General features: G+C 41.9%; 1 protein-coding gene across 2 annotated transcripts; it reads left to right on the plus strand.

Annotated features, from left to right (window-relative positions):
* Positions 1 to 17,202: 17,202 nt before the first annotated feature.
* LOC148032256 (uncharacterized) lies at positions 17,203 to 57,438 on the plus strand. Of its 2 annotated transcripts, none has more exons than XM_087682905.1 (27): positions 17,203 to 17,612; positions 17,717 to 17,939; positions 18,154 to 18,257; positions 18,352 to 18,462; positions 18,588 to 18,734; positions 18,827 to 19,476; positions 19,574 to 19,695; positions 19,773 to 19,867; positions 33,065 to 33,269; positions 33,350 to 33,413; positions 34,545 to 34,693; positions 34,925 to 34,995; positions 35,087 to 35,260; positions 35,358 to 35,429; positions 35,521 to 35,622; positions 35,703 to 35,792; positions 52,428 to 52,503; positions 52,696 to 52,792; positions 52,924 to 52,993; positions 53,078 to 53,257; positions 53,662 to 53,784; positions 53,899 to 53,982; positions 55,493 to 55,677; positions 55,819 to 55,957; positions 56,036 to 56,095; positions 56,179 to 56,295; positions 56,373 to 57,438. In XM_087682905.1, exons 1-27 carry the CDS (start codon positions 17,523 to 17,525, stop codon positions 56,484 to 56,486), a joined length of 3,714 nt encoding a protein of 1,237 aa, XP_087539031.1. In that variant the 5' UTR covers positions 17,203 to 17,522; the 3' UTR covers positions 56,487 to 57,438. The 2 variants fall into 2 exon arrangements, with proteins under 2 accessions (XP_087539031.1, XP_087539032.1); XM_087682906.1 differs by having other exon boundaries at positions 18,163 to 18,257.
* The last annotated feature ends 14,651 nt before the right edge of the window (positions 57,439 to 72,089 follow it).

Raw genomic sequence — 72,089 nt, forward strand, 5'->3', positions numbered from 1 at the left:
TCCTCATCTGACCATTCATCTCTCTTTGTTAATGTACTGAGGTATTGACCAATTCTCAGTCACTCTCCTACATATTTGTCTTCCAGAAACACTTCTACACAAGATACAAAACATCTAAAATGTCTCCTCTTTGTTGTCCAAGCTTTTGTTAATGCTGTACCAACACCTTGCATTGCTAAATTCACTCTTGCAACATCATTTTCAGCCATAAGAAAGTCGTCTTCTTCCTCCTCATCCATCATCCCATCTTCATTCTCATAACGTGCTCAAGATAACATGTCTGCCACACTAGATTATCTCTTCCTGCAATATGCTGAAATTCAGGGTTCAAAGATTTGATATATGCAATCCACCGGAGCATAGCAATGTCCGGAGTAGCACTACTAGTAAATCGTACCCAATACCGGCAAATAATCAGTCTCAATGACTACACGAGCACCCATAAAATACTCCTTATCACATTTAAGGGCTGTCACAATTAGGGTTGTCACAATTTCCCATAATTCTCTTCTAACCTGTGGATATCTTCTCTCTTGTTCACTCGATACTTTAGCACCAAAGCGAATCGCATATCTTTGCCCTTCCTCATCATCTTGCCCAATTGCCCATCCAATCCCAATGGGGCTTGTATCAACAGTAATAATGATAGGCTTTCCATGTGAATAGTCAGTCTTTCTCAATGTAGGAGAGATTTTAAGAGTTGCTTCAATTTCTTCATTGCTTTTTGATGCTTCCTTGTCCAATGAAAATTTTGACCTTTCCTTAGAAGCTGATAAAGAGCATCAGCTACATGTGCAAAGTGAGGAATCCATATCAAATAGAACACACATGCACCCAAGAATCTACGCACCTTTGATACATTCGTGCATATATCTTGCATTCTATCAATCCCATCTATTTTTGCTAGTGATGGCCTTCGCCCATAAGGCCCACACATATGCCCAACAATCAAAACCTCTTCAACTCCAAAGACAGACTTTTGTCTAAAAAGAGTTAAATGCACCTCTTCTAGACGTGTCAAAATCCTCTCATAATCCACAATATGGTTTGCAACAAACTGTCTGCATCCATGTGCATCCATCTCTTCATTCTTTTCATCCACTGCACACCCTTTGATTGGAACATCATCCAAGAAGGGCATAGTCAATTGTGGTATAAAATCCATGAGTACTATATTCATAGCATTTGTCATGTGTGCCACTGAGTTTGTTGCTCTCTGTGGGAGAGTACACATCTGTACTAACCCCAAGGGAGTCTTCATGGTTGTGATATCCCTGCTTTCAATTGCAAGCTAAAACTGATCATAACCCGAGTAAAGATCACCCAAAGAATAGATCGCTCTGCCTACAAAAGCCTCTGCAAATTCATCAACCACAGGACTTGACAATGCTATAACATCATACCTGTCCAAAGAACATACTGACAACACTCTGTTTTTAGCCTCATTTTCTGCATGTATAGTTGCTGAAATTTCAGCCATAGTGTCAGTAATATTCAGTCCATAAAAGATGCTTGAAATGCCATCATTTTCAGCTAACAACCCCAATGCTCTAAGTTCCTTAGTAGCCCGTTTCATAGATATGTGTTTAGCCTTGCACATAGCTTCCATAGGCTTAAACCAACATGAACTGTTTGCTGTAAACTGAGAATTACCAATAGTAAATACATGCTTCATTTCATCAAGAGGCGATTACACCCTCTGAACAGCACTACCGTAGCCTCGCATTATAGTAGTGCTTAATGAAAATCCAGGTCTTTGAATTCCCTTGCATTTGGAACCAAAGGAGACTCTCGAAGTGTATCCCAATTTCTAGGATGATTAACACAAACAGTAAGAAATTGGACTACTTTCCTCCCATCCTTGCTTCTAACTCTTGCATAAGCAGAACCATCATAAAGCACCTTTGTTTCCATATGCACTCCTATAATATAGGGCTGTCCCAAAATCACTGCATATGAAGAATTATCTTGCACAAAGAAGTGTTGCTCTTCTTATACATCACCAATTGTCACTTTTACATTAGGACATGAAGCATAAAGCTCTCTCGAAGAATTATTTGTAGCCCTCATACAACAACCATGATCAGTGTCTACAGGCCATGAACCATTTTTATACAGTCCACGCTCAATGACATTTATCTCAGACCCATGGTCAAGTAAAGCAACGCAAGGAGTTTCACGCTCCCCTATTTTCACTACCGTTTTAGTGGTAGCTCTAGCCCAATGATTTCTTGTGTAGTGACTTTGAGGAATAAATCCTAGAGTCTCTTCTTCATATTGTTGCATTTGCCTTACTCCACCATGCATATTGCTACAAGACAATGCATTTTCAGCCACTTTCTTCTCTTTTCCACATGATGTCACTGATTAGTAGCATCCTGCATAGACAATCCTGTACTTACTTCATGCTCATATTCAGCCCGAATACCCAACAAACCAGTTTCCTCTTCAAATTGCAACAATGCACTAGTGGTAACACCAATAAACTAACGCTTCCTTTTAATTATGTCAATGATCTCATCATGAAATTCTCGCTTGGCAATGCCAAGCACCTCTTCCAAGATGAATTCCACTCGACTGTTTAAGATTCGCTCTTCAAGAACCTACTTAAGATCTATGGTTGTCTCAATGTCAGACTGCAACTTATATCCTGGTTGCTTGCCCTTCTTTTTGCTCTCTTGTTTGTTATCCTGTTTTTGCTCCTGAGTGAACTCTTCCATAACATGCTCAAGAGGTGGCTGATTTGCAGCTTTAGGCTAATCCACACTTCTTCTTGTCATTCTTTTAGATGTCCCTGCAATATCTTCATCTCTTTTTTGTTTTTCTTCCACAAGTATATCCGTGTTTTGTACCTTTGCTTAATATGCATACACTGAATATGCATCTACCGGTGCTTCCCAACCAGTTATGCCACGAATGTCTTGCCCTGCATGAGACATTTCACTATCAGTGACCTTTCTCTTTTCAGCAGCATGTAAAGAATGTGTCCATATTTTAGTCTTTTGACCAACCATCACTTGGCCATGCATTCTATCTAACTATAGACCAAAAGTAGAAGCATGTACCGCTATATAAGCATTTCGGACAGCCAAGTCTTCCAACAACTTCTGCATACCTCCCTTTTCGAAATTCAAAGCAAGAGGCAATCCCATTTCTTGTGCATGGATCTTGCCATCTTTCCAAAAGATGAGCTGTCGTGCCAAGGCCTCCTGATTGGTAGCACAATCCTTCCTCTCACGTTGCAAACTGTCACACCACATACATCTTTTTCCAAGCTTAGGGGCTGCTGCCCTCCCCTTTCCTCTTGTCCTTTTCATCCAATTTTGCAACCTTCAATTGAAGATCCTGCATGCCTTTTTACCAATTCATCTCTAAGACATCTTCCCTAACATAGGAAACAATAGTAGGTATAGCCATAGGGTTAGCCACAGAAGTAGGTGGTTTACTGGATACATCAACTATCTTGCCCGTAATAGTGAGCAAGCTAGAGACATGCAATCTTTCTCTTCTTCTATGCTTCTTCACAAGTGTAGTAACGGCTTCCTTGACATGTCTCCACTTTGTTTTCAAACCTATCTCTATAGTCGGATCCTCTAGCAAATCATCAAGCTTCTTTTAAAGCTCACGATCAGCTGTCTGTAGAAACAATTCAATTTTCTAACTTGCAAGAGCTTGCTATTCTGCAAGATCTAGCTGCTCAAATCGACTTTTGAATTCTCTTAACAATTCAGTAGCCACAAGACCCTTATTGGATTGTAAAACCCACTCTTGAAAAGTCTTGCGCATAATCAAACTGGTGTCCTCAATGTAAAATTCTTCCCTAAGTGTCTTCTTGAAGGCTACCCAGTCAGCATCCTGCAAGTATAATTCAGTAATCTGTGCTTTCAGTTCATGAACAGTAACACGTACAAAATACCGGCTCCATGCAGATTGAGCCACCCCAAAGAATTCCATCTTCTAAGCATAGGTATGTACATATGCAGATACATTCCTGCCATTGAATAACTTCACCTCACACTTAACTGGTCGCAAAGCATTTCACACTTTCTGTTTGAGCTGAAGCTTGCATCACCTATTGTTGTTGTTGTACCTGTATAAGCATATTCATATTTTGCACCAAATGTTGCAAAACATCACTGGAGAATGTATTTGAAGATTCTCCCATGTTGTCTTTCCTTCTTCTGACAACCTTTCACGTCGGGTTCACCAATGTCGAAGGGGTCTTTATTGAAAGGTCGAATCCACTAAGGATCAGAAGTAGAAGGAAGTAGAGATAGCAGATGGAAGAGAAGATAGAGAATACCCAAGTGGTAAACACTACAAAGACAAAGCACAATGAATTGAATCAATATGTATTGAAAGAACCTGGAATCTTCGCACTACTTAAAAGCAATCTCCAGGCATTAGATCTCCTGGAGCTTCTTTGTAGAACAAAACATGCATTAAGATTATAGCTCCTTCTCTACTGCTCGAAACCCAAATCTGACTGCTCCGTTGGCTCCGAAAGGAGGGTAAACCCCACAAGGCATCTGATCACGGATCTCCCAGATCACTCCTTCTTCTTCTTCTTTCAGTTCAATCTGCAGTTTTTAGCCTGTTTACAGTGATCGCAATGCGTGCGAAGCTAGATGCCAAAGAGAATTATATTATTGTTGATTGAGAGGTCTTTAATTTGTTACAATGAAAAATAACCTCGTATATAGGCTAATACAAGTGGGTTTAATTACATCATTGATAACCTCATAATCACACGGAGTCCAACTCATACTCACATGGTTATTAATAAGTAAATCCCTCATGGGCTAAGCGTATCTCTCATTTTTTCCACCAAATAGGGGAGGATTCCTATGAGCCTAGTTGAAGAATCGTATTTCAACACAATCCCTAACTCAAAAACAAGCTAGAAAAGTTAGAGATGAATAGCATGACACTTGCTCCCAAATCAAACTAAAATAGAATGCTTGAATTATGTGGATTTTCTTTATTCTTTCCACATTCAAGGTTTTGAAAATAAAACAAACATCTAGGCTATACAGATTTTATTGGTTCTCTAATTTTTAGGATTATAAGGCAAAAATAAACATTTGGAGTGTATATGTTCCTTTGTTCTCTCTATCATCTAAGATTACCCCCATGTGCTTGCATACATCAAAATTATTCACCAATATCTATTCTCAAGAATCTAGAACCAAGTCATTCTACTTCAATCCTAGCTACTAATGGCTGCCCCAAGTCAAACCTCAATGGCTAAACACTTGCTTGACTAGATCCTGGTGATGAGAATAGTATCTCTATCAATGTGTGGGCAACAAGAATCAATGTTGAAGAAGAAGCTCAAATTATTGACCTTCATGATAAAGCTTCACTCGTTGCACTCCTCACTACAAGCAGGAGCTCCCACAACCACTGAACATCACTTTAATACCAGTTGAGAGGGAAGTAATGGTGGAATGTGAGATATGGAGTGCACAAGGGTTGAGAGAGAGAAATCCACAAGAGAGTTATGTGGATGCAAAATAAATGGTACCCTTATTCTCTTTGTTCTCTTTACTTATATATGGCTATACAATATATATGTATATTAGGGCTATCCACTTAGCTATTGTCCATTGGCCTTTACCCCATTACAAGGGTAGAGAAGAGCTTTCGCTCCTCACTCTCCCTTGTGCATACTCTCTCTCTCACGCGCGTGCACACATGCATGCACACACACACACACACACACTCTCTCTCTCTCTCTCTCTCTCTCTCTCTCTCTCTCTCTCTCTCTCTCTCTCTCTCTCTCTCTCTCTCTCTCTCTCTCTCTCTCTCTCTCTCTCTCTCTCTCTCTCTCAAATAGAGGATAAGGTAGAAGCAAGAAAATGGAGCCTCTTAAAGTTGGCACATACGAGAATGAGGTCCTCTGATCACTTTTTAGCTATTATACGTAGGGTTTTGAGTCTAGGATGGCCCCATAAGTTGGGCACCCTATCCCTTTTGTGGGCTCTTGATGAATCTCTTTTACTACACATGTACATATTATCTTTAATTGACCCTCTTCTAACTTAAAAAGATGTTACAATTTGCACGAGAGTGAGCTTGAGCTCTCAACAAAATATACTTCCAACATGATCCTCTTAAAATATGCAAATGTTTCAAATTTAATTCTAATGAATATCGAAATTAATGTGTTATTGAAGATAACTTTTGGCCCTTTTATCTTTGTTTTCCTTTTTCATGTCCTTTGATAATGTGGTTAACATTAAACCCCTCTTATATAATCGCTAGTCCCTTGGCACTCGGTGCCAATTGTGGATGCTTTATCTCGGGGACAATCATAAAGTAGTAGTCTTGTGAAGGACTAATAGGTCTCCTTGATGGAGGGTTAAGGGTTAACTTCAAGGTTCTTTGAAGGGATGGCTCAACAATGAGGATTATGACTTTGTGGGCATATTGTTATGCTAGAGGAGGCGAGGAATGGAGTATGGGTGGCCATAAATGTTGTTGGATCATCTTTTTGGTCTTTAATGTATGTGAAATTAGCAAATGTAGACTACATGTAATCAAAATGCAATCCCTATAGATGTGATACCTTACTATGCAATGTAAGGTTCTCGTGTAAATGCAACTTAGAGATAAGTCAAACTCCAAGCATGCTTGGGATGTCCTGCCCTTGTTTGATGTGTCCTGAGGTTGTGTTGTGGGAGAAAGGCCAAGGGATTAGAAATAGAACAAGCAAACCAAAGCCACTAGGCACATCTAACTTGAGGATCACTAGATGCAGTGAACATGTGGTGTAATACTTAGGTCAAAGTCTTTTTCTCTCTTTTTATTTTATTTTTCTTTTCTTTTTTAATTATTCTAAAAAGGTGTAGTTTAGATACCCCCTATTGAGCAAATAGTCCTTCAGTGATTCCCGCAAGTAGATGAATGACTCTAGGTAGAACCATAGATGGCACATAGCTCATTTTGACAATCTTGAGATTACCCATGACCACTCACCTTGCAATATAGAAGCTCCATCTACCCCAACACACACAAGTTTTTGTCCTATATCGGGCTTATATCTAGCTTCTCGACCCATTAGCATCTCAACTAAGGATTTTGCATCCATAGACCCGTTTACTTTGAGGACACGATTTTTTATGGACTTATATTTAGACCCGTTCACTTTGAGGACACAAACTATTATGGAATTATATTTATCATGGTATCTTACTATTGAAATAATACGATTTCATTGTATTTATTGTGGATTGTGTTTATTTTTCGCATGACGTGTGACTTATTGCATGAACGTATGCACGTGACATTGGTCCCATTATGCCTGGTAGATTAATGAAAGGATACTAATGCGTTTTGTGTTATGGTGATAAAATTATTAGACAAAGTTATGTGAAATTATTATTTTGGAGTGCACATTTTAATGCATGAAATTAATATCCTTTATAGAGTCGAAATATTATATTTTGTATGCACTCATAAGTGTAAGGACTTTTCATGTGCATGTATGCAATAGATTTATGTTAGATATATTTATTAAAATAGAATATATAAAACATTATTTTTGGTTGTAAATAGAGAGCTGATTGGGTGGTCTCATCATAGAATGGGGTGTAGAAGTGTGCTTCTATGCTAGACATGAAGTAGGGCATATCTATTCAAAGGAGGAAAGGCAAGAGGAGAGATGCATCAGCATTAAGAAGGAAGTATCATGTGCAACTATATACAAGTAGTCAAGAGACAATTGTGATCCTTTGAGAGGTGACAAGAAAGGGGAGTAGGGAAGACATTGAACCCTCGATGAGGGGATACAGTAAAGGCCTCCTCTTATTGAAGATGGCCTAGTAGTAGAAAAGAGGTCACATGACCCATATCTAGACTTTAAAGACTCCATTGTAGATATGATTCTATAGAATCTTTACAAAGCCTATGATCTTGAGGAGCTATTGCAATGCTTTCCATCACTTGATGCAATCAAGAACCACAATGTTGCTGTCAAAGCATTTATAGAAGTCTAGGATAAAGCGTTTGGTTATAGAGTGAAAAGTCAATCACTTTTTCAATGAAGTGACTAGTGTTTGTACTTCGTATCATGGGAATTTTTGATACCCAGTATCCTTGCATACTTACATTAGGAATAGTGTTTTGATGTCAAACAGTTTACATCTTACATTGCATGCATATTTAACTTGCAAAAGACTAGTAGATACTTTATACATCATTTCATCTACATCAACCTAATGATTTCAATGAGATATTGATGTGAATGGTTGGAAAGCATAGTCCATAAGTTCAGCCTAGAAATACGTGAAATTCTTGCAATATACATGATGGCGTTATATTCAAGTTTTATTGTCTTGCACATCTAGGAATAGATAAAGAGAAGTTGACTACTTGCATGTTATCTTACTACCATGGCAAGCGTGTCCTAGTAGCCTTACTTTCACAATTAGATTGGTCAAGCACTTGTTCATTTAGGCCTCACATATGTATGAATTCAGCTATGACAACAAATGATAAAAAATGCATGACTTCCCTCATCAAACAAGGATATGATGATCAGATTTTTAGAATGCAACTAGTTGATCTTAGACCATTCAAATGTGATTATTTGGTTAGACCTCAAACATGTCTGAATTTAGGTATAATTAGTGACCTATGTTGTAAGATGAGATGGATATGCAATAGATGATTACAAATGTGGGACATCCTTTATTAAACAAGAAGGCCATGTCAATTAGATATTTAGAATGCAACTAATCGAGGAACACCCAAAGAAGCTTTAAGTTATTGATTATGCTTTTGACATGGCAGACTCTGAGCTAAAGCTAGTAGCTACACAATGAGATAAAACTATGCTTATTGATAGTCTAGACAAGGTGTTGCATAATGTGACACAAGGCATACTAATAGGTTGCAAAAATTACTCACATCTATCGTCCTTAGAATGTACCTATAATCACAACATCCTTTTGCTAAAAATAGTAGCATGTGCAATTGTAAATTTGCAAGTTATTTCAAATACAAGACTTCCACATGCACATTTTGGTCATGTGGAATTTGAGGATGTAAAGTGGGAATTCTCTGTTTTGATCGAAGGGGAAGGGGGTTATATTTAAGGAACCTAATGCATATCTAAGATCGTAGGTTCCCCCCTTGAATACATGCAAGGCCTCTAGCCTATGCAATGTCAAACAAAAGTGCATGCATATTTCCACTTAGAAAAGAGTTTTAAGACATTCTTCAAAGTTTGTTTCTTTTACAAAACTTACTTTCTGGCTCCAACATTCTTTCTTGGTGTGTCCAAAATTGTTGCAGTTCTTGCACTTAGGGCTTTTGTTTGTTCTAGCAATCTTGATCCTCGCGTTTGGCTTTTTTTCATGTCCTACAGACAATCTTTGAATATCCTTTGCTATAGAATGCAAAGATTATGGAGTTTGATGTAGTCTATTGGCCCTTCTCTTTGATTGTGCTCTCTTGCTTGTACAAAGCAACTTTCACTGACTTGAGTTTTCTATTTGGCACATTCCTCAAGATTGCTACCACCTCCTCATGACCTTTGCTAGGTTTATCCACACTATTGAGTAGCACGACAATGGCTTCATCTTCTCCAATATCTTTACCAATGAAAGATAGTTGCACTTTCAGGCCCTTAAATCTATTTATTGGTGAGGTCAAAGAGTCATAATTATTTAGATCTAGCCTTAAACTTTCCATCAGAAGATTTATCTTTAAGTTCTTTGCTTGGGAGCCAAAGGTTTTATCCAATTCACCCCTGGATTTTTTTGTTTTTGTAATTTCCAATATGTGATGAAGGACATCCTCTGGCAAGCCCCACACTATTATCTCGAGTGCTGTATTATTTTTTCTTTACCAAGCTGGATCATCATGCTCCTCAAGTTCCTCAAATATTTCCCAAAGGTCTTTTCACATTAGGTGATACGTGGTTTTCATTTTCCAAGTGTGAAAGCCATTGCCATTGAATTTTTCCACTACTTTGATTTCAAACATTTTGTGAACGGAGAGGTCTTACCAATGACTCACAAGGCTGTGTCTAACTCTAGTTATAAGGGTGAGATTTTTGGTATTCTACAATGAAAGTATTGCTTGAGGATTGCCATGTTTAATTTTTTATTAAAATAGGGTTTGATAATAGGTGTCCCATATCTAAACAACCCTTAAAGCTTTTCAATGCTATCATTGAATGTGACTTGAAAATTATCTAGACCAGCTTGAAGCATTGATCAATGTGGACACTAATTTGGGACTTATAGTGTGAACATGCCTTAATATAAACTTGTTACTTTGATGGCAAATGAGAAAGGATGATTTTATAACCTTAGTTTTAAGATGATAAGCAAGATTATTTAAAATGCTTATCGTGAGTTACTCTCATCCGTGTTACTGAGATTGCATGAATCTCGCTAGGATGTCAACATGTGTTCTTAGTGTTCTATCAGCAAAACGGCATCCTCTTTGAGTAGGGTGATCAATTTTTGAAGAGATTTTAGGCTATTTTTTGTTATGTTCTCTATCTTTGTTGAGACAAGCACGCCCCTAATGTACAACACAAGTAGGCCCTTTACTTGACTCAAGCAGCCCCCTTGTGCAATCCCCTTACTTGCGAGTACTAACAACTAAGAGCTCAACCTTGTGCAATCCCCTTACTTGTGAGTACTAACAACTAAGAGCTCAACCTTTCAATGGCTCCAAACCTCTCCTTCTTGGTAATAGAAGCCTTCTAAATAAATTGAAATGATAATGACCAAGTGACAGATATATCTCAATACCTTCCTTTAATGGCAACCTCTTTGAGCTCAAATAGACTCCACACCCTTGTAAGCTTCAAACCAAGCTTTAGCCTTCTTGAGCAATACCTTCTTGGCTTGAGCTACATGAGCCTTGAAAACTGCTAAGCTCCTTCAACTCCTACACAGCAATGGATGCCTCTCTACCTTACAATCTTGAGGAAAGAGGCTCTGATACCATGTTACAAAACATGGTTTGAGCTAGAAAAGGTGGAGATGAGCTATGGAAGAAAGAAGAAGAATAAGCAGAGAAGCATAATGCCATGAAGGAGACTTGATTGATTGATAGTTGTACCAAGTACATTATTGTATAGATTTTTCAGCTAGGATACATTCTTCCCCCTTTGCTTATGGGATATAGTTACATGTGCTTGTAACACCATACATATATTTTAACAAACCCAATGCTCAAGGATGCTTGGGAGCTCATTGCATGTCTCACAGCTCATTATTCACATAGTCAAATGCCTTTAAGTCTGTTTACCACAGCTTATAATAACAAATCCCAAAAAATTTGCAAAAAATATGAAGGAAAAGTGCTTGGAGTGATCAAACTAGACCATATCAACGAGACTCACTTGCCATTGTGTTGGATTTCTCATTGCCACAACTCAAAAATTTTCCACTTCTTAATATGCATCCTTGCTAGCAATCTTCTTAATTGAATATATTGAAATTGAGATACGATGCTCTTTCAATTCTATAAGTCAACTTGAGTTGTATGGTTTGTCCTATCTGGTGGTTCCTTGCAATTCAAGTAGTGACCTCATGTTATATGGCGAACAACTACATGAGTAAAAGATATTGACGTGTTATATTGTGAACAACTTCATGAGTAAAAGGTATTGGCGTGTGTATTCATGTGATGAAAACAACCTTAGTTTCAGTCAAAGTCGATGCCTTGCATGTGCATATTTGTAATAACACACTTTGATTTCAATCTAAATTTGAAACACTTCAAGTCTAATGAAAACACACTTTGGGTCTAATCAAAGTTGAAGACTTCTATGTGATTGTAGACATGCACTCTGGGTTCAATCTAATTGATGTCTTTTATGTGGAGCACATTATCAATAGTCATATTAAGATGCATGACATAGATAGACATGGTGAAATCTCTCACACGAAATCCCCAAATGAGTGTCTCTTTATTGTATCTTGTGTGGAACTGAAATTGCATTTGTGTTTTGAGTCATATTTGATTATTTTACATTTTCCAAATGCCAACCAAATTGGAACCTTGTATGCCTTCATGTAACCAATGTTACCAACGTGTTTCTTTGTCAAGGGTCACTAGTACAAGCAAGTTTGTGATGACTTTTAAAAGAGTGGTAGATTCATGTTTATGATTCTTGAGATGGTGTCTCTATGAGTGGTAGATTCAAGACGATGATTCTTGAGATGATACCTCTATGATGTGCTTGATCTATTCCTTGCATGCTAAGATGATGTTAGCTTTTTATGTTGACCACTATTAACCAAATGCAAAAGATCAATGTATCAATAAACACAATTTCACATTGTTAAAAAGACATAAGAGTGCATTATAGCTTTTTGCACTTAGCTTCCTAGTAGTTTTACGTCACCCTCCCTTAACACGAAGTATTTAGCAAACATAAATAAGCTCCAAAAGAGCTATTAGATCATTGTTGAAATCCGAATTGCTATTTACAATACTTACGTTGAACAAAACTAGTGCTTTCATTGAATAAGCAAAGAACAACATTTTGGTACATCTAATCGCTTTCTCGCACCTTGTGAAAAACAATGTAAAGTGTTCTTTTTGGGAATATAAAAGCTCTCAATGGTCCAAGAATGTCATTTAATGCCAAGTTTATTCAGTTATGCAAAATCAATAGGTACCAATGTAGGCCATCTTTGACAATTCGTATGGTGCACCGTGAGTAAGAAACACAAATTTTTTTATAGAGGCTTCTAGCTAATATTGACAAAAGGAGCTTTGTATACACAATCAATGTGTGCCAATGCAGAGCATATTTCACTAGTTTAGTCTAAGTTCCCAAGAAACTATAGATTGATGAGAAAGACCTTCAATATAATAACGAAATGAGCATTTCCACATTCATGTAACTATTTGACAGTGCTTCAAGTTGGTGCTTTCAAGATTCTAGAATAGTGTGCATAAAAAATAGAGAAATCTGATGGAATCTCAAAATCCAAAAATTGAAATATATATTTCTTTTACAGGAAGAAATCAACACAAAGGTTGAGCAAGCAAATATGGTAACTTGATAAACATCTATTGTGTTCCTAATTACATACAATCCAAACCTTCACATGCAATAAGAATCTTGCTTGTCCAAACTAGAAGGTCCAAATAATGGAATAAAGTCTAAATAAAGGAAATTACATGCAAAGCTACTTGCTTTGAAAGAAACAACCTTTACTTCCAATCCCTTTACTCTACCTTGATTAAAAGATAGAGGATGTTACTAAAAAAAATGGGCAATGTATGTTTGTGATGCTAACTACTCAAAAGTAAACCAATAGTACATTAGATCCCTTTGTTATAAGTAGGATAATATTGATATCAAGCTAATTGCCTCAATCTAGTAGTCTCACACACTACCTGTATTGCATTTTCATATATCAAGCTCCTTGCAAATAGGAGGATGCTTTCATGTTATAATGGTTTATTCTAGATGGCCTCTTCTTACTTACAATTGTACTTAAATGATTGATTAAAGAGTCTAATATACATTACTATCACTACAAAACAAACTTTTATATCATGGGCATAACGAGTGCATACAATTGTTGTCCCTAAGGATTGAAACACCATGATATAGAAAGTTCACACAATTTATATAGTTGAAGGTTTTATCCAAGTAAAATGTAGGAGCTATTTACTACTTCCGTTTTGCCCTTAGAGTGTGACTTGAATGAACACATGTTGAGATTGTGAGTATTGTAGCAAGTACATATCAAGGACAAGTGTTATATTCTATCCCATCATTAAGGCTAGCCCTTTGAGGTTACAAATCCCACATAAAGCATGCAAGATGCAAATTCCAAGGACCTGAACCATGGACATGTAAGGACATGAGTTTGAGACCTCACCTCCATGGTTCTATGCGGAATGGATCTTAAAAACAAGTAAGGGAGTCGTAAATATGATGGCATTTGGATGTGGAGGTGGAACAATCAACAACAAGATGAATGATGGATGCATATGCAAAATGTAGGAATGGACATTCAAAGGTGGAAAAGGGAAGATAAAGATGCAATCTATTTATTGGCAATTCAATACATTATTTCGACTATTATTCAATGAGCTAGTTTTTAGGAGCATGCACAATACTTTTCAAATGAAGGTAGTGATGCTACGATTTAATGAATGGGCAACTACTTGTTATAGGCTACACACACTTGGGGAAAAGCTCAACCATGACAATGAGTTATCTTATGTGGCAATTAATCTTTTATGAAGCTCGAAAGATGCCAAGTTTAGAAATAAGGAAAATACATATTTGCCTATTAAAGCGCTACTTTTTGCACCCCAATGAGTATGAAATACATCCTCTTCATAAGGCTACATTGTTGTCGTATAAGGTTTTGTGCACCATGAGAGTAAAAGCTTACAATCTTTTGACAAAGTGTTTGAAAACTCTCAACATGAATGTACAAAATAAGTTCATCATGAACTCTTCACATAGAAAGGCATTCTTCACAAGCTAAATTGCCGTTATTATGTGAGTATAGAGTTGCACCCCTCCATTGCTCGATGGTTCAACTCCATCTCTTTCCACATGTATTGTGCGCCTTTGGCCACTTCTTCTCACCAAAATAGCTAAAAGTATAGCTCGAAATAATCAAGAGAATGGAAATCAAAGGTAAATATGTGATAAGTGCATGTGCATATAAATAGTGTCAACTTTGAGAACTAATAAGGTTTAAAGTGCACATGTGCATATGGATAGTGTCAACTTTGAGAACTAATAAGGTTTAAAGTGCACATGGGAACATCCCTCGTTCCATCTTTTCAAGGATCTCTCTCTCTCTCTCTCTCTCTCTCTCTCTCTCTCGTCGTTAATGAGGCCATACTACAATTTTGCTTAATTGTCTCAATATGACAAAATGAATTATACCTTTGCATGACCCTTAGTACATAATTCAATACTCATATACTTCCTCTATAATTTTAGGTCCATTCATGTCTCAATGAGTGAATTGCTATTTAATGTATAATGGTGGACCACCAAACTTGAAAATAGGCCATGAGCATGTGTAGAGATAATCTCAGAGAGGAGGTGGCAATAGCTTTCAAGCAAGCTACAATTGAGGCAACCAAGAGCATATTGGAGATGGGTTGATGAAAGGATTCATAACAAAGGTGAACTATGAACGAGGGTGAGGTTCAAGGAAAGGGACAAATGAGAGAGGGTTGATGAGGCAAGGGGATGTGTTTTAAGGATATGGGAGTGCTCTTTCTCTTAGATGAACTACTCAATTATTGAATTAAACCAGCCCCCCCTTCTTCTCCTCTTCCTCCTTTGTCTTCTTACTTTTTATTCTCTCTCTTTCTCTCTCTCTCTCACACACACATTCTCCTCTTTCCTCTTTTTCTTGATCCTTCTAAATGCCATGTGAATATTTTGCTACTTTGAAGGACTATGAGAATATTTACTTGCACATGGCCTAATCGAGGCAAAGGTAAATCAATGAGATAAAAGGTTATGTTTGAAAAGTTCAACTTTGAGAGGAGGAGAAGGTGGTGTTCTACAAAGTGCATAAGATAATGTCACTCTCCTTTCCCTTAGAGAGACTACTTGCTGAACATCTCTCTCTCTCCCTCCCTCCCTCCCTCTCTCTCTCCGTATTCTTTCATTTTCTTTGCATTATTGTCATAGATATTCCTCTTATTACTCTTTTTCTTTAGCTTCCTCGTTGACATGTTGCAACTCAATGAGTTTGTAGTTAGTAGGAAACCATGGGCAACATCATAATTATAGGTGAGGAAGGATGCCTATGGAGAGAAAGAATGTTGACTCATGGAAGGGGGAGGTGTTTCAAGGAGCACATGTGGGAATGTCTCACTATTAGAGAACTAGTTGCCTTACTAGAGAACTCTTTGTGCTCGTGTGTGTGTGTGTGTGTCCTTCTCATCTTTTTGTGTTGTGGCATCATGCTTTGGGTCAATTAGTTTGTAGCTAGCGCTGGAACTTGAGAATCTAAAGCATGAAAACCATGCTTAAATGGAGCAGAATGTAAACTTGCTTGGATAGAAGCTCAAGGTGCATGAGCTAGAGGAGAGATGAGAAGGAAGATAAAGGTAAATCAATGAAAAAGACCTAGATGAAAAGGGCGAGGAAGGGTGCCTATACATATAGAGAAGGCTACACACATACACATTTTCATGGAGTGCATATATGTCCCCTTACTAGAGAATGTGTTGACTTATGAAAGAAGTCTTTATGCTTGACTCTGAGTCTTTGCCTCCTTCCTCATCTTTCTATGGAGTTTGCAGCTAATGGTGGGACTTAAAACATTTGAATTATGCCAAGAACCACTAGCTCAGGTGGTATTGAAATAGTGTCATAAACCCAAGGTCATTGGTTGGTCACCAAGTTGGACGTTGTACTAGGACCACTCGTGAATTTGGTGGTCAAGGGTTTGGGCACCCCTTGACGACAAGCATCGATGTAAGCCCTGATATTGAATTAATTAAAAAACTATTCGCGTCTCAAAAAATCTGAACTATGAAAACATGCTTAAAATGAAGCAATTGCTTGTATATGGTCTAAAGGTGCACGAGCTAGTGGTGGAGAGATGGGAAAGGACATGCAGATAAGGCTAGTTTCACATTCCTCTAGACACCTTGCAAGGGTAGGTGTGTTCATTGCCATGCCATGCAAAGGTTGGTTGAAAATGTTGTCTATGAGAGCTAAATGTGACTGGCAAGTCCACCATGCTCAAGTCCAAAAAGTAAAGAAAGTTTTATGCATATAACATTTGAACTTGTGACCTCGAAGATGTGTGTTATCTACACTTTCATCTCATCGATCACACCATATTGGTGAGTGCATGAATCTTGATTTAAACATTCGGTTCGTCTAGACTGTGTGAAAGACATGGGTATCGGGCCAGGTTAATGAAAAATATGGAGAGAGAGAGAGAGAGAGAGAGAGAGAGAGAGAGAGAGAGAGAGAGAGAGAGAGAAGAAAGGTGCCCAAGGAGAGGGAAGGCTCTATTGTCTACATACACATGCAAGTACGTGTGTGTGTGTGTGTGTGTGTATGGAGTGAGGAGGTGTTTTAAGGAGTGCACATGGGAATGTCCCCTTGTCCTATGTCTAGAGGGGACTACTCGCCTTAGGAAAGTCCTTTTTGTGCCTCCCCCCCCCCCCCTCTCGCTTGGTTGCTCGTCCTCTTCTTCTTCCTTTTCGTCTTCCTCAACGCCAAAGGGGAAAAAAAAGGAAAAGGAAGGAAAGAAAACACTCACACACACACACACACACCCCATCATCGACGCAACGCAATCACGCCATTCTTCCCGACCGCCTGGAATCCCCCCCCACTTAGACGCCACAGAGCCGTCGCGACGCCATAGCTTCCCTCTTCTCCTTGTTCTTCATCTTACGCCGGCGTGGTTGCGTTTCGATCCCCCACCCGTTTCAGCTTGCGGCAGATCATCCCGGCCCCCCTTCCCTCCCCCGATCCACCGCCATCACCCCTCCCTCAACCCGGCGCGTCTCAACCCCACCCTGCGGCCATGGTCTCCACCCGCCGCACCTCCGGCAAACGCTCCCCGCCCCCTTCGTCCGATCCCGCCCCCGAGCAGTTATCTCCCAAACGTGCCAAGGTACCATGCCTCCCGTATTCATTCCGGCCCCTTCCAGCACCCCCCCTCTGCCGCCTGGGTCGGTGGCTCCATCTAATTTCTCCCGTGTTGTTGCATATGTGCAGACAGAGGATAAGCCCGATGAGCCGTCCGTCGCCCCTCCCCCAGAGCAGAACGACTCGCAGTTATGTGACCCGGCTCCACAGGAAGAAACTCCTGAACAGGATTCTGCTCGGCCCACCCAGCCACCAGCATGCGATCAGGCAGAGAGTTCCCCGCATACGCCAAAGCCTGCAGATGGAGCCACGGATGAATTGGATGATAAATCCAAGGCGCTTACAACTGCAGGTGTGGATTGCCATTTTATAAGAAAACTATCTATCTAGGTGGGCTGATTCTGAGCACTAGAGATGGAGCATGTTAAAGTAACTGGGTGTCGATGAGTGTCACAATTTCTAGAATCCCTAATGATGGATGCCATTAATGATTAAAAATTGAACACTCTGGATAACATGTTTATGCGCAGTATTATGCAATTTGCATAATCAAGTGTTCTGTTCAGGGGTGCCAGCCGTCTCAAGACAGAGAAATTCTGGAACCTGGCTCAGACTAAAAGCCCCAGCTACTGGGAATCCATGGGGAAAGCTCCTTTCACAATGTAACCAGGTGACAACTGATTGATTCATGCACAAGCTCGGGCGTATTTACAACTCTGATGTTGTTTACTAATGGATTGCTCATGGGCTTTCACCAACACCAGCATGTTACTTTAGTTGGGCACACATTCACCATTGGACGCAGTAGGACTTGCAACTTGCAGCTTAAGGACCAGGGCATAAGTGGTGTCCTTTGCAAGCTGAAGTTTATGCAGGTAAGAGTACTTGACAAGTATGCTCTCCTTTTGATTTTTGTAAGCAACCGATTATGTAGGGTCTTCCAATAGAAACTGATCAAAGATTTTGTTACTGGGTGCTGATTCAACATAACAACCTTCAGCATCAACACGGTGGAGTAACTCTTCTAGAAAATACTGGGAACAGTGGCGCAGTGCATGTGAATGGAAAAAATGTGAAGAGAAATTGTAACGTATTGCTTAAAGGAGGAGATGAGATAATCTTCACCTCGTGCAAACACTATTCATATGTATCCTGCTAAATGCATATTTCATAGAGCCATCTGAAGTTTGACAAGTTATGTTTGTGTCGTGTTATTTTACATCCTTAGCACACTTTCAGATTTTCCAGCCATTGTCAAATAGCTCAGTGGCCTCATCAGCAACTCAACCTGTTCCAGAGAGCAGGGCAGAAGTCTTACAGGTTGATGAAGCTAGAACTGGTGACCCTATGGACGTTGCAGGAGCATCAATCTTGGCTTCGCTATCGAATTTGACTCCGAGTGCAGGTTTCCATGCGACTTTAGCACAGAGTACCGACGAAAGGTTGAAGGCAACCATGGCTGCAATGTTGCCTCCAATGCCACCGCCCTCTGACATGTCTGAAGGATCCATCTCTGATGTTGAGGCTGCAGGACAAGCAGGCAAAAGTTGTGATGATACCACTGTTATACCCATGGAAGCAGGGGCAGACAAACCATCAGCTGATATCACCTTGGAAGATGCAGGGATTCTAGATGCAGGGACTGGCCATGTAGAACTTGGTGCAGAATGTCTAGTACCAATGCCAAAAGAAGGTGACACTGCACTATGTGGGGAACTTGAATGTGCAGCAGGTGACATAAGAAGCACTAAAGGTAAAGAGATAGAGAGAAACAATGATGCTGCTATAGCTGCTGCAAAGAGACAAACCTTGAAAGAGGATCTATTGAGAATGGTTGTAGATGGACATAGTGTGGAAGTTTCATTTGAGAATTTTCCTTATTATCTGAGGTGAGTACACTGATGGACAGAGGGAAATAACCAGTTTCATTTGAAGTGGAGTTTATGACATGGCTATCAGTTGACATTCAAATCTATATTTGAACAGTGAAAGCACAAAGAATGTGTTGATTGCGTCTACTTACATCCATCTGAAGCGTCCGGATTTTGCTAAGTTTATAGCAGACTTACATGCAGTTAGTCCTCGCATTCTACTGTCAGGACCTTCAGGTTTAATCCTTACCAGACGTGGTTTGGAGTACTACATGAAAGTGATCATAGTTACTAATCCATTCAACTTTGTCCAGGGTCAGATATTTATCAAGAGGCTTTGGTGAAAGCTTTGGCAAGTCATTTCAGTGCTAAATTGCTGATCTTTGATATTAGCTCCTTACCATCTACTGTAAGTTTACTATTTTTTAAAACTGTACGACATTTTACTGAAGCTAATCATATCTAGATGTAACTTCCTGGAAAATGCTCGGACACAATGTTTAGTTTTGAAAATATTTGATTGCTTTGATTCTTTGTAGCCCCATTATGCTTTAGTTGGATCTTATTGCTGTGTAGCACACATGCCACATGGTACTTTCTTATGTGTATTTAGTCTCCCTCCAAACAGGTATTCATGTACTTATGTGCATGTGGTTTTCAGATCAGTATTGGGTGCCAGCCCTTTCTCTGTGCGTCTTCTGTCTTTAGTGTGTTTGTGTGTGTTCATCATATTTGCCATGGAGACTCGAGGCAGTGTTTTTAGTTGTAGAGCAGTTTCAGCAGTCTATTTTAAAAGGTCTGTCCTGCTACCTGCATTCCCTGGCCTTTTGAGCGGGTTCAGGGCCAGATACTGCGGGAATGGGCAGGACATCATCCATCATGCAGGAGTAAACAACGTTAGTCTTTTGCTTTCCAGAATTCAGGCACCGGTGACCTGCAGGTGCTCTCTCAGGCAAGAGCTGCTGAAAATTGTGTTTCACATGTTAACAGCCTTAGAAATTCCTACTGTATTTCTGCTGAGGACAGCCTGGGTTCCATCCAAAGAGTCCCCTTCTTCCACCCAAACTTTGTCCCATGTAACTGTGGTGTTTTTCCCCCGTGCAAGGAGCAGACCAGGCTGGGTGGCAGCAGCTGGAGCTGGAGGAGGCTGATGATGAAGGTAATAGTGATAAAAGTAACAATGATCAATGTGATGGCAGAGACTATGGGAATAAGGGGTAACAGGTTATGGATGAAAGTGGTGTGCACATTGAGTCCCTATTTATAGAACATGGTGGAGCTAGAAGAAGTCTTGTGCTATACAAAAAGCAGAAATGCCTTTTGTAGACCGTTTAATGAGCCAAAAAAAGGATATTTAGAAGGCAAATTTTGGTAGTTCAAGATAGGTTGTCTCACCAAGTCCCAAGGTCCTACTCAACACTCCTCAGGGTTTCATACTACCCCATTAGAATTGTAGCCGTATTGTGTTGTGCTACACTTGTCCAAGCCATTTGTTAAAAGACTGTAAATCTTAGTAGTTAGTTTGTGAACTTCTATTTGTAACTTCTCTCTATCGTTGCTTTTGTTCATATTGCCATTGTTAGAAATTCCCCTCGATGATTATACCAATGTGGTCACTCATCATGAGTGAACAACTCCCATACTCACACTTGGCCAAGGAAGAGAGCTCCATCAATGCGACATCATTAGCCAAAAATTGCAAAAAGTCTTTGTGAGCCAACCCATGAAACCCATCTTAATGGCAATTTTTGTTGGATTGCAACATCTTTGTTCATTTATCACTTGCACTTTATTGTTCTCCACCATTTGTACTGCTTGTGCAAGAAGATACATCATGAGCTGATGAACTTGAATTTCATAAACTTTGGGTCCTCACCCAAACGATAGCAAGTTCACAATCTTGAACCTAAGGATTTAATATTTATGTATTGCTGTTGATAACTTCAATTCATGGTCATAGTTTATCTTTGTCACTTCCTTGAATGGGACTCATCTTTAAACTTTGGGCGTTTCACATTTGTTGAGGTTATTGGCGAGATTGCAAATGCTCATCAAGTACAATTTGATTAATGCTTGATGAAGATGTGAGATTATATAGAGATGAAGATGATAAAAGGGCCTCAAACCTCCTTGTTTCAAGGATAGGGGTGGAGGTGAGTTTGAAAGTGGTGTTGCAGATGCTTAGAACAACTTTGAGAGTGTGTCATACTGGAGACAAAAAAAACCAAGTGTAAGGGTAGAAACTCTCTCTCAACCATGGATGTCGGTGTTGAAGATGGATGACAATTTGATATCAAACTTCGTGTTGTGCCGAGAACCAATATGAAATAATGTAGCTTGAAGATGAAGGTAGACTTGAAACCTCTTAGTTAAAGAGCCAAAGGAGAATTAGCCATTTGATATGCAAAATGTGCTTGTACTTAATCTTATGGGAGGGCTTCAATGCTAACCAAGTGGCGTAGGCAAGCGTGAATCTCAACCTCGGGGGATGGCCCCAATGCTAGTTAAGAATTGCCAAGATAGTAGTCTACTATGCACATGGATGTAGGTAATGGAGGAAGACCTGATAGTTCCTATCACAGGTATGTGAAATTTTGTTGCTTTGCTTAGCATTTGATAAGTTATTCATCAACATGTGCAAATGTGATGTGCAAGTTAACTAATTCACAATGTTGGACAAGGAACCTCGAGAAGTTAGTGGCTTTCAAAGTCAAACGTTGTAATAAGTTGTATTGGTCAGGTACTAGGGGTACTTGGTGACAATTGTTAGCCTAGGGAAATTTATTAGCCATTAGAGTCAGCAGTGACATTAGGAATTAGGCATTAATTGATTAATTAATGCCAGTTCTAAAAGGTCAAGACAGTTGGGGTGACAAATTTTCCTCGCTAATTTAATTATTGGCCGGCACAATTTTCTTTTGAGCACAAACTTTAATTATTGTGGTTTTTATTTTCGCCTTGATTGGTTCAGGGCTGTTTGAGACTCTTTGTTGGGAAGGGTTGGTTCCTATGTTCGTGGATACCAAGAGGAGCAATCGAAAGGGACCAATGCTTCTGAATATGCGGCCTTGGTTGGTTAGTCCTCTCAGAAGAAGGGGAAGCACCAAAAGGAGGAGGACAAATCTACGAAGGACAAAGAAAAGGAGTCCACTTGTCACATTTGTGGCAAAACAGGTTACTGGAAGAAGGATTGCCATGACAAGGAGAAGAAGGAGAAGGAGAAGGAGGAGAAATCTTCAAAGGATTTCGAAGCAGTGGCTCCTCGCTCATTAGCTGCTTTCCTCCACTTGGATGTGGTTGAGGATTTGACCTTGACGGCTTTTGATGCTGTGTTGACGGCCCCATACACTCAGGAGTGGATTGTTGATAGTGGTGTCTCACGACACATGACTCCTCCTTCAGCAGGTGTTACTCATTCGTGGCCTTTGCATGGCCAAATTCTCAGTGGTGACAGTTTGTCTATTCCTATACAGGGATGGGAAACCATGTATCTTATTCCAAATGGACGTGGTAGTGCCTATAAATCTGAGGTACTTTATGTGCTGGCCTTGGGATACCATCTACTTTCTGTGCACAAGATTTATGCCCTCGGCCTCTTGGTCGAATTTGATGAGGATTCTTTTCAGATTCTTGATTGTGGATCGAGACAGGTTCTTTATGAGAAGAATGGAGTCTACAAGTTGTGGTCTTTTTCTGCCTTGACTTCTCTTCTTATTACCTCTCAAACTCAGTTGGAGAGCTTTGGCATGCTCGGTTTGGCCACCTCAATTATGATTACCTTCGGAAGGCGTCAAAGGGACAACTTGTTCGAGGTTTGTTGGATATTGTGGTGAGCCAGTAGCCTTGTGTATCCTGCATCCGTGGGAAGCAAACTCATGATGCTGTTCCTAGCAAGGCTTCGAGGCGGTCTTTAGTACCCTTGGAGATTGTTTCTACTGATCTTTGTGGATGGATGAGGACGGAGTCCCTTTGAGGAAGCTTGTATTTCATGCTAATTGTGGATGATTACAATAGGATGACATGGACTTGTTGGGAATAAAGGCCTCGTGCCTTTAAATGTGCTCGGGTGTAAACACACCCTTAGTACTTGTACTTACACATATATATCTATCTAAAAACCTTAAGTGGTACACTTGTCATTGTACCTAAAATCGTGCTCACTCTCTGCTTTGCTCTCTCTCACTCTCTCTGTCTCTCGTCGTGCGTAACGATTGACTGTCTCGATCTTCGTGCCTAACCCGTCACTACAGGGTCTATTTTCTGAAGCTGAAGTCGAAGGCTTTCTCTAACTTTAAGGATTGGTTGCTCTTTGAGGAGAACCGATCGGGTTGGATGCTGAAGATGTTATGATTAAATAAGGAAGGAGAATTTGTTTTTAATGAGCTTGCTTGTTTTTGTGCAGATCGTGGTATTTAGGAGGCGTTGCCAATGCAAATGCCCCTCAGGAGAATGACATCTAGGAGTGGAAGAATTGTAATGTGATCGAGATGGCCTGTACCATGATGGAGCATCGTTAGACACCTCAGTGGCTATGGGCTGAGGTTGTGGCTACCATAGTTCACATCTTTAATCGTTTTCCTACTTGCGTTGTTGTTGGTATGACTCCATACGAGGCATACTTTGGGTCTAAGCCAGATGTTTCTTATTTCAAAGTTTTTGGGTGTGATGCCTATATTTACTTCCCAAAGACACAGTGTGACAAATTTGAAGCGGCTTTCAAACGATAGGTGTTTGTGGGCTATAGCTAAAAGTCTCAAGGCCATCGATTGTATGATTTTGTTAAGTGGGATGTCTACATGAGTCGTGATGTTCGGTTCGTAGAAGTTCTAGTTTGAGAGGAAGGTGAGGAACACCTTGTTCTTGGAGATCCCGGTGATAGCTGGGACGTGCTAGCGACTGCTGCTCTAGAGCTTGTCTCTCTTGAGGACTCTTTGTCGGATGAGAAGCTTAGTTTTCAGCCGCCAGATTCACCAGCTCCTCGCCATTGGTGGATCTTCTCGAAATTTCAGCAGATGGAGAGGGGCGAGGTGAGATCTGGTGTCCTCCTTGTTGGGCTTGTGACACTCTTTGTGATTTAGGGATTGAGGGGGTCCTTGAGGAGTGATTGATGCAGGATGACCCGCGACGCTCTTGGCAGAACCATGCACAACACAATGAGCTTGTTTACACTAATTATTGTTTGATGACTCCTGTCATGCAAGATCGAGAGCCCACTTCCGTGAAGGAGGCTTTATAGCATCATCATCGGTGGAAAGCGATGGTGCATGAGCTGGAGTCGATCGAGAGGAATGTCACTTGGTATCTCATGCCAAAGCCTCCTCATAAGAAGATTATTGGAGTCAAATGGGTCTTTAAGTCCAAGTACTGGGGTGATGGCACATTGGACAAGCACAAGGCCTGTCTTGTTCCTCAAGGTTTTGCATATCGTCCAGACATTGATTTCCATGATACTTTTGCCCCTACAGCTCGGATGGCCACTATTTGTGTCGTTCTTGCCTTGGCTAGCCATAGGAGATGGCCAGTCTATCAGCTGGATGTGAAGTCTGCCTTCTTGAATGGGGAATTGAAGGAGGAGATCTATGTTGAGCAGCCTCCGAGCTTCGGTTCTTCTAATAGTAAGGTGTATAGGTTGCGGAAGGCTCTCTATGGCCTTAAGTAGGCTCCCCGTGCTTGGAATGAGAAGATTGACTCGTTCCTCGAGGAGAAATTAGGGTATCGATGTTCCAAATCTGATCCCTAGTTGTATGTACACACCTCAGGTGGATGTTGTGTGTTGTGTGTCCTTTATATGGACGACTTGATTGTGATAGGTGACCATACTTAGATGGTCGAGTAGACGAAGGTAGCATTTCATGAGGAGTTTGAGAGGACAGATATGGGACTTCTTCACTTCTTTCTAGGCCACGAGATCCCTCAAACTTCAAGGGGGATCTTTATTTCCCAACAGCAGTATGTATAGAAGCTATCGACTACGTGTGAGATGGTGGAATGCAAGTTTGTTATGACTCCTATGGACCCGAATTGAAAGGCTACGACCCATTCCGATTCTTCTTTGGCAGGTGCTACCCGATATAGGTGCTTCATTGGCTTCTTGATTCGGCTTCTTAATACCCATGTTGACTTACGTGATGCTGTAGGTGTGCTGGCCGATGAGTGAGCCCAAGATGCTGCATTGGCAAGATGCTCAGAGGTTTTTGCACTTTCTACGGGGGACTCTTGATCTTGGGATCTATTATCTTGCTGGTACGGGTGCTACGGACTTGGTACTTACAGGATGGAGTGATTTAGATTGGGTTGGTGATGTGGGTCATCGGAGGTCTACGACAAGTTATTGTTTTACCTTGGGTGCTAGTGTTGTTTCACGGAGCAGTAAGAAGCAACCCATGGTTGCTCTCTTTGAGATTGAGGTGGAGTATTGTGCGGTGTGTTCTACTACATGTGGGACAATGTGGCTTCGCAGGTTCTTAGAGAAGCTTGGCTGCACGTAAATAGGTCCTACTGTTCTACAATGTGACAATGAGAGTTGCATTGCCTTGGCCAAGAATCTTGTGTTTCATGCTCGGACGAAGCATATTGAGATCCAATATCATTTCATTTGGGAGAAGATCCTAGATGAGACCATTTCTCTAGTCTATTGCAAGATAGAGGACAATCTTGCCTATTTGTTTACCAAGGCGCTTCCCCACGCTTTACTTCAACAACACTCTAGATCCATAGCCTTGAGCTGTGTGTAGGATCTGAGAGGGTGTGTTAGAGATTGGCATTCCTTGACTCACAGATTCAGATCTAAGCAGTTTCGGAGCAGTCTCTCCAGGCAGTCCACATGGCAATCAATCTGTACAGTAGGCGACAGGGAATGCAGGTGGCACATGGCTCGTGGCACAGTCGGTCATGGCTATTGCAGTCGGGCAGTGCAACTCAGACAACTGTTGTCCAGTCGGTTTAATGGAGCAGACCTGTATTATTTTTGGCATTTTTCCTGGCCTATTTATTGGCCTCGATTTCAACAATGTCTAATAGTTGTTTTCACAGATTTCAGGCTGCAGGCCGTGGAGACTGCCCTTGGGGCTGATGGAGATTGAGATCTTCACACCCCACAAAGGCTCTCATTGAAAGCCATGAATTGGCTAGTCTCTTTGTCAAGCACTTTTATAAACTTTTACAAGTTGCTCAAAGAAATAGTCAATGATTGTGATCTCAAGTTTACTATTCGTGTTTAGTAGACATGTCTTCTAGAAATTGGAGACCTGATTGTCCATGTCGTCCTTGGAACATCTTGAGATTGATGGACATATTGAGAGGACAAGTCAAACCATGGAGGATATGTTGCACATTTCCATGGACTTTGTAGCAAGAGATAATAGCTTATTTATGTTGATTTACAAGAAAATGTAGTCAGTACTAATCGATTTTCTACATGCATGAGATGTTGACAATTGCAAGGAAAAGCACTAAAACAATCCAAGTTTATGCCATGTTTAATGCTAACTAGAATAAACTCCTTGAGAGCTCCAAGAGGGCATGTGGGTATACCTTAAAGTTCCAAAGAACTCTGATTCAATAACTATGTGAGAAGAGAGAAGAAACTTTGATGAATGGAATGATGGAAGTTCTGAATCATGGAGTGAATGTGATACAAGGGAACAACGGTGCTGTAGCACAAGGAAGATGATGAAGACAACCTCGAATCACAAACCGCAATGTCCTCCTGAAGGGGTGTGAGGGTAGTAGAGAGGTTGGAGAGAAGAGGTGACGGATTGAATGAATCAGTCGTAAAGAATGAGTGAGAGAGTGGCCTATAAATAGGCACAGTCAGTCTAGGATGGCGTCCCTTTTTGGGGCTGCAAACCCTAAATGTAGAACGCGGAAACTCAAAAACGCAATCTGCAGGTGAAGGGTGTCTCAACACCCCCTCTCAGGCCCAAAAAGGGGAACAAGAGAAGAGTGAGGTGGAGATGCAATGCTACACGCTGAAGAATGCTCATGCAATAGGTGCCACTTGAACAGTGTTTCTCGTGGGGAAATTGTTCACTTGCCCAAGGGCCCTAGTACAAAGATGATGAAAACATGCAATGCATAGGAGGAATGTCAGACTTTGTGTGGTGCCGAGAACCATAAGGATATGCTTGTATGCGATCTCAGGAGGTGGCTCCATGTTGACCAAGTGACCAAGGCAAGAAGAGAAGAGGAGGAAGACGATGTAGAGGATTTCTAAGATCCAAGATTTCCACTGAAAAGGGAACCTACAGTAAAGAATAGTAGATAGAGTAAATTGGAGAACCCAAAACTCAACCTTGGGAGAGAAGCCACTAGCTCCGTGCATCCATGCTGGAAGGAATAAGAAGGCCTCGTCACCAAGTTGGGGCTGAACCTTTGAGGTCTCGATCTAGGTGGTACCTGAAGATCGTGGGTATCAGTAGAAGAGATGATTGGTCGAAGACGGCCACCCCAAGAAAGTAGAGGATGGGTGAAGAACTTCATGTGGAGTAGGTTTCCCGTTTGAAGTAAGAGGTGGAGGGGCCCTTGTTGAAGTCGAAGAAGTATATGCCCCCTTCGAGGGTAAAGGAATAACACCCCCCTCTGAATCCCCCTTTGAAGTAGATAGGAAATCCAAAAACTCATGGATGACGGACTTCGAAATGTCTGATGATGAAGGAAGTGCCGCTAGTCGCGCCGAAGAGCTCCTAGAGGTAGCCTCTCGAACCTAAGTAGTCGAGGGTGGGGAAGGGTGGGGCTCGGAATGAGCAAGAGGTGGGCAAGAGTCACTGTCTCTCAGTGGAGTGGATTGGATAGCTGAAGAAGAGGAAGGCATTGACTTTTGTGATTCAAGGTGAACATGAAGTATTTGATAACCCTTTGATATGTTCCTTTGAAGTTCAGAAGCTGATAAAGAAGGAAGCTTGTGAGGTATATATGTTATGGTCTCTTCTTGTACATGACACTTTTACTTGTAATATAAAGCAACAATTTTCTTATGTTTGTGAGTTGAATGTAAATAATGAATTAAGTGGTTTGTTAAATGAATTTAAAGATGTGTTTCCATCTGACTTACCTAGTGGCCTTCCACCAGATAGGGGTGATGTGAATCACCCAATTGACATAGATAGGGATATACACCCTATTTCTAAACCACCTTACAGGCTAAGTGAAACACAGCACCAAGAAGTCGAAAGACAAATCAAGGATTACCTTGATAAGGGGTTTATACAACCCAGCAATTCACCTTGGGCTTTGCCAATTTTATTGGTAAAGAAAAAAGGTGGTTCTATGCGACTTTGTGTTGATTATAGAGCATTTAATAAGATAACGGTGAAGCATAAATTTCCTGTGCCCAGAATGGAAGATCTTTTTGATCAATTACAACGGGCAAAATTCTTCACAAATATTGACTTAAGATCAAGCTATCACCAAGTAAGAATTAAGGCCCAGGATGTTCCTGAGACGGCATTTGGTACTAGATATGGGCATTATGATTTTTTGGTGATGCCTTTTGGTCTCACTAGTGCACCAGCTACTTTTATGAAGTTGATGAATAGTGTGTTATAGCCCTATTTAGGACACTTTGTAGTAGTCTTTTTGGATGATATCTTGATCTTTAGTAAATCAAGAGAAGAATATTTGGAACACTTACGGTTAGTATTCCAATTGGTAAGAACCCATTCCCTTTATGCGAAGAAAACTAAATGTGAATTCTTCGCACAAGAAGTCAAATATTTGGGGCATATTATCTCGAAAGAGGAAATCAAGATGGATCCAGAAAAAGTAAGGGCAATTATTGAATGGCCATCTCCAAGGAACCTGGAAGAGCTGCAGATTTTTCTAGGTTTATCTGGATTTTATCGTAGATTCATTCGAGATTATGCCAAGTTAGCTGTTCCAATGACAGACCAACTTAAAGGGAAAGGGAAGAGTTTTAATTGGGGAACAGACCAAAATGAAAGTTTTCAAAAACTTAAGGAAGCTATTGCTACAGCTCCAGTATTATTAATTGTGGATCCCAATAAACCATTTGTGGTTGAAGTTGATGCCAGTGATAGGGCACTAGGCGCGGTCTCATTACAAGAGGGTCAACCGGTTGCTTTTGAAAGCAAGAAATTAGACCGTGCAAAACGGAATTATTCCGTTTATGAGAGGGAGCTGTATGCAATAGTACATGCAATGAAGAAATGAAGATACTATTTGTACGATGCCAAACTTTTGATCTTGTTGGATCATGAAAGCATTAAGTGGCCCAATCGGATCTACAAGTGCGTAAAGCCAGATGGGCCGAACTCCTTCAAGAGTTTGACTATGAGATAAGGTATAGAAAAGGAAAGTACAATATAGTGGTTGATGCTCTCAGCAGAATGGCTATCATAAATGAATTGAGTTTTACTCAGTTCACTTCCGATTTGCTTGAATCCTTAAAAGGGAATTGCGAGGTTGATCCAGCATATTCCAACATATGGAAAGCAATAGAAAATGGGGATCCAAATGGAAGGGCCTCCACTGAGGAAGGAACATCTGAAGATGTTCAACAAGGAAATGGAGCATCAGGGGTTGCTCAAATGGGATTCAAGTAGATTTTACCATTGATAATGGTTATTTACTCTACAAGGGTAGGGTATGTGTCTTGACAGATACAGAAATAAGGCGCGAGATACTCTTTGAGTGTCATGATACCCCTAGTGCGGGACATCCAGGAGTTAATAAAACTTACAGTTTTATTAAAAGGCAATTCTATTGGCCTGGAATGAATAAGGACGTCCTTGACTATGTGGTCAAATGTAATACATGCTAGGTTAATAAAGTTGAAAGATTGAAAATAGGAGGATTTATCCACCCATTAGAGATTCCTTCGGGAAAATGGGAGAGTATCTCCATGGACTTTATTGTCGCGGTACCCAAAACACAAAGGGGGCACGACTCTGTGTGGGTGATTGTGGATAGGTTAACCAAAATGGCTAGGTTTATTCCAACTTCAATTGATGTTAAAACACGAGAATTGGCTAGATTGTTCATAGAGAACATATACCGATTGTATGGCCTTCCGGTAAATATAGTTTCTGATCGGGATAGAAAATTTGATAGTCAATTTTGGCTTGCGGTATTTAGGAAGTTGGATACTAAACTTAGCATGAGCACGGCGGAGCACCCACAAATTGATGGGCAAACTGAAAGGGTTAACCAAATCCTTGAAGATATGCTAAGAGCATATGTAAGTAAAAGGCAAACTAAATGGGAAGAATATTTACCAATAGCAGAGTTTGCATATAATAGTGCCAAATACTCTTCCACTGGATATAGTCCATTCATGTTAACGTATGGGTTTCAGCTAGAGCTCCTCATGGAGTAGGACTACATAAGGAAAGGGTTCACGCAGCAAAGGATTTTTTGGAGGATATGAATAGTATGTTAAAATTTGCTCAAGGAAATATTAAGAAAGCTCAAGACCGAGCTAGAGCTTATGCAGATCCTCACCGAAGAGACATCTCCTTTGAGGAAGGGGAATTGGTTTATCTTAAAGTGCCTGGACAAACTAAAACTATGAAAACGGGACGATGTCCAAAGCTTTCATCCAGGTATTGTGGTCCTTTCAAACAGGCTTACAATCTCCAACTACCTGCTGGTAGTAAAATACATCCAGTTTTCCATGTAAGCAAGCTAAGAAAGAAGCTGGGTGATATGGATAATCTAGTCTTAAATGATAACATTGAGGAGCTATTTGGTGACCAATCTATTCCACATGAACCAGAAAGAATTTTAAATCTTCGTAACATACGAACAAGGCATACTATTTATCAAGAATGTCTGGTAAAATGGAGGGATTGTTTAGAAAGCTCCACATGGGAGCGAGTAAGCACTTTAAGAAAAAGGTTTCCCAATTTACAGTTGGACCTTCCAAGTATCGTTTTCGAGGACAATTGATTCTTAAGGGGGAGGAAATGTTACATCAATAAATGTAACTTATTGGGAAACAAGCGTGAGAGATGACCATCTGGGGGCCTTGGGCGCCCATACGGGGTTAAGGGGAGCTTAGGAAGTAAGTGAGTCATAAAAATGGTATAACTCACCAGGTAATGACGGCTGGCAGGGGAGTCACGACGTCGTTTTTCCACTCCAGCATCTTCTTGAGCAGGGATGGGTGGAGAGTAAGAGATTTCTCGTGCTTCATCAAGAGAATAGACAGAGCTCAGATGGGTATCTGCACAACGTAATACTATATCTGCACAACGTAATACTAGCATAAGCTCAAGGATGGCTGTAGCATTATAGGTCTTCTAGGAGTGTACAACCACTATGGGCATTAGACCTTGCATGAGCTCAACGATGGCTACAGCATTATAGGTTCTTCTAGGAGTGTACAGCCTCATATGAAGACCATTGTTGGTCAGGGTGGGATTCTTGTCTTTGAATAAGGTCCTATAGATCTTGGGTTTCCAACACATGTTGCATAGGATTAGATCACACCTTGTAATTGGACCCATTGAAGTGAGTCTTATCACCAAACACATTCTTCACCATTAGTGGATGGCAAAACATGAGGAGGAGGTTGGCTAGATACTATAGACATCACTGAGGTGTTCATCATGGGTACTCTAGGTGGATAATTGGTGTAAGTTGGAGTTGCTTGATAGAAGGAAGATGGTCCATTAGGCATTGACATTTTTGTAAAGTGTGGCCACTTGAGTGATGTTTGGGGCTTGATATGAGTGGAGTTTGGACCATGGGATGGATACCCCTTGTGTGTTGGCTCCCATGGATGCTTGGTTTGGGAGTGGAACTCTCACCACAGTTGCACTGCTACCAATTGCTGTGTACCTCCTTCCAAGGTAGAGTGGGTCATTGAGATGGCATTCTGAAGGTAACAAAAGAGTATTATGATATGGAATTAGAGCAGAACAGTCGCTAGGACTTGCTTTTTTCAAGAGTCTTTGATGGCTACCTATCAAGACTTCTGTGTATTTGTCACCGATAAGGGGTAGAGTGATCTTGAAAGGAGGTCTGGATTTGAGGGCGGTCACTTTAGTGAGCTTGGTTCAGACATTTTCTCAGAGTTTTTGCACCCTCTTGAATGCTAGGCTCTCTAATTCAATGCTCTTTAAGTATCACTCGAGCACCAGGCTTTCCAAATCAATGTTCAAGTGTCAGTCAGGACTCGAGCACCTGGCTCTAATATGTAAGGAAATGCTAGGGAAAACACAGAGATATGCAAATGTATGACGCACGATAAAGCCAATTCAATGAATGCTCAATGAGATGAGGGTGTGTATGGATGAATATGATACAAGGGACTTTGAACCTTTGTGTCTCAAGGACCAGGGCAGAGGTGAGCTGAGAGTGGTGTTGGGGACGCCAAGAACAGGTCTGACATTTTTGTACTCCAGATAGATTTCAAAATGCAGCAACCTAATTAGCTCTGTAAACAAAGCACTGTGGGATCTTCAAAACGTCTTACTCACATTTGTACCTTTGTTCACTGTTTAACTCAAGTGCTTGATTATATATTATTAAGTGAAGTTTTTTGAATTTTTTTGGACACAGTGGTATCCCTATTGCTAAATTTTTTATTACTTGCATGCAGAGTGGTATCCCTATTGCTAAATTTTTTATTGCTTGCATGCAGAGTACTGGGTCAGGAAAAGACTCTGAGTCTGCAAAAGAGGCTGAACCTTCTTCATCTGGTAAAGACATCCCAGACACTTCTGAAGAGATGTTCCGTAAGGAAACATTATTTGATGCAGTTGTATCACGCACATTGGGACCTTACTCAAAGTTGGACGCTAGCACACTTTTCAGTTCTGCCCCGTCTAAGCGCATCCTTAAAACAGGTTGGATGCTAGAGTTTGTTGAAATGCTAATACTTTTCTAGTAATGTAACCTTGAAACCACAATGTGTATGCACTTCCAGGTGATCGAGTTAGATTTACTGGTGCGAATGTCTCAACTGTTACCTTTCAAACTTACATGTGCAGGTAAGCATGGCCTTTTCCAAACTCTGCTGGAGGTCTGTATGTCTTTCTGCTCTGCCTTTTCATTTGGTAGAGCTAAATGAATATGGTCTGTTGTCTTACATTCTAGTTCCAGAGCAGTGTCTTTTGTCAGCATGGTGTTTTCTATTGAGTTGGTGAAATATAGCATGTTTTTTGGTGGTATCCTCTTTTAACATGGGTTTCAATGATGCACATATTGTCAGCTCGTGTCGGAGTAGATGTATGTGTGGATGCTTTAGGCTTTAGACTTTAGACACTAGGATCTAGGTGGAATGATTTTTATTGAACAGATGCATTTTCTTTCTCTAGTATTGCTAATATGTAGTAATCATAATTATTATAAGTGATATGTTTCGAAACCTCAAAACCTTGAGGTAGCCAACAAAAATAAAATGTGAAACAAAACCCTGTAACATGAAATGTTTATTGTGACACTGCAGCTAAGAGAGGGTAAATTCTGAGAGTGAGGAGGTTCTTTGGCCAGGCATATTGATTGTTGATTTTCAAAGTTAGACATGGCATTTGCAAATTATGCTTAATGTGGTATTCCATTCATGGCAATCCTAAACAACCATGATAGAAAATTTTCTTGATGGTAAAATTGGTGGAAGACGGTGAAGAAGAGAAACAGATGGAGAAAGAGGAAGGAGATAATGATGAGGAGGAAGAGCAAGAAAAATAAAGTAAATAAATTTTTCTGTTGGTTTTTCAAAAAAAGAGTAGCTGTACTTGAGGAAAACTGAGAACCCAAACATAGAGGCTGTGGCCTTGCCTATAGGCAGGCCAAAAGTATGGCTTAGATTGTCCCACCTCAATATACATTCTGCCTTAGAAGACCAAAATCAACTGCCATGTAATTTTAATATTGTGGTTCATTTTTTAATGCATACTAGACATGTCATTTTCAAAAACTGCTATAGGTATATGTAGCCAGCCACAATTCAACAGTCAATATTTGTGAATCTTAAAGCTTGTAGTCGTTCCCTTTTGACTGTATTCTTGCTTGTTAGTTGTTCACTTTTGACTGTATTCTTGCTTGTGTACACTCTAGAAAACTCTCTTAAAATTCAGCTGCAGGGTTGACTAATTTGATTCATACACATATGTATGTAGCCGTGGTCCTCCTGTTGGTTCTCGAGGAAAAGTCCTACTTACCTTTGATGAAAACCCTGGCAAAGTTGGGGTTCGATTTGATAAAGCCATTGCTGATGGTAACAATCTTGGAGGATTGTGTGAAGATGACCATGGGTTTTTTTGCAATGGTTAGTACTATCCCCCTCTCTGCTTTTGCTTTTCCCATCATGTTCCTATTAAAATAGTAAGTGACGCCAGTTTCTCTGTATTGTCTGTATGTTGTGAAGGTCTTGTTTTTATTTAATGAATAAAGGAAATAACTGCTTCAAAATGTGATCCTTAATCTTTACTTTTGTAAACCAACCTTTCAATGCGATCCTTAATCTTTATTTTTGTAAACCAACCTATCATACTGACAGCAAACGAACTTCGATTGGAGGGAGCATATGGTGAAGATATGGAAATGCTTGTAACAGATTTACTTTTTGAGGTTTGTCTCAAGTTATTTTCATGTATGTTGGGCTTTATCTCTTCCTACATGACTTAAGATGACTCCGGTGATTCATGGACTACATTTTTAGGTTGCTACAACTGAGAATAAGAAGGGTCCTTTTATACTTTTCATAAAAGACGTAGAGAAGTCAATAGTTGGGAACTTCGAGTACCATGCAGCATTTAAAACCAAGCTTGAAAAGCTGGAGGGGGGAATAGTTGTGATTGGTTCACACACATTATCGGATAATCGCAAAGAAAAGGTCTGTAACAGATAATTGTCTCCAGGAAGGTTGATGCTCATGCATTCATTTTGAGATTTCTCAAAGTCTAATCTTTGAATCATGTGCACATTTGCAGTCCCATCCTGGGGGCCTTGTCTTTACGAAATTCGGAAGCAATCAAACTGCACTTCTGGATCTTGCCTTTCCGGTAGTTGATATGCCTTGTTGGTTTTCGGACTTCGAAAATGGAGAAAAGGAAGCATTTCAGTTTTAAGGCTAATTTACTGCGTCCTGCACAGGATAATTTTGGGAGAATTCATGATCGGAACAAAGAAGCACCCAAGGCTTCGAAGATGCTTTCTAAGTTGTTTCCAAATAAAGTAGCTGTACAAGCTCCTCAGGTAATTTTGAGTCTGTGGAAGTTTGTGTTTCCTGTGTATCATAGGGGATGGGACAGATCACATCTTATGCTTGCAAACAGGAGGAGGGCCTTCTCACTGAATGGAAGCGGCAGCTAGAACGAGATGTAGAGACACTAAAATCGAAGGCTAATTTGGTGCAGCTCCGTTCGGTAGGATACAATCTAACTGCTACTATGAGATTAAAAAATAACAATTAGTAACTCAGTGGTCAGGATGGTGAGGTGCCTGTGCAAGTTAATGATTTACATTTGCAATGATGGTCATTAGCATGTGCATGCATGATGACAATTCTGTTTTTAGTTCTAGCTAAGGAAGTTTTCTCCATCTGTTCTCTGGCTTACTAGTTTGTATTTGTATTGTGGGCACACACACAGTTCTCAGTTCATCTAAGTACTGTACTTGTTCCGCATAGCTTTTGACAGTTTTTTGCTTCTAGCCTTCACCTGGATTGAGCAAAAGAAATTTGTCACAGGTATGGGAGTGGGATAAGGAAGTTTTTGTGCATGTAGCATGTGCGAGATAGAGTGCATGGCATTGAATGAATGAAGGAGATTTTGTGCTAGATTATTATGTAAGAGAAATATTTGGTGAACTTTGCAGGCTTCTTGTATTGATGAGGCTGTCTTCTGTTGTCAGGACATTTTTGATGTCAATCGGCTACAGAACAAGTTTGTGCATATAATCTAGGGATGTAAGCAGAGTGTCACAAAGTTACAAAGCACTCTCTAATAGTTGAAGGGGAAGAGAGTTCCATCTTTGGCCAGCAGCTACTGGGACAGCTGCTTCTTGAGTGAACTTCCTTTTTTGTAATGCAAAATGTATTGATACAGAGTATTCAGATCAACCACCAATGGTGGGGACATGACTTGGCATGCCAAAAGGAACGACTAGCATTTCTTCAAAGCCTTATACATTGCTCTAAGGGGAGAACTAGGCTTCCTAAGGCCCTGCAGGTCCGTAAGTAGTCCTTTCCTAACCAGGGAAAATTCTATGGTCTTCTAGGGATATTGCAAAAACCTTCTCATTCCTATGCTACCAGATTGCCTGGATACCAACAGCTTTTGCAACATTCCAAAGAGCTAGTGAACCCTCACTCCTCATACTTCCATCACCAAAAATCACTATTTTGGCTGAGGCGACAGCATGGAAACCAGCCCTCTCAATCCATTTCCAAAGGTCCTTCCAAACTCCTCAGACTTCAACACAATCCCAAAGCAGTTGTTTGATAGTTTCGTTCCCTCTTGCATAGAGTCCACACAGGTCTGAGACCTTCTTGGATTTGCTCAATCTCTATCTTGTTGGGAACTTATTCATTAGTGTTTTCCACAGGACCCTCCTTCTCGAAGTTCTTATCCTGGTCCTCAGGTAACTTGACTTCCAGTACGTGCTCATCTTTAAGATGTATCTACCATGTCTATTTGAGAAATCCTCAGCCTTCCTGCAATCAGCCAGCGTCTTCCTTGTTTCAGTCAGAAGACATGTCAACATACTTGGTGCATCTTCAAAACAGGAGGTTGGCCAGTTTTCCTTCTTCCTAGCCATGGTTCCCTTGAGCCACTTGCCTTCTTGCTCGCTTAGCCTCCATCTTCTGACTACTTCATTCTCATTAGCCTACTTAAGTGTTTCAGCATCCCATACTGTTAGCGATTGGCATTCCTTGGACAGGCAGTTCCAGTTCTAAGCAGTTTTCTGCAGTCATACCAGGCAGGCCACCTGGCAGGCAGTCCATACAGCTGACATTAGCAGGTGGCAGGCAGAACAAGTGCCATGTGGCACAGCAGGACAGCTTTCTGCAGGTCAGTCAGGTGTAGGTCGGACAGCAGCTGTATGGCCTGCAGCTGATCTGCATTATTTCTTGTGTTTTTTGTTGGCTATTTATTGGCCCTAGTCTCCACACACACTCTCAGTTCTGATCTCAGGTTTCCAGGCTGCTGATCATGGAGACTGCCCTCGGGGTTCACAAAGTGTGAGATCTTCGAGGTGGAGACATACACAAACATACTCTTTGCACCTGTGTACATATCTGCATCCTTATACAGCATTCTTCATTGCAAATTTTTTGCGTTCCATTCTCTCTCTCTCTCTCTCTCTCTCTTTGTCTCTCTCCTCTCTTTGTTCACTCTTTGTCTTGGTCATACGGTTCCCGCATTGCTTCACTTTGACATGGTGCCATAGCATTGAAGGATTGACCAAGGGTGGACCTACTTGAAGAGGAGATTTGAGTGTGATACAATGCTGTGCTTTCAGTGTTCAAGGGCGAGCAAGAGGGTGGTGTATCAGAACAAGGCTGAGATGAGCGTGTGCGTGTGAGAAAGGAGCAGATTTGCTGAAGCTGTTGCTGATTTTTGCTGTTTGTGAAGGAAGAAGGCTGCATTTTGGGCCTTCAAGTGCAAATTTTACCTTTTCATCGCCTCCACGGTGGGTGGAGTAGGATAAGCGGTGAAGAGCCTTACCAGGCTGCATTCACACAGTCAGAGGGGCCGGTTTTTTGTGTTTTGTGTAGGCATTGTAGGTGAAGATGTCTTTTGAGACGGAGATAGAGTTTCAAGCGATTATGGATCGGAAGTTGATTGTGTTATCAGCTCTTCCATCAGATCAAAAGCTCAATGGAGAGAACTACTACATCTGGCAAGTTATGATGCTTGCCATTTTGGAGTCCTATGATTTGGCGGAGCTTGTTACAGAGGCTATTCATTGTCATTCTTTGCGAGACGAGTCCAGGCTCTCTGCAAGTGGGATCAGGTGGAGTTGGCAAAGGCTTAGGCACATTGAGACAAACTCAATACTTGCATCTGCTTGTTTTTATTCTTCTCATGCACTACAGTTGTGATCTCTCATATAGAGCATTTGTTGGTGGCCCAAAAGATAGAGTTGGAGCTTGATCAGATGTATAATTGCATGACCATCATGAAACCAATTTCTTTGGAAGTGCAGATAAGGACCATGAGTGTCAACAAGTCATCTTCTATAAGGGACCATATTAAGCCGAGATAGCTTCAGATGCATGTCCAAAATGCAAGGAAGGTGATCACTTCTGAAGACATGGCGATAACTCTTGTTTCATAGTTATCATCCCGTTTGAGTGGTTTTTATTCCGCTTTGATTGCTTGAGGGCGGTCTAAGACTCTGCAATGGGAGGAGTTCGTTCCTATGGTCTTGGACCAAGAGGAGCAGTTGTAAGGGATCAATTCTTCTAAGTCTAAGGCCTTGTTTGGTCAGTCCTCTCAAAAGAAGGGGAAAGACCAAAAGGAGGACAAATCAAAGAAGAACAAGGAAAAGGAGTTCACTTGTCACACTTGTGGCAATATAGGTCACTGGAAGAAGAATTGCCTTGACAAGGAGAAAAAAAAAGAGAAGAAGGAGAACTCTTCAAAGGATTCCGAAGTAGTGGCTGCTCCCTTATCAATTGCTTTCTTCCACTTGGAGGTGGTTGAGACATCGACCCTGAAGGCCTATGATACTGTGTTGACAGGTCCATACACTCGGGAGTGGATTGTTGACATTGGTGTCTCATGGCACATGACTCCTCCTTCAGCATGTGCTACTCATTTGCAGCATTCGCATGGCCAGATTCTCATTGGTGATAGTTTTTCTATCCTTATTCAGGGATGAGGTAACATGCATCTTATTCCAGATGTGCAAGTTGGTGCCCATACATCTGAGGTGCTTTATATGCCGGTCTTGGGATACCATCTACTTTCAGTGGACAAGATTTGTGCCCTTGGCCTCTTGGTTGAGTTTGATGTGGATTCTTTTCGGATTCTTGATTGTGGATGGAGACAGGTTCTTGCTTCAGGTTATGAGGAGAATGGAGTCTATCAATTGCAGTCTTCTTTTGCGTTGACTTCTCTTCTCCTTACCTCTCAAAATCAGTCCAAGATTTGGTATGCTCGGTTTGACCACCTCAGCTATAATTACCTATAGAAAACGTCTAAGAGAAAGCTTGTTCGAGGTTTGCAAGATATTGTGGCAAGCTAGTAGCTGTCGAAACACGATGTACCAACAAGATAGTAGGGTTTGCGGGGAGGAGCACAGAGTGAACTCGGCAAACATTGAGACGAGAAGAGAAGAGAAGAGATGAGAGAAGAAACTTTGATGAATGTAATGATGAAGATCTGAATAATGGAGTGAATGTGATACATGGGAACAAGGGTGCCATAGCACAAGGAAGATGATGAAGATAGCCACGAACCATGAACCGCGATGTCCTCCTAAAGGTGTGTGAGGGCGGTGGAGAGGCTGGAGAGAAGAGGTGACGGACCGAATGAATTGGCCATGTCAAATGAGTGATAGAGGCAGCCTATAAATAGGCAAGAGACTGTCTAGGGTGGTGCTCGAAGGGAGGGCGTCGGTTGTCTAGGGTGGCGTCCAATCCCTTTTTGGGGATGTCCACCGTGAAACCCTAAACGCAAAACGCGAAACCCTAAACGCAGAACGTAGAACGCAAAACTGCGAGTGAAGGGTTTCTCAACACCCCCTCTCAGGCCCAAAAAAGGGAACAAGAGAAGAGTGAGGTGGAGATGGAATGTTACATGCTGAAGAATGCTCATGTAGAAGGTGCCATTGGGACAATGTCCCTCATGGGGAACTTGTTCACTTGTCCAAGAACTCTAGTACAAAGACGATGAAAACATGTAATACATAGGAGGAATGTCGGACTTTGTGTGGTGCCGAGAACCATAAGGATATGCCCGTATTTGATCTCGGGAGTTGGCTCCATGCTGACCAAGGGACAAAGAAGATCCACCCTGTAATTTGAGAATACCACTTGAAAGGAGACCTTTAAAGATAATTAGGAGACTGGATGAGCTGTAGAACTCGAAACTCAATCTCGGGAGAGAAGCCACTAGCTCCGCGACTCCATGCTAGAAGGAATATGAAGATCCAGCCACCAAGTCGCTTCTAAAGACCCAAGGGCCTCGATCTAGGTAGATCCTCTAGATCTTGGATATGAGTAGAAAAAATGATTGCTCAAAGGAGAGCCATTCCTTGAAAGTGAAAGGTGGTGGTATGTGAAGAACTTCATAGCATATAAGGTCCCTCTTTGAATCGGAAGGAGTAGAAGTAGGAGCCCCCTATGAAGGCGAAGAAGAACTGGAAGCCCTCTCTGAGGGCAAAGTAAGAAAATTCCCCTTTGAATCCCAATCTAAGAGAGAAAGGGAATCCAACCACTCATGGCTTACGGACTGCAAAGCATTTGATGATGAAGGAAGTGCTGCTGGTCGTGTCGAAGAAGGTAGTTGGGACTCGGAAGAAGAAGCCGAAAAGCACTCAGAAGTGGCCTCTCGAACTTGAGTGGAAGAGGGTGGAAAAGAAGAAGGCTCAGGATGAGCCAAGGGTGGGGAACAGTCGCGGGCTCTTAGTAGAGTGGATTGTGGAGGAGATGTGGGTCGTGGAAGCCACTGTACCTGAAAGTGGGTGGGGGAAACGTCCGTGCAGTGGGGTGGTCTCTAGGAGGGCTTATTGCCTTGTAAGGTCTTAGACCCTCCGTGTGCTCGAAAGGACTTAGTGGGCGTCGGTTGCGGCTTATTACCTTGAGCATAATACTCCGATAGTTGATGCAGAACGATCTCTATGACCGAGAAAGGAGAGGTGGTAGGATGAGTGCTTGGTGGAAGATACATATACTCCGGAGGGGTGGGGAGCAAAGGTCGATATCGACAGTCATTAGTGGAATGACTGTTTTGGCAGCAGTAGGAACACCCAGTAGACTGGTCATTTGTTGGGAAATAGGGGGTAGGTGTTGGAATAGTACCAGGTGTAGCAAAAGAGCTACCAATAGTAAACGCAACAAAGGGGAGGTGGAGGCGGCAGTAGCAGCCTTGAACGTAGGCTGGAAAACAACAAACGTAGGAGGGAGCAGCTGCAAGTTAGGGTCTTGATGTAGTGGAAGAAGAAAAGTGGATCCCAAACCTGCCACCAGTCTTTGCCTTCACTGGAGCAGAGGATCTCTGCCACTGTTTGAGCAAATCTAGCTCTGATACAATGTCAAAAGACGACGTACCAGCGAGACAGTAGGGTTTGCGGGGAGGAACATAGAGTGAACTCGGCAAACACTGAGAAGAGAAGAGAAGAGAAGAGAAGAGAAGAGAAGAGAGAAGAAACTCTGACGAATGGAATGATGAAGATCTGAATCATGGAGTGAATGTGATACAAGGGAGCAAGGGTGCCGTAGCACAAGGAAGATGATGAAGATACCCACGAACCATGAATTGCAATGTCCTCCCGAAGGGGTGCGAGGGCGATGGAGAGGCTGGAGGAGGTGATGGACTGAATGAATCAGCCGTGTCAAATGAGTGATAGGGGGAGCCTATAAATAGGCAAGAGACTGTCAAGGGTTTTTCCCCCCCCCCGGAGGGAGGGCGTTGGCTGTCTAGGGTGGTGCCCCATTGTGAGCACCCAATCCCTTTTTGGGGCTGTCCATTGTGAAATCCTAAATGCAAAACACAGAATGCAAAACTGTGGGTGAAGGGTTTCTCAAGAGTAGCCTTGTGTATCCCGTATCTGTGGGAAGCAAACTTGTGATGCTATTCCCAGCAAGGCTTTGAGGCGGCCTTTAGCACCCTTGGAGCTTGTTTCTACCAATCTTTGTGGACCGATGAGGATGGACTTCCTTAGAGGGAGCTTGCATTTCATGCTAGTTGTAGATGATTACAACAAGATGACCTGGGCTTATTTCTTGAAGCTGAAGTCAAAGGCTTTTTTCAACTTTATGGATTGGTTGCTCTTTAAGGAGAATTGATTGGGTCGGAAACTATCTTACGATTCTAAGGACGAAGAATTTGTTTCTAATGAGCTTGCTCATTTTTGTGCAGATTGTGGTATTCACCAGGAGTTTGCCAACACAAACACCCCTTAGGAGAATGGCATATTGGAGCGGAAGAATCACAATGTGATTGAGATGGCACGTACGATGATGGAGCATTGACAGACACCTCAGTGTTTGGGCTGAGGCCGTGGCTATTGCAGTTTACATTCTTAATCAATCTCCTACTTTTGTTGTTGTTGGTATAACCCCTTATGAGGCGTACTTTGGGTCTAAGCCAGATGTTTCCTATTTTAGGGTTTTTGGATGTGATGTCTATGTTTACATCTTGAAAACAAAGCGTGACAAATTTGAAGTGGCTTTCAAAAGACAAGTGTCTGTGAAACCGGCCTGTTCACTGGGAAGGGGGGTAGTGTACAACCAAAATATATAAATGCTTTCACCCAATTTAACAGTCGCCCACTTTACCTGAACTTAAAGACACAGAATCAAGAAGAAAAACAGGAAGCTAGAATGCTCCTGTTGCCACACAGACACCCTGTTGGCCCCTAAGTTAGGCGCCCCTTGCGGTATTTCTTTATTTTTAAAAAGAGAAAGTACAATGGGCTGTCTTTCACCTATTCTGGGTGAAATTTGGCAGCATAACAGTACAATCACTGACCTAAAACAAGTTGACCAGGAGGGGAAACTCTGCCCAAGTCTGAATCTTCTGGTTGGAGTGCAGAATTGACCATTTCAGCCTGCTGTATTTACTGGTTCAGACCTGTTCTGAAACCTGTTTACAACTCTTACTGTTCCCTGTACTATTCAGCCCACTGAAATTACTGGTTCAGACCTGTTCTGACACCTGTTTTCAGCTCATATTGTTCCCTGCACTGTCCTGCATCATCTGGGCCAAGTGCCCCTTGATTCTGCCATCAATTGGGCTCTGAAATAGCCTCTGAACAGTCCAGAATCAGTTCTGGTTTAGTGCTGTTTCAGGCACTTGCTTGGTGAGGTTAACACCCTCACCTGTCCCTGCTGGGAACTGCAAACAACTGCTCCCGTTCCTGAAGAAAAAAGGCTCTTGCCTCATGCAAAAACAACATATTCCACACAGCTGTACCTGAATCAGAAGAAAGGCCCCTGATTCTGCAGCATAACCATACTGTCAGGGAGAGAGAGAGAGAGAGAGTAGGAAGCAAGCTCAGCCCTCTGTGCATCATAGACAAGGTAGACCAGCTCTCAAGAGCTCTCCATCTGCAGCAATCCTTCTCTCCCTTTTTGCCCAAAAACTGCACGCCAGCCCCTCTTTAAAGAGGTAAGTGCACAAATTTGTGCCAAGTGGCAGCACTGTAAGATATTTCCCGTTCGAGCCTTCCGGTCTAAAATTCTCCATCCTCTGTTCAAAATTTGACCTTGGCACAGACCAGAGGATTAATCCTCGTGCAAAAACGAAGATAATGACGCGAACAGATTCTGGGGTCCAAAAATAGTAACTCCCTAAATTTTAGTAGTTGCTTCCATTGCATCCCCACTAGTCTTCTGACCATCTTTGCAGAGTATGGCTACATCCAAATTTGCAATGTAGCTCAACTGAAAATGAATTTCCACTAATGACCCCACATGGACTAATCTCTTGAAGATTTGTCCATCTTCACTTTGAACTAGTCTCTTCCAGGCTAGTTCTTCAACACACTTGTCCATATACACTTTCACAGGTTTCTTCCAGGCTTGTTAATCTACAGTGCCATCAGTCTCTTCCAGACTTATACTGGACCTTAATTGTCCAGTCTTGACTCACTAGACATTCTTGTCCGTTTCACATACTGGCCATGCAACTCAGGCGTTTAGATTTCAAGAGGGATCCTTCCAAAAAGAAAAACCAAATAAAATATGTAATAAAGAAATCAACAAAAAGGTAATAGTTGTCACAGTCTTGTGACAGTTTGTGGGCTTTAGCTTGCAGTCTTAAGGTTACCGATTGTATGATCTCGTTAGGCGGAATGTCTATATGAGCCGTGATGTTCGGTTCGTGCAAGTTCCAGCTTGAGAGGGGGTTGAGAAACACCTTTTCCTGGAGATCTCGATGATAGTTGGGTGCTAGCGAGTGTTTCTTTGGAGCTTGTGCCTCTTGAGGACTCCTCTTCGGGCGAGGAGCTTAGTTCTCAGTCATTGGACTCACTGATTGTGGCCCATCAGTCAGTGGACCTTCTAGAAACTTTAATAGATGGAGAGCGATGAGGTGAGATTTGGCCTCCTCATTGAGCTTGTGACACTCTCCCTTACACAGGGATTGAGGGGGTCCTTAAGGAGTGGTAGCTGTAGGATGTTCCGTGGCGTTCTTGGAGGAACCAAGCACACCACACCGAGCTTGTATACACTAATTATTGTTTGATGACTCTTGCCTTTGCATAGCACCCATGCATTGATTTCTATGATACTTTGGCCCCTAGAGCTTGGATGGTTACTATTCGCGCCATTCTTGCCTTGACTAGCCATAGGAGATGGCCGATCTTTCAGTTGGATGTGAAGTTTGCCTCCTTGAATGGGGAGTTGAAGGAGGAGATCTATGTTAAGCAGCCTCAAGCTTCGGTTCTTTTGATGGTAAGGTGTACTAATGGAGAGCGATGAAGTGAGATTCGGCCTCCTCCTCGTTGGGCTCATGACACTCTTTGTGATGCATGATGGCTTGCGGTGTTCTCGGAGGAAGGAGGCACACGACACTGAGCTTGTGTACACTAATTACTGCTTGATGACTCGTGCCATGCATGATTGAGAGCCGATCTCTGTGAAGGAGACTTTACCGCATGATGATTGGCAGAGAGCGATGGAGTTGATGTGGATGACTTGACTTGATTGTGATAGGTGACCATACCATGATGGTCGAGTAGATGAAGGCATCACTTCATGAGAAGTTTGAGATGATGGATATGGGACTTTTTCATTTCTTTCTAGGTCATGAGATCTATTAGACTTTGAGGGGGATCTTTATTTTCTAGCAGCGGTATGTATAGGAGCTCTTGACTACGTGTGCGATGGAGGGATACAAGTTTCTTATGACTCCTATGGACCTGAATTGGAAGGCTACAACTCATTTTGATTCTCCTTTGGCGGGTGCTACCTGTTATAGGTAGTTGGTTGGCTTCTTGATCTGGCTTCTCAATACTCGTGTTGACTCATGTTATGCTGTAGGTGTGCTAGCTGGATTTACGAGTGAACCCAAGATGGTGCATTGGGAGGCTGCTCACACGGAGTGATTCAGATTGAGCTAGCGATGTGGATCATTGGAGGTTCATGATCGGTTATTACTTTACCTTGGGTGCCGGTGTTGTTTCATGGAGCAGCAAGAAGCAACCTAGGGTTGCCCTATCTTCGACGGAGATGGAGTATCGGGCGGTGTCTTCTACCACCTGTGAGACAATGTGGCTTCGTAGGCTCTTGGCAGAGCTCGGCTGCCCGCAAACAGGTCCTACTATTCTTTAGTGGGACAATCAGAGTTGCATTGCCTTGGCTAGGAACCCTGTGTTTCATGCTTGGATGAAGCACATTGAGATCTAGTACCATTTCGTTCATGATAAGATTTTGGATGAGACTATTGCCCTGGTTTACTGCAAGATAGAGGACAACCTTGCAGACTTGTTTACGAAGGCGCTTCCTCAAGCTCTACTTTGACAACAATCTAGATCCCTTAGCCTTCTATCCTGTCCGGGATTTGCGAGGGGGTGTTAAAGATTGGTATTCCCTGGACAGGCAGTTCCAGTTCTGAGCAGTTTTCTGCAGTTGTACAAGGCATGCCATGTGGCAGGCAGTCTGTACAGCTGATGTCAGTAGGCGACAGGCAGAGCAGGTGCCATGTGGCACAGCAAGACAGCTTTCTGCAGGTCAGTCAGGTGCAGGTTGGACAGCAGCTGTACCATTGGCTGCATTTAATTCAGCGGACCTGCATTATTTCTTTTGTTTTATTTTGGGTATTTATTGGCGCTAGTCTCCACACAGACTCTCAGTTCTGATGTCAGGTTTCCAGCTGATCGTGGAGATTGCCCTCAGGGTTCACAAAGAGAGAGATCTTTGAGGTGGAGACATACGCAGACATACACTCCCACCCATGTACATATCTGAATCCTTAAACAGCATTCTTCACTGCAGATTTTCTATGTTCCACTCTCTCTCTCTCTCCTCTCTTTGTTCACTCTTTGTCTTGGTGATATGCTTCCGCATTGCTTCACTCTGACACATACATCATTCCATCTACAAATGCCTCCATCGTGTAGCCTCTTGGCTAGCTTGGGGTTAATTACAGGTGACACATTATCTTCATAGGCTTCTGAAAAGGTCCATACTAGCTGCCCCAGACTGAGATCCCTAGCCAAACCTGGCCGTCCACACCATTTTGTATCATCAATAAATCCTTTACAGACTTGCAGCATCTTTTGTATTGCTGTTGAGTTTGACACCTTGACTTTGATATTCTTGGATAGCAGTAAATTTTAGTGTGACACATCATGCCACCACCCAGTCGGTAGTTTGATTTTTGATATTAAGAATCTAAGTATGCATGCCCAAAGCCAGGGGTGTGTCAATTCTATGTAGCAGTTGAAATATCAGTCTGTCAGCCTTTTGCTTCAGGCCTTCGATCCCAAGCCCACCGCCCTCCTTCTTGGAGGTAGTTAGTACCTTCTAGGCTATAGTATGCCATTGGTGGGTTTCTCTTTTGGTACGGAGGAAGTCCTTGAATTTCTTCTCCAAATCTGCCCACTAAGCTTTGCCAAATGCAAAGATAGCAGCTTTGAAAACTACCAGCGAGACAAGCATTGATGCCATAATGACGAGCCTCCCTCCAAAGGAGCAACTATCATCCTTCCACCTTTGTATTTTTGCTGAGAACTTATCTTTGAACCAATTGAAGCGTTGATTCTGAGTTACATCTATGCCAAGGGGGCATCCCAAATATTTGATAATCTTCCCCTAATAGTTGGACAGACACAAGAGGCTATCCTCCCAACCTAACTCAAGCATTTTAGTTTTCTTGTGGCTTAGCAAATATCCATATAGATTATAGAATAGTTGAAATTGTTTCAGCAAGGTGTCAACCTTCTCGAGTTCTGCATTGACCAAGTTGGAGTTGTTGTTTGCAAAGAATTGGGTGGCCATCTTCTCTCCATTAGGGAGGGTGAGTCCACAAATGGCACCTTTGTGCACTAACCAATCAATTCTTTTGAGGAGGGAGTCTCTTATAACTTATGACCACAATTGGGAGGGGGACCAGGGGACTTCCTTGCCTCATTGACCCCTTCAAGTTGAAGGTCTTGGAGATGACTTCGTTAACCTGCACACATGCCAAGGCATTAAAGATGACTCCGTTAACCTGCACACATGCCAAGGCATTAACAAAAAGTGATCTCACCATGCTGATAAATCTTTGGTCAAATCCAATAGCTCTAAGGGTGAGCTGTGTGAATTCCCATCCAACTTGGTCGTACGCCTTGTTGAAATCAAGGTTGATTGACAATGTGTGTTGATCACTAGCCAAGGTCCAATCCACCATTGTCACAAGGTTCAAAACAATGTCTTGAATCCTACGTACGTGGATGGATTCATATTGCCTGCCATGTGTCAATTTTGGAAGGAGGTACTTGACTCTCTTGTGAATGACTTTTGCCATGATTTTGTACGAAACTATGAGCATTGTCAATGGCCTCCACTACGAGATTTGGAGTTTCTAAGTAGACTTAGGAATGAGATTAATGAGATGTTGGTTTATATCTTGCGGGACACTTTGATGCTGGAAATAGTGGTTGATGAATTTGACATAGTTCTTCCTACGTGTCTCCCAAAGGGCTTTGTAAAGTTCAATAGGGAGCCCACAAGGGGGTTGGGAGCCCACAATCTGTGCCAACTTATGCAGGATTTCTTTAGTAGTGGAGTGCCTAACTCCCTCGCCATCCACTATACAGGTGACGGGTTCCCTCTTATGTTTGTTAGCTAACGTGTTGAAGAAGGTCATGGGAGCATCCCCTTTAGTGTCCTATCTTGATTTCATTTGAATCTTAATTGCCTACACATGGATTGCTTCTTGCTTGTAAATAAAGGCTTTGGATTCCTGCAGCAAAACAGAGAGACAAGGGTTGTCACAACAAGGGCATGCAACGGGCTCTTTCTAGCCCGGGCGACATTATACTTGGTCATCCTCCTTCGATGGGCAAGAGCTTTGTCATGTCTTTTGGCCTCCTCACCTATAGCTTCATTGCACCTTAGCCATGTAGAGATAGGGTTTGCCCTAGCTACCTTTGCTTCATGCCACACTTAAACTTGAGTCTTGCTAGGCTTTGGGGTTCTTCAAGGAAGGACATGCTTAGTTTGAAGGGTGGGGAACCCTCTTGTGTTCTTTTGGATTCAATAAATTGAAATGTCAATTGGATGGGTAGGTGGTCCAAGCTTGCAACATTGCTCGGTGTGGCAAAGGAACAATTAGATGATAGCCACCATGCACTATTGTTGGCATAAAATCGGTCCAACTTGGCTGCCCTCCATATTGGTGGTTATGCTAGGTGAATATTTTATTTCCCTTTCGGTTGATCACATTTGTCACATCTTCCAAGCCATGGAGTACAATTAGTTGCTTCCGTCCATCCCTTTCCTCTTTACTCATGCTAGCTAAGCCATGTGATCTATCCTTGGCCTAATAGGTCATTTTTCAGTCACCAACCAAGAGCGTTGGCTTCTCTTCTAGTCTAGTTCCTAATTGCTCCCATTGTCTGGCTCATCGCCGACACATTGGCACTTCTCTTCTAGTCTAGTTCCTAATTGCTCCCATTGTCTGGCTCATCGCCGACACATTGGCAACATAGATAGAAACTAGAGTCATTGCCTTACCTCGGACGGTTACTTGCGTAGCTTGGAAGTCCGTGTTGCCTCCGACCATATGAGCTGTGGAGAGAGGTTGTCCATAATGACAAACATCAAGTCTCCTTTTCCTTTGATGCACCCTTGGTGGGCAATCAAGGTGTATCCCTTTACCATATCTAAAACCGGCCTTCCTCCTCGGAGAGGGTGGTGAAATCCTGATCAAGCACTTAATTACAACAACTAATAAATCAACAAAACTGAAATGCACACTTATCATAATAATCTTGGACATTGGATATCCTATTGGCCCCAAAATTGGCGTCCCTTGTGGTACTTCTTTAACTTGTATTGCTATTGGATGAAGTACAAACTGAGATATCTTTATCTCCTCTACTGATCCAAAACCCCCTTGCTATCACAACCGATCAACAAGCCTTTTGGGCAATTTGCTCCTTGATCTTTACACAGGACTTGTACAAACTGGACCACAAACTGGCCAATTGCTACCCCAAATCAAATGGAATGGACTGGCATAAATCCCTAGCAATTCCTTGAATTCCAGCTGCTAATTTCAGTGTATGATGCCTCTACTTGCTGGCACGGGTCCTAAGCTGGTTGCTAAACCCTAATTTTTGTTGAGAATTAGGGTTTACAGCAGGAATCTCACAGCTGTCCACCAAATCTGGTTGAACACCTTCAAATGGATGAGAAATGCTGAGATACTCAGAGAATGGGTTGGAGAAAAAGAGAGAATGCTAAGGGGAGAGAAAATTCAGAGTTTCCACACAAGAGAACGTTCAAACCTGCATGCTGCCTGCCTTGATCAGCGTTAATGCTGTCATCTGCTGCCCGGAGCCTCAAACCTGCTGCTGCCTGCATAAAATGCTGTTGCCAGCAGCCCTTGATGCCATAAATGCTGTCACATGCTGCTTTTGCCTCGCTTGCAGCAGTGGCTGCCTCCAGTAGGTGTGTACAGCTTCACAATTTGATCAATAGCACCTTCTTCCTCTCTCTTAGAGTTTGAATGGACTGAATGAGTCTTTCCCAGCTCCAAACAGCCTTCTTTTCCATTGCATGGGCATTTTTGCCAAGTGGCAGTCTTCTAATTTCATTTTCTAGCAATTTCGAGCCAATTAATTAATTTTCAGAATTAATAATTATTTCTGAAAATTAATTTTAGCCCTTCTGACCATGCCCAAAATTAAATGTGCCTATCCACAATTGGGTAGGCCATTTGCAACCCCAAATGGTCTGCAACCTTAATTGACTTGGATAGTCACAAATTAATTAATTAGTGCCTAGTTCCTAGTGTCACCACTGACACTTAAATGGCCAATTAAATGCCCTAGGGCCAACATTGACTCCAATTGACATCCAAAACCCAGTTGGCATAACTTATCACAACTTTTGCCTTTGACACCCACTACTTCCTCGGGGTCCTTGGTCTATTACCATGAAATAATTGCCATATGCATTACATATGCCTTGCAACATTGCACATTTGATTATTAAATTAATCAAATGTTACTAGCAAGAGCAAAGTATCTCAAAAATTTAATGTCCGCGTGACAATTTCTCTCCTTGCCTCTTCTTCTCCAATCTTGATTTCTTGGAGTGCTATCACATCCGATCCTCTCTTTCTAGCAACGAGTAAATTGCTTCTTTCCTTTCGGGAGGAGCAAAACCTTCCCGCATTCCATGACACCACTTTGATCTTACCAGTGGCATTATTCATCACAATCAATGAAGTCTTCTTTCACACCTTCGTCGTTAGCGGTGGCAGCATTGTAGTTATGATCAAGAAGAGGACACCAGACTAGTTGCTTAATAGAGATCCTACTCTTTGGAGTATTCCATTTTCCCTGTTGCTTCTTGTTTGCACATAATTTCCATAGTAGGATAGCTCTCTAAAAGGTGAATGTCATAAAGATTATGGGAGGTTGCAACGACAAACACATAGATGTAGGTGTAAAGAGTGGACAAAACTTAATGTGAAAACTATGATACTGTCTAGTAGATCGCATGCATATGCTATTAGATGTGCTCAATCCCGCACCCTTATAAGATGCCATCAATGAATGGGAGTGCTCAAATTGTAAAGCCCCCATTACAATGAGAAGGCATGTGGGAACCTAGACATCGGTTGGGTCTTGACTTCTATGTAAGAGAAGGTCTATGTGATTGGATGGTAAAAAAGGTGAGTTTAGCCTATAGTTTGGTTCAAGAAGTTAAGTTGGTAGCAACTTGATGCACATTACATTGAGTTGTGAGGTGTGGGATTTATTAAGGACCTTGATGGGGGTTTTGTGGCAGCACTCCAATGGTAAAGGGAATGTTCACTGGCTGGCTAGTGAAGGTTAATAATATTGTATATTGGTCATGCTGGACTACCACCTTTGCAGGCTATAAAAAGGAGACCCTCTAGAACTATGATCTATCCATTCGCCTAGTGAGAGTTCATTCATCAAGCTTCGAGTTCTTTACCTATCTGTCTAGATCACCATCTTCAGTTCACAGTGGAAGTGCATGGGTGGATAGAGCTTCAGTCCACCGTGGAAGCGCATGGGTGGACAGAGGCATCATTATTTCACTTTGTTTGCAAATAAAGAAATCTCAGTTCTTCTCTAATTTGCTGTGTACTCTGTCTTCTGTTTTTCTCGATATTATGGAAACTCAGAGTAGTGTGGGAACAATTGCCATGGAACATGGAATGGGACCTTTGGACAGGCAGAACAACATCCAATTATATAAGTGCGAAGTATTTATATACTATGTGAATGTGTTGTCTTCCCTCAAGAAAAACTCTGAAAATTGTGGAATGGCAGTTCTTTGCTCGAGAAGAGGCGTGGAATGGGTAAGAAATGGGGTAGGGATGGAAAGAGGTGCTCCGAGGTTTTTGGGAGGGTATAGAGTTGTGCTCCAGTTGTTTCTAAGGGCTGGAATTGGTGTTCCCTGCCTCTATGATTCACCCCATTTTGAAAGAAATTTACTACTGCAAGGTTTTTCAAAGAGGGGTAGTTTTTCAAGTTCTTTAGGTGCTTCCGTGCTGTAGAAAGCCTTTAATTGGCACTGTGGTCTTTCAAGCCATCCAGGGATACGATCAGACATGCTGGGCAATTAATTAGTATTCTATATTAGAGATTTTCCTATTGCAAGGATACTGTTGTAAATCAAAGCTTGTTGGATGCAGGTGTTGGCTCGCAACAATTTGGAGTGTGATGGCCTATCCACAATCTTTGTGAAGGATCAGGCACTGACAAGTGAGGGTGAGTTCAGGACTTGCATTCTTTAGTTTTAAGGACTTGTGGTATTTTGAAATGTTTATATGCTTGCTGTTTGTTTTCTCTTGTATCCTATTCCTTGCTGCTCCCTCCATGTTGGCAGATACTTTACCCTCACAATTGCATGTTTATATGCTTGCTTTCTTTTTTCTCTTTCATTCCTATTCCTGGCTGTAGCTGCTGAAAGGGTAGTTGGATGGGCTATTAGTGATCATCTCATGCGTTGTCAAGAACCTGATATAAGTAACAACAAGCTGGTTCTATCTACAGAAAGGTTAGATATTCAGTAAGCCTCAGCTATTGTGGCATCTATCTGTTTTAGTTTTTGGAGCTAATTGTTTATGTTAGTTCCAAGTTGTTCATGAAGCATCTCGTTATCTAATGACTTCAGTGTGATTTCTGCAGTATTTTGCATGGTCTGAATATCTTACAGGCTGTGCAAAATGAGTCCCGTAGCTTGAAGAAGACTCTCAAGGTATTCTAGATGATATATATTTAACTCATCAAATCTTTGTATCATGGAGATCTGATTACAAACAATCTGACGATGGCTTTCCAGGATGTTGTAACTGACAATGAGTTTGAGAAGCGGCTTCTTTCTGAGGTCATTCCTCCCAGTGACATTGGAGTAACTTTTGATGATATTGGCGCATTAGAGAATGTCAAAGAGACACTAAAAGAGTTGGTTATGCTTCCGCTGCAAAGGCCAGAGCTCTTCTGCAAAGGTCAGCTGACAAAGGTACATAGACCCTTGTTGGATTTGCACCATCATGTTACTGTTGTAGAATGAGCAATGACGTGTTCATTTTTTTATTGTCGCTGTCTGTGAGTTCACTTTTTGCCATTTTCTTCTAGAAAGGGGGTGGTAATTTGACGTGACCTTTTACTATCTTTGCTGCAAGATATGATGTCTGTTTTAAGTACTAAGCTGGTGGCAGACTTTATTGTGAATTAATTTGTGAAAGCCTGGATACTTGGATTGTTTTGGATTTAAAATTGATCTTTTCATCTAAGGAGAAAGATATGATGAGAGAGGCTGTTTAACTTTGCGCCTCCACGAACTAAGCATGATAAGAACTGTGGCAAGTGATTTTCATTGCAAGAAGTATGATAAGATCTTCAACAAATGATTTCACATTGCAGCCTTGCAAAGGAATTCTCCTGTTCGGTCCACCTGGCACTGGAAAGACTATGCTAGCAAAGGCTGTGGCCACTGAAGCTGGTGCTAATTTTATCAACATTTCGATGTCCAGCATTGCTTCAAAGGTGCTTACTGGCTCTTTCATGGCATGAAAGAGCCCTCTTTTGTATAGCGTTTTGAACCTTTGAAATACTGAGAATGAGCATATGACCTTACTAATGCCTTGATTTTGCATGCAGTGGTTTGGTGAAGGGGAAAAATACGTTAAAGCAGTGTTCACTTTGGCAAGTAAAATTTCTCCGAGCGTTGTTTTTGTTGATGAGGTATTTGACTTTCTTCCTTTGCTTTCTCTTGTAAGCAATTAGTGAAAAACCTTTCTGTAAGAAGGCTGTCCTGTTGGGTGCACTCTCTGTGAGCAAACATGAGGTTTTGGATATCTCGGAAGGGTTTTGTAGGGGATGGCCATGACAGCAACCCTGTCTACATTCTAAGGCAAGCTGGAATTTGATTGTGTATATTTCAAGAATAGAACTCCTCCTGGGTGAATGTGATGTTCTATAAGTGTCAAATGTTTCAGCTCTGAAATTATACTGGAGTGATTTGATGCTTCTGGTTGAAATTATCTGGACATATTATACTGTATATGCACGGGCTGTTTTGTTGGAACAGCTGTTATGAGTAACTCTCACAGCTTTACTTCTTGGCATAGCTGACTTCCTGGATTTGAACAGTGGGAAACACTCGGCTTTTACAGTAATTTTGGTTTGTTCATGGATTGGAAGAAGTGGGAAACGTCTGGCTTTACACCCTACAGTAATATTTGTCCTTCAACATTCTCAGATAGAAGGTAGTCTGTAGATGGGTTGAAACAGTTTTGGTTAAACATGTCCAACTAAAATTCTTGGTTGGAAGAAATCTCGCTGAAGTTGTCTGATCAATCAAGCCATGGATTTTGAATAAATACAGCACCCGCATTTGCCTGGGACTGTATCTGGGGGAGGCATATGGCAAAACTTGGCAGAAACAAGAGTAAGCGTGTTTGGTCTGCAGATACATCAGTTTGACTTTGCAGATACAGTAGTACTTTCTGAGTGTTATGGCCTGGCTGGTCTGCATTGTCCTGTCAATGAACACAATAGATTTTTTACAGCAAACACACTTGGATTCTATCTTTACACTGCGGAGCAACTTGTAATTCCATATCTGCTAACTATTGACCTATCTAAATTGCAGCATCATATCAAGGCTATAACAAACTTTTGAATTTTCTTCACTAATGTTAATGTGGTTAAGATGGGGCTTTGATGCCCAGTATTTTTTGAAGCTCTGTGCCAAATATAGTTCATCTGCTGATCTCTTTGTTACAATTTATTGAATAGTTGTTCACTAGGCACCAATTTATTACAGATTCTATATGTTATGTGTGAAAACGGAACCTACAGACTGAATTTGCATCGATATGGTTGTGTTGACTGTAAGTCTAGATTGGTTATTACTCCTGTAATTGCACATAAGATTCAGTAAGTGTGCTGATATTTTTGGAGGTTATTACTCCTGTAATTGCACATAAGATTCAGTAAGTGTACTGATATTTTTGAAGGATATATTGAGTAGCTATTTTATAGGCACACATTTATTTCAGCTTGTATACATCATGTAGGGAAATGGCTATCTACTGGATTGAATTTGCAACTTTACATTTTATGTTGACTGTAAGTCTAGGCTGGTTTTTACTCCTGTAATTGATCACATAAAATTCTGTAAGTGCAGCAAAGGCAGAATTTGATTTATTGGATGGTCCAGTCCTAACAATAATCTTGTTTATTCACACAGGTTGACAGCATGTTGGGGAGAAGGGAAAAGCCTGGTGAACATGAGGCAATGCGAAAGATGAAAAATGAGTTTATGGCCAATTGGGATGGGTTAAGGACGAAGGATAGAGAGCGGGTTCTGGTACTTGCAGCAACAAATCGTCCTTTTGACCTGGATGAAGCTGTTATTCGGAGGCTTCCTCGAAGGTTGTCTCATGACCGATGTGTTTGTGTAGCAGTTCATTTGCTGTCCCGAGATCTCTGCCTCTGGTTTTCTGTATAGGGAAACTTGATTGGAACTGTAAATGGAGCATGCTTGGGGTTTAAAACTTTATTGCATGGTTTCAGGCTTATGGTGAATCTCCCTGATGCTGCAAATCGTACTAAAATTCTGAAAGTCATTCTTGCTAAGGAGGAACTGGTTCCTGATCTTGACCTGGATGAAATTGCCAATATGACAGATGGTTACTCAGGAAGTGATCTTAAGGTCAGTGAGGAGAACTACAGGTGGCAATCATGATTATTCCTTTGAAGATCTTCTCATGTTTTCTACTTTCCTGTGCAGAACTTATGTGTTATGGCTGCTTATCGTCCAATTCGAGAAATTTTAGATAAGGAAAAGAAGGTTTGTGAGAATTGTGTATACTAGCATCCATGAATATCAAGTGTTGTACATGGGTTAATTACACAAAATGCATCATCTTTCAGGAACGAGAGGCAGCGGTTGCAGGTGGTCGGTCACCACCACCTCTTGTAGGGACAGCTGGAACAGCTGTTAGTATAAGGCCACTCAACATGGAGGACATGCGACATGCACATGAGCAGGTGAGTACCACTGAAATTGGTTTGCTGTGATTGTTAAAGCTGTGTTTGGAGTCTCAGGGAAACTATGGTACTTGCAGGTCTGTGCAAGTGTATCATCTGACTCAGCAAACATGACAGAGTTGCTTCAATGGAATGAGCTGTATGGTGAAGGTGGTTCTCGCAGGAAAACTGCTCTCAGTTATTTTATGTAGTCAAGCCAGAGTCAAGAATCACTTCACTCTGTCTTTGTTTTCTTCTCCCAAGTTCCGGGATGATGCCTGAAGGGGTTCTAGAAGATCATGGCTACTACTCCATGATCGTTGCCAAAGAGATGAAGCAACTGCCTCCTGGTTAGTGTATATTATTTATGGCCCAGTTAAACTTGTAGAAATTGAGGTCGTTAGTGTCGGAGTGCAAAATAGACCCTGACCAGGTAAAGTGCAAGCGCATTATAGTTATTTTTCCCCAGGGCTTAGAACGTAGTGGCTCTTGAAGCTGTAGCTTCTGCAGAGTGTAACAAATTACTTAACAGAGAGGATCCAATCAAGGCAGTGGGTCTACAATCCAATGTATATTTGAGGCAGACACTTCTGGAGCTTTTTCATTGTTGCTGAGGATGTTCTGTTGGTATTGCATCATTATGGCACCAGCTGCGGCATCAGTCTGAGATATGCCAAATTTACCCCAAGTGGAGTATTGGAAAGGTTTCCCTGGAGGAGTGTACTCCATTTGGAATGGGCTCTACACAAGCATAAACCGGTTCAGCTGATCTTTGGATTATGGTAGCTGAAGGCACACTTGTTAAGCCACATGTAAGATGACACAAATGAAGAGTCATTAAGGTGTGGGCCTCTTGATTGTACGCTTAGGCTTGCTGGCAGTTTTGACAGTGGGCTTTTCATGGTTTGTCAATAAGTGGGGATGCCAGGGGGATGTTGACACTAGTAACTTGATCAGTTTGTGATCCAAGATGTGTCAATAAGCCATTACCAAAAAGACAATTTCAGGGCTGGCTGTAAATGGGCCATGTGCCTCCAATCAAGTTCTTATGGGCTAGTTCATTGTATTTTGTTGTGAACAGTTCTTATGGACCCTAAACCATTTTGTTCCGAGGCTCGTGAGTTTTGTGTCATGGGTTTTGAATTTAAGCAACAATTGTCAAAAGGTTACCTGTTCAATTACAGGACTGAAATATTGTACAGGAATTCATCGCTGGAATCATTCTTTGGGAGCAGTTATATGCAAGGAGTAAAATGCCTGTGGTAGTGAAGTAGGATGACCATATTTGGTTTCTTCAACCTCTCTCTCTCTCTATCGAAACTACCTGCCACAACAGGGAATCTGCATGGGACCATTATGGCCATTATGGTTGAATCAACATTTATGTTCATGAATGCCAATACACGAGAGTAAAACAGGTGATGTTACAGTTGTAAATCAACACTGGAATATGAAAGGTTGAATAATTCAAGTGTAACATGGGGGCATGGAGTTTCTTGAACAAGTTTGCTCCTCTGGCTCTAGCAAATGAACAACAAAAATTTAGGCAGGGTATACTTTTTCACACGAACTTCCTGAGTGCATGAATGGTTATGAAAAGAAGAGAGGAGAGGTGGCTTAAAAAGGAGAGGAGAATCCATGTAGTGTGTGTTTCACAGATGCTTTACCCTTGTGGGCTCATCAACTATGACAATGGCATGCCCTTGTTGGCAAGTGTAATTATGTCAATCTAAACAACTAATCAGATTGTAGTTGCGATTCGTTGTAGTAAGTTGAAATTGCTCAAAGGATTGTGGTAGGTGTATGCTTCATGGCTAAGTTCTATATGGTTCAACAAAACTGCACAAGTGAAATCTTGTTGGCAGTGTTGAGTAAACTTTGGATGATGTCAATGGTTGTGCCAAGAGCTATCGAAAGCTGAATGTAATATCGCTTTGAGGGCTCCACTGGTATTTGTCATTGATTTGATGGTTGTGGTTAGCCGAGTACCAAATTTGCAAAAATAGAACGGTAATGAGGCTAAGTGTCTTATTGTAGCTTTTCATTATTATAGCTAATTAAAAAGTTAGTAGCACATGTAGATTATGAAGTATTTACATTGCCCAAAAAAAGGGAATATTGTTCTAGCTATAGAATTTCAAAACAAAGATATTAACTTGTGAATAGGTATCTATGTCTTTTCATTCTCGATTGATTTTCTAAAGGCGGAATCAGTCTTAGCAAAAGATTTGGAACTATGGTTATGGGCTTCAACAATATTACCGGAACTATGAGTTGTTAGCCCTCCCTTCGAGTTGTGAACCCACCCAAATGTGACATCATTCTTGGATGGCCAAATGTTGGGAGAATCTAGCCATGAACCTCAATGTCAAAACATGGAGGTTGTTAGGAGTACCTTTGAAAGCCTCTTCTTTCATGTCACACTCACTTTGGGTTCCTTTCTTGATTGGTTTCCTAAAGAGGAAATGGGCTTTAGCAAAAGATTTGGATTTAGGGCTATGGGCTTCAACAAAAATATTAGAATAATGATTGGCTAGCACTCCCTTGGATTTGTGAACCCACCCAAACGCGACATCAGTCTTGGATAACCAAAAGTCCGGAGAGTGTAGCCATGAATCTCCATGTTAAAACATGGAGGTTGTGAGGAGTACATCTTCAAGCCTCTTCATGTTTTCATTGTCACATCGGGTTCCTTTGTCACCTTTCTTGATTGTCTTGAGAAACCAAAGCACATTAGGTTTCTCAAGGTCCTTGTAGATACCAAAGTTTTGTTGCTTCCATTAACCCAATGTTTTAGGAAGTTCTTATCTTAGGGATATGTGATGTAGGCCAACTCATCTTCATTTTGAAAAGAAGTAGTAACATCCAATCAACTTCCTTTGTAACAAGGCTAAATGGATCAAAAGTTTACTCCAATAGAGAGAATAGTTTGCACTTTCATCCCAAATGTCTATTGAGATGGAGCAAAGATTTACTCCATTAAAGAGAATAGTTTGCACTTTTATCCCAAATATCCATTGAGATGGAGCAAATATTTACTCCAATAAAGAGAATAGTTTGCACTTTTATCCCAAATGTCCATTGAGATGGAGCTCGAGAGGATTTAGAGTTGGAAGTAGTAGGCACAAAATTGTTAGTATAAGCCACATCACTTAAACCATATATCGAAGAGTAATGGTGACATGCTACATTCTTTGGTGGTCCCTTCTTCAGGTAACTGAGTGACCTTCCAAGCTTCCACTAATTGTTGCATAGCTAGTGATGGTCAAAGCTCCACCATAGTCTAAAGATGATCTTGAACCACTTGTAGTTGGGCAATTGTCTATTAAAAATATTGGAAATGGAAATTCAATTGGCTAAAATGACTATCTAATGTAAGCCATTTGGAAGCTTTTTGACAATTGAGAAGGCAACCTCACCACTTTTTCTATGGAGGATACCAAGCCAGTTGTGCCTACTGATACAAGGGAGAAGACTTGATTCCAAGAGGTCAGTAAACATCCATAAACAATCCTTGATGAACACCTCCTCTACTTTGTTTTCGTTTATATGCAATAAAGGGGAAAATAATACTAACAAAAACTATTGTAGGTGAGAGAATTGAGTCGAGCAACACCAAATCCTAGTAGATTGTAGGCAACTCCCATCCTACTCTTAGTCAGTTAAAGCTTTTTTTCATCGAAATTGGAACTCCAATATGCACTCCGAAATAGTATATAATTCTACCCTTGTTAATTTCAATAAAATCTGATAGAGAACTATTCATGCCTATTCTTATAAGAGGGGAACAAGTTTGGGCCTAGGATTATTGACCTTGGTGTTGCGTAGCACCACAAATTCATCAATAAATCTAGGGTAACTTCTACATAGTTGATAGTTTGGCTTGAATGACATTGGGATGATCATGAGGAAACAATTGAGTGCATGAGTATTGATCACTTGGTAGAGCGAGGGGCTTAGTACACTCTATTCTTATTGCATTATCGAGATTGCAAAGCAACAAATGAGTAACCAGAGCATAAAAAAGGGGTGTGATCGGGCATCCTTGCCTTATGTTCCTCTTCAACATAAAACTATTGGATGGGTAGATGTTAAAAGAAATGGCCACATGTGCATTGGAGAAAAGAGCTCTTACCATTTTCCAAAACATCAGAACTTCTCAAGAACTACAATCACAAATTCCCAACACACCTTGCACCAAGCCTTCTCCAAATTTATGTTTTGTAGAATAAAATTTACGTAGTAGAATGAGCGTAGTCAATACCAAGCACCATAAAGACAACATCATGTACATTTCTCCCATGAATAGTCACATTGATTTTTGTGAACCAATCTTGTGGCAATGTGCACAATTCTTAGTGCCATTGATTTTAGGCATTATTTTGTATGGGGCATTCAACATCATTACAGGATGCAGGTGACTAGGGATTCTCCTCACCATTGATATTGGGATGAGCTTGACCACCCCTTTGTTCATTGTTACTAGTAGGAGTAGCTTGAAAGTGACTGAGCATATTGCACAAATTAAGTGTACAAGTCTCCCCTATGGCCAGCAAGTTGTCAACCGTGAAATCATTCAAGCTAGGGGCTCTAGCTTTCCTCATCAAGTTGACAATAGGGTGCATTCCATCTATTGTTAATGATTGCCCAAGTAATAAAGCAATGTTTAGATCAATTTGACCTTGCATATTATCCAAGAGACTCTCAACCATAGAGGGATAATCTTTATTGGAGATAATTGTTATTGAAGTTAAAGGGTTCACTTACAATAGCTAAGAGATGAGAAACATCTTTTGAAGACAGTTGAGGTGCCTTTATCATTAGTAATATTTCTTCCTCATCATTCAAGCTAGGGGCTCTAGCTTTCCTCATCAAGTTGACAATAGGGTGCACTCCATCTACTGTAAATGACTACCCAAGTAATAAAGCAATGTTGAGATCAATTTGACCTTGCATATTATCCAAGAAACTCTCAACCATAGAGGGATAATCTTTATTGGAGATAATTGTTATTGGAGTTAAAAGGGTTCACTTACAATAGCTAAGAGATGAGAAATATCTTTTGAAGACAGTTGAGGTGCCTTTATCATTAGCAATCCAAGACTTCAGAAATGATAACCCTAACCCTCTCGGTACAACACTCCTTATGGGTTCTTGCTTGAGTGCCATGGCCAACTCGGACATTGTCTCATAGAAGGTATCCATCCCTACAACCTACACATTAGACCCTTGGACTAATGGTGGCTTGTTCTAGTGAAGCTAATCGTTTGGTGATATCACAAGAACTAGGCTATTCGGGACGTGAGAGTCATGCCTTAGAAGTATTGTCATCATCTCCCCATCATTGATGATAATTGAAGTGATGTCCACCAATGTCAAGTTGTTGCTTAAATTGTTTGATGCATCCCTTTTGGTGATTAGTGAGAATTAGCAATTCCAATCGAAGACACGTAAATGTTAGTGAAAGATTGCATGCCTTTGGCCATCTTCTTAATAGACACCTTAACGTTTTGGGCTTCTTTTCTTTGTCATTCTTATCCTTCTTGTTTAGGGCTTTAATGCCTTCCTTAACATTCATGGCCTTGTTAGAGTTAATAGATTGGAGCATCATGCTATTATTAATAGCAGTCTCCAATTCTTTGCCTTCTTTGATGCCAGTTTGACTAGTGGGTTTGTTCTTGTCAACTCCCACCAAACCCTTGTGGCGTAGCTCCTCCAATTCCTTGTGCTACATGTTAGTAGGAACAATTTGCTTCTCCTTTGAGTGTTATCTCTACCATGCAGTCTAATGTTGACTTGTTGGAGTAGGATTGTTAAGTCTCATTTTTTTGAGATTTGAGGGCACAACCTAGCAAAATGGCCTGATTGATGGTAGAAATAACAAGAATTTTAGAAATTTGGAAAACATACCTCACAAATAAAATCAAGCCCTCTCTTCTCTCATGAATCTCTAGTACTTTAAGGGTTTTAACCCTCTTATTTGAGAAGATGCATGGTCTCCTCTTTGCTCTAGGATTACAAGTAATAGGAGGCGCGTAGAGAATCTTGCTAGGCGTGATGGCAATAGAATAAACCTCCGCTTCAAAAATAGTGTGCAAGTTTAGAAAGGATACCTAAATAGGACATTTGGATAGTAGAACATTTTTAGGGGGAAATATGGTAAAGCTATGCTCCAAGTTTTCCTTGAATCCAATCGAGTAGGAGAGGATCGAATTCCTCTCAACATGAGAGCCAACTAGCAGTTGGCAAAAACCTTTACTACAATATCTAAAATAGAACAAAATACAAGGTGCCTATTAGATGTTGAGGAACCACTTTGAAAATTTGTCATGAGAGGGCACTCGGCCCATAAAATAGAAGTATAGAAATTAAGAAGAAAATTCATAGTAACTTTGGCATATCATATCCATTGGAAACTCCATCTCTACCTTGCAAACCTTCTTGGTTGTTGAAAGAAGCAGCACTTGTCGTTTCTCATTGTTAACCTTAAGCATGTTAGAAACAAAAGCTTGTGACATCTATAGGTCACGAACTTTCCCTTTCACTTGTGAAGCATATGTATCAATGCCCATCTCTCCATCAACTCTTGTGTTTTGCACCTTAGGGTGTGTAGATATCTCTTGGCTCACATGCTCCCCGTGTTCACTTGGTAGTCATACATTGTGTCCTTTCTTGAGAATCTGACTGGGATCCAATAGACAAGATTAACCATAACAAATTAAGTAGACGATGTTAGAATCATGAGTAATCACCAAGTAAGAAATTTGAGCACATAATCATAGGAAATGGAGTGTGTACTCTAGTGAATATGGAAAAACTAAGGATTTACTTGGGTTGATGTATGGTAATGAAAGAACATTTGTAGGATTATGTGAAATGTTTTTGTAGTTTTCTTGTACTAGTTAGCTCAAACATGTTTTCAAGCACATGTACATATATAAAAAAACATACATTTATTGGTAGTGTCTTAACAATTGAATCTAACATATGCCACATTTGAAAAGGATGACCTTTTTTTTTGTTGTCTACTTGGTGATGAATAGTTCTCATCCATTGTTTTGACAACTTTTCAAATCATTAATTTACATAACAATTTGACTTGAGTAGCCCGTTTTCCTTTCTTCTAATTGAGAGACTCAAAATTATGGTTATTTGTACCTTACAACATAAGGATTTGTCTAAGATGATTATCTACCACGTCACCATTTGAGTCTTATCTCCCCACAATTATTAGCAAGGCCAAATTTGGGAGACCAAGCTAGATTAGTGACATACACACAAGTCCATATCATTCTACTATAACCCAAGAGTTGGAATCTATAATACCCCTTAATATCTCAACACTCAAAATTGACTCATTTTTAAAATAAATTTTTAGAATATATTTTATGCATGAAAATTCACTTTCATCTATTGAACAACTACAAGCTTGCATTGCATGTATATTATAACAATAGATTGCCAATATACATATCTAGTTGTCATTCTAGCCTCCATTCCTTCACCTATTATAAATTTATTTTTGGAGGGGAGTGTTGTTTCTCTCCATTTGAAGCATACTTCCATAATGATTTTTTGTCAAGAGGTTTCAATCGTGAAGTTCTAAACTTCATAGTTATTTCTATCAAGTTGAATGTTTTTGATTGTCATATACCTTTGATAATGATAATTTGGTAGATTAGGAATTTTTGTCAAGAGGTTTCAATCGTGGAGTTCTAAGCTTGATAGTTATTTCTATCAAGTTGAGTGTTTTTGATTGTCACATACCATAGACAATGATAATGAGGTAGATTTTGTAAGATGCATATCAAGGATCATATGTGGATAATAGATTAGGGGATTTTGCAAACCCTCCAACTTGGTCAAACTTTAGACTGGAGGGGAGCTACTAAGCTCTACCCCGAGAACTAGGGACCGCTTATTGATCAAGCATTTCAAGCCGAGCGGCCATGGCTACCTCTCACATAATTGACGCGCAATGCCTACCTTACGGGTGTAGTGAGCTTACCTTGATGCTCGATTGAGTTCCCTCCTCTCTCTTGCACTCCGATAGTTCCACGATCCTTGTAGCAAGCTCAAGCAAGCTCAAGCCCTCTCCGTCAAGCTCCATCGTCCATAGCCGCGCGAGAGAAGAGAAGAGAAGAGAAGAAGAGAAGACGAAGAGAGAAGATGGGGAGCTTCTTCTCCATGATCCCTCACTCTCACACACTCACTCCCTCACTCCCTCACACTCCCTCAATCCCTCACTCAAGCACAAGCAAGAAGGCAAGAGACAAGAGAAGAAGAAGAAGAAGCTTTGGCCACACACAAGAATAAGCTTCTCATTCACTTTTGGACTTTATATACATGCCCTACTTCTTGGGCGGTCATCCCTACTTTTTACATGACCGGCCGTTAGCCTAGGCCCTATTTTCCTATTTCTCACTATTCTAACTTATCCCCTTCCCAACTAATGCATATAATTTGCACAGGAGTGAGCCTGGCACTCTTTTACAAGGATTGGGGAGCGCTTTCACAATTAATGGTGTGCTTTTACTCTTTTCTTTTCTCGAGGCGACATTGAGGCCTTCTGGAGAGGTCGTCATTCAAAATTTTCAGGGTCCATCGGGGCGCCTTTTCCTTCCTTTGTCCTGTGCCCTTTTGGTTATCTCCTTCTTCCATTTTCCTGCTCCTCTGCTCCATTTTCCGATCCTCTGTGCTGCGGTAAACATTACCCCCCTCCTAGCTGAGTGCTAATCCCATAGCACTGTGGTGGGAGTAGTGGGGTAGTTGGGGTTGTTGCTAAGTGGAATTGGTGGGTAGATGACCACAATCAAAAGGTGTTGTTGTGAATGAGAGTTGATGGAGTTTGATTAACGATGACCGGAAGAGATTCCGGCGTGCTTTAGACTTCATGAAGATGCTCGGCATTTGTCACACAGTTGTAGCTCCCATTCTGCGACGGCTGTTAAACCTGGGGATCTCTAATCATTTGGAGAATATGGGGTTCCAAGATCTATGCCAATGGTGGATCCATCACTAAGTTTTCCTTCTACTTGATTTGGTTCAATCATGGTAGCCCTCAGCAGGCAGATGGTCGGCTACATCAAGCGTGTTGGTCCATCCAACCATCGGAATATGCAGAAGTTTTTCCTGAAGCTGTTGTAGTGGTGTTCTGTCCGACTTAGAGAAAAATTCTTGGGCATTAGCGGATGTCATGGATGATCTTCTTTAGTTGGGTAGCCATTCACTGAGTCACGATCATAGTCTGCAAGAGAAAGTTGTGCACTCCCTAAGGGGTGTGTCTGTCTCACGGTGTGGTGTAAGTGCATGTGTAGTGGAACTAGGAGATGGGTCTAACCTTGGGTAAGCCCTTGGTAATGTCCCACACTTGAGGACCCAATTCGTGTGTTGTTGAAGGTGTAGTGCAAAACTTAGGGTGACAGGTCTAGAAGTCCTGCCCTTGATGTGCCCTAAGCGTGCAGTGGAGGGCTAGGTGTAAACCCTAGGTGTAGTGAGCGAAGTGAGCCCTCGTGCTTTTTTTTTTGTGTGGAAGAATTGCATACAAGGAAGGTGTCCTGGCTAATGCCTATCACCTTCAACCAGATTACGAGGTGGTTGCAAGCATTGGGATAGGAATGCGCGACTTTGTAGATATTCTTTAATAGTGGCCCGGGCCTTCAGAGGTGTGGATGACAAGAAAGGATGATTGCACCTCGTGAAGTGGGTATCACTCATATCCTCTAAGATTTCTAGGTAAAAGGAGGGAAGCAGGGTTGCCCTCATCATTAATCTAGTCATGGCTCTACTATCTATCCCTAGGTTGATGTCAAAGAAGAGGAGGGAGGTGGGCTTCCTCGGCTATGGGCCTCTGCATTAGTAGGAACTTGATAAGCCTAAGATAATTACAGGTGGTTAAGAAGGCTGGATCCAGGCAAGAAGAAAAATCCACGAGGAAGTGGTTGATAGATGGGAGGAGATCCTCTAACCTAAAGACTAGGCATTCATCAGGGCTCCGAGCATTAACGTTAAATATCTTAGGCAAGTCAAAATCCCCATGAATGTTTCGATCATAGTCAACTCCATGCCTACGGGGGTAGGGCATGTAGATGGGGTCGTTGCGTTCTTTAGGAAGCGAGCTGCAGAAGGCAGTCCAGGCATCAAAATTGGTATCCCAAATCCTCCTCTGCCACTTTGGCTACGCCTCGTAGCCTTGGACAGTTTTGGGAACCCTGTTTACCTTGTCCTGCCAGTAGTCCGCAGGCTCTTGCCTCCATTTGGTCATTATGAGGCTTCTTTCCTCTATCCACCTGTTTGCAAGATCATTAGCCAGATCCTTGATCTTGGCTAGAACACCTAGAGGCAACGCATGGTCCAGAGAGTGTGGATAGCAAATGAAAGTTCAAATGGCCTTGTCTGGAACTCTCGTTCACGCCATATGACCAATTCCTGAGGCCAATTGATAGGATGGAAATCCCCCCATAGTGGCACCGGCTCTTCAGGGAATTGTCTTGGCAGTGATCGTGCTCTGCGTTGGGCTTCCTCTGCTAGTTCTTGTCTTCTTCTTCTGGCTGCCACAATGCGTTCGGGCATGTGGGCATCTTTGGGCTCTTCAGGCAGGAGGTCTGGTAGAGGCAAAGTGGGTATTCTTTGTTGCTCTTCTTTAGCATCTTGCTCAAATTCCGGACCCTCTTTGACATTCTGCTCGGCAACTGGTAGGGCCGCTTGTGGTGGTGGTAGTGGCTGCTCATGTTCTTTGAACCCAAGTTCCTTAAGCTCAATAGTGGAGAGGCCGGCACGACGTAGGTAGTGAATTTGCTGCTCTTTTGTGATTCCTGTGCCTGTTGGAAGCTCCCGTTCTTGAAGGCCATACCTTAGCACTCGGGTAGTCAGTTCTAGCTTCCTTCTTACCTTCTCCACTGAATCATAACCCTCCACCTGGGTGACATGTAGTACTGTGCTGAGGAAGGCTTGTCTTTGTGCGTTGGCGCATACATTAGTAGCTTTTGCCCTGGACTCGGCAAGCACTCTCTCGCACTCAGCCACCACCGCCAAAGCGTTCTATTAATTGCCTAACTCTTTCAAAATTGTTCTTTTCCCACTCGCTGGCTCTCTTGTCCATCTTCTTTCTTCCCCTCCAGCTCACTTGCTAGGGTTGTCACAACCTGCTGTGCTGCTCATTTGTTAAGAACCAGAGTTGGTTACTTTCCCTAGATTTCTGAGTTAGCTGTTCTTCAGCCATTTCTTTTGCCTGATTTGCAATGCTAAATCTCTGTTCTGCCTCAGCAATTAGTTCTGACTTTTCTTGCACAAGCTGCTCATGACTTTGGATCTCTGCAAGGTGCAATCTTCTTTGGGTGAAGGCCATGGCCATGAGGGCCTCTATGTCTCCTTTAGCAATCTCCAATGCACCTTGCAGTCGTTGTGTGTCATTTTGCAACCTTTGTGTTTCTACTGCGGGGATTGCCGGCCTTTCTTGTGCTAGGAACTCTATCTCTCTCTCCAGCCTATCTTGTTCCTCAAATCCATACCATAGCTAAAAAGCTATGGCATCCTCTTGTCGCTCGCTTGGCTCGCCCTCTTGAGCTGCTACATGTCCGTACCTTTCTAGCTTGGCAGTTCTCTATTCCAAGTCAGCATACTGCTGCACTAGTAACTTTAAGCTCCGCTGCTCTGCCACCAGGTTTTTCTCTTTATCCTCCAGCCTTTGTCTTAGGTGGCTCTCATTGTCCTGGGCTTCCTTGGTTTTCGCTTTGAGCTGATCTTGTAGTGCTTTCACCTCCCTTCTTCGGTTGGCTCCTTACTTTGAAACTTCTAGCCTTAAGGCTGCCGAATTTTCCTTTTCTTTCTCTAGCTCCACCAGGGCCACCTTCTTTTCTTCTATCGCCTTGTCCAACTGTGCTAGAAGCTCAGCCACATAAGCATCGTAATCGGCACTAGGCGGCATGGGAGTAGGGGCTGTAGTGGTTGATGCCTCTAGCTTTTGTCGTTTTGGATCTTTCCTGGATTTGGCATTTGTGACAGCGGGCCTTTTCGCTCCAGCTTCCGGTACAATCTCAACCACTTTACTGATGAGTAGTTGCATCATGCTCATCAGTTGGGCCGTGTCTAGAGAGGGTGTGGGTTGTGGGGCGGTTGTGGTATCGGTTGGCACTGGCACGAAGGAGGAAGGCAGGGGATACAGCAGGGACTTGCCCTTGCCTACAGACACTAGGGCCGCTTCCACACTGCCACTTGCTTTAGCCTCATGGCGGGGACTCAAGGGGTTGATTTCTCCTCCCCCATGGGTTTCTTCGACCGATCTATGAGTGCCTCTTCCAACTCAGCAAGTTCTTTCATCCTTAGCTCGTCGGCTTTCTCCTCCGCCCTTCTTTTCCTCTCTTCTTCTGCCCTCCTTGATTCTCCCCTAATTCTTTCAAGTTCTTCCTCTTCCTTTTTCCTTCGTTCCTCCTCCACCCTCCTTGACTCTCCTTGAGCCCTCTTCATCTCGGCTCGCTCTTGTTTGCTTAGTCTTTCTTCCTTCTTCTTCTAGCTCTTGTCAGTCTTTTTTTGCTTCCGTGGTTTAGCCGTTTGAGTGGGTGGTACCTCCGGCTCTCCTTTGTTGCTTATTGTGTTTTCACTCGATCCTTCTTCCTCGTGGTGAGGTGAGCTTCGGTGCACAGCTTGCTCTTTATCTACGCCAGCATCCTTGATAGCCTCATCGATGATTGCTATCAGGACACCTCCGTATCTGATTGTAGAGGCTTTCGAGGCTGGTTTTTTTCTTGCGGATCGTGCAGTAGAGGCAGGAGATTCCCCACCAGCTGCTGGTGCTGCGGCTAGAGCCAGGAGCACGGCTGAACTCTTGACAGTTTTCTGAACAAAGCCGTTCCAATCCACCTCCTCTGGAACTCCTGCCACGATGCTTTCCAGCAATGGCACCCCGATTCTATTCATTAAAGCATTGTATCTGTGTCCTGAGAAAAGGGCGTAGACCATTTTAGCTTGTATCCTTGTTGCGGGGTCTGGAATATCAGCCAAATGATTCCATCCACCATGTGCACGTCGTCTTTTTTGACTCCCATCATGGCATACACATCTCTTTTTGGGTGCCTCTCCTTCTTGAACACGAGCCCCAGCGCTTTCTTGACAATAGCTGCATTAAGCGGCACTTGCACCCTTCTCTCCTGGTCACCAGTCCTTATTGTGACTGTGCCACATCTCCTGCCTTCATCAAAGCTCCTTAAGAAGTCAGCGCACATGCTGTAATCCATAGCCTGTCCGACCTTTTCCACGTACTTTCGGAGGTTGCATTTGTCCACCAACTCCTTCACTGCCGGCTCTTCCAGGATGGCTTCATCTAAATTCATGGTATGTTTAAATGTGAACTAGCTGAATCCACGTGTCTCAACACTAATTCCATACTTTGTCAGCTCCTCTTCAGTGAATGGGAGTTTCCCTGTCTTGCCATGGTAGGTGCCTGTCATCACACCATGACAACATTAGCGTTATGCCTCTAACTCATTATTAACAAAAACCCAAGAAAGAATGCGTGTGACAATTTTCCGTGCTGATTCAGAGGCATGAAACTTAGAAATAATTCAAAAGCAACATCTATTTCCTCCTTGCATTCTTTCCTATTTGAATTCAGTTGATCATTTTCATCCATTATACATCTTGCTACATCACTTGGCTCTCACTTTGCTCCCTTCCTTAAGTTTTAAGAGAATCCTTCCTAGGATTAGCAAGTTTTGAAGGAGGGCTCACATGGACTTTGTGGGGCGAGTTACTTGGCCAAGTATAGAGGTTAGGGTTATATTCAAGCTGGGCATGACGATCAAGTTCACATGGTCGTGTGGAAGCTTGGGTGATATAGGTCAAGACATCATGAAAGATGTCCACAGAATTGAGGCGACTAGCAACGTGCAACTTCTCTTCCGTGAGGAATTGGTCAATGTAAGGGTGGGCCAACACCTGGTCATCTAAGTGTATGTTGCATGTAATGGACAAAACCCTAAATGAAAGAGGTGTCACATAAGTAGGGTCGTGTTCAATTGTTTTGATCACCCTTCTTTGCTCGGCATTGGTCATGATACGGCAACCTTTTTTCTCCCATTAGAGTCGCAAGGCATACCATAGTTGTAAGAATGAAGAAGCAGAGCTGCACGCTGCATGAGCTCTTCCAGTTCTTGTTCAGGTGTAGAGCGAGCAGGCTTGCGGTACGAGGTAATTAGTCTTCTGAGAACAGCTTGCTCCTTTGAGATTTCTCCATTAGCGATTAATTTGGTGGCAATTTCGGGGAATTTGATGGTCATAAACTCATAGTCTTCCCAAGTGCATGGCAATGCACGAATATCAGAAGCAAGGGGTTGATCAAGTAGTCCTAAGTCAAGCCTCTCATAGCTCCTAGCGAATGTGGTGAAGGTGTTATCTAACTCCTTGATGCATGTCACTACATCATCTCTCGAGGTCTCAACAAGATCCTTGGCCACTGAAAGGAAAGATCGTCTTTCATACGAAGGCCTAAGACTTGCTGGTGGTGATGGTGCAATTGGGCTGGACAGTGGTGACTCCATTGATGGCATCACAGATGGGACTTTGCACTCAGGAGCACTTTGAGATGCTGCAGGGGGCTCCACTGGCATAGGAGGTGTGCTGCATTCTATCTGAGCCGGCATGGGGGTGCTCAACTCCTCTGACTTGGATAATGCAGGGGCATCTAGTTTAGGACGATAAATGTGTGGGGATTCATTAATCACAACTGGTCAGCTTGCTTTGCAGCTTGGGCTCTGTATGTGCAAGCCTCTCTAGCTGGAGTGAGGTTGCTTAGAGTTGAGCCTCTTGAATGTCCACTTTTAGGCACCCATATCTAGGGGTTTCCCTCATAATATACTTGTGCTTGCAAGAGATCTTTGGGGATCCAGTGCGGCGTGGTAGTGCGCCTATGTCGATAGCATCTGAACTGCCTCTTAGGCTGTGACTGATAGTTTTTGCGTTTAGAAGCACGTTTCTGCAGTTTACAAGGAGGTGGCCCTTGTCGTTTGGGCACCCATATGAGTGTGGAATTTTTGGCCTTGTGAATGGCCTTGGTAGGCTTGGTTCTAGAAATTTGAGCGTGGGGTGAGATATCATAGCCCTTCTCCCTAGGCTTGGTCATGGGCGTGGTCATAGGGGTCTCTATCAGTGGCTTTGCAATTGTAGAAGGATCAAGATAACCCTTGCTGAAAGTAGTCACTATTTCGCACATTGCCTATAGCAAGATGGATGCGATCTAGGTTATAGTCCACATTGCAGTTCGTCTTCTTTTTAAAAGTGCGACCTAGTAGTGACTTATTACCGACCCCTTTAGTGTTTGGCGATACATAAAAGAAGAGTGGTACACTTTCAGACTCGATAGAGACGGCCACTTTGCATTTTCCTAAGAGTGAGTAAGTTTTGCCCCCAAATGGGTTGAGTTTAGCGCTTGTAGATTGTAATTTAGGTTGACCAATGCGTGTCCAATGGTCGTGCATCAAGATATTATAGTCGGCACCTTCATCGATCAAGGCATTAAAAGAATACGTCCATTTTGCAGTGACCGTGATTCGTAGGTAGGCGGGTGCCACTACTTCTTCATCTTGATCTGTCAGTTCGGTAATATGGCCACGCAGATGTTGACAGGGGCTTCAAGCATAGGAGGCTCGTGCAACGGATGGGAAGGGGGATAGTATTTTTTCATGCGATTGCCATTGAAGAAGCCTATTCCTTCACCTTCGAGCATCTCCAACTCAACATTGCCTGTTCTACTAATTGTACGTACTCGGAAAGGTCCTAGTCCTCGAAATTTCATTTTCTATCTCTGTGTCCCTTCACAGAGT

Source organism: Lygodium microphyllum, chromosome 8 (assembly GCF_053477565.2).
Source record: "Lygodium microphyllum isolate KBCC chromosome 8, Lygodium_microphyllum_v1.1.10, whole genome shotgun sequence".
Classification (NCBI taxonomy): domain Eukaryota; kingdom Viridiplantae; phylum Streptophyta; class Polypodiopsida; order Schizaeales; family Lygodiaceae; genus Lygodium; species Lygodium microphyllum.

Coding starts and splice junctions, on each gene's coding strand:
- LOC148032256 (XM_087682905.1), top strand. CDS start 17,523: ATGGTCTCCACCCGCCGCACCTCCGGCAAACGCTCCCCGCCCCCTTCG. Junction 19,696..19,772: donor TCTACTGTCAGGACCTTCAG/GTTTAATCCTTA, acceptor AACTTTGTCCAG/GGTCAGATATTTATCAAGAG. Junction 35,430..35,520: donor TTCTGGATCTTGCCTTTCCG/GTAGTTGATATG, acceptor CGTCCTGCACAG/GATAATTTTGGGAGAATTCA.